The following is a 72,089-nucleotide window of genomic DNA, read 5'->3' as shown; positions in this document are numbered from 1 at the left end:
AAATACTTTGTTTCCCCACTGTATATAATTTTTTATTTTTTTTTAACACGAGCTAGGGATGATTTTGAGGTAAGGGTTTTTATTTAAAGCCCTTTACTGAAAATCACTTCAGGGGTTCCAGCAGACCATTGTAAGCAATGGTGCACGGATCTGCATTCATGCATGTTTGTGCACATATGTGGGCGCGCCGGTTTTGTGCGCACCTATGTACGCACCTGCACACGCTCATGTGAATGAGGCCTAAGAAATGAAAGTTGAGCTCTAGCAACAATCACAGCACAGCTTTTTATTTTACCTCAGCAGTATAAGAAATAGCAACCAATTACAGCACGGCTTTCATTTTCCTCAACTGTGTAAGAAATGAAAGCTGAGCTCTTGCAACCAATCATAGTGTAGTTTTAATTTTGCCTCAGCAGTATAAGATTAGAAATCTGAGTTGTGATTGGTTGCTATTAGCAACAAAAATTACAGGGGAAGTTGATTTTTTTTTTATTATGCTAGTATTGTTCATCTGGTGCTGTAGAACGATCATGCAAAATTAAACTAAAATCAGAACAGAACTACGGACTTGTATATGACATAAACAAACAGATTTTGCATTGCATATATAAGATGTTAAACTGATAAGTGATAGCCTGTATACTTTTGCTCCTTGCTCCAGATTCTAGTTCCACCCTGGGCAACATTTCACTGGGTCCCAATGCCATCCAGTATCAAGATGTAGTGGCTGGACATCTGCACAACATTCTGATGCTGGATGGCGTCAGAACACCCTCCATAGAAACTCCAAAACCTCCATGATGTAAATGTACGTCCTGGAGCATTAAGGGGTTAAAGGGACTGTTTTGGTGCCTATTATTATTAAGAGGTGTCTGAATATATTAGGGGAATCTGAAATAAATTAAGTGTCTGATATTAATATAGGAGGTGTGAATATATTTATTACGTCCCTTTTATATACGCCTCACCACTTGGAAAGGCTGCTCCCATTTTGCCATAATCTGCTGCTCAAGCATCACCTTGTAAAAAGACTTTCCCAGGTCGGTAAACTGTAGCATCTCCATGCACTACTACACTACTACTGTAGTACAAATGCTCTTGATTCTCTACAAGGATAACCGCTTTTTAAAGGGGTTGTATGGTTTTCATATAAACTTTTAACCATGGCCGAAAATGTGCTAAGATAAGAAAAGCAACCTTCCTCATTCGTCCTCAGTCATGTGACTGACCTATAATTGGCTGCATTGGTCAGGTGATTGGCATTCCTAAACAAAGACTAGGAGTAATGTGGGGCTGCAGTGCTGGATAGCTAGGGGAAAGGACAGGTAAGTACCGCTACTTTTGTTAGTTTATGTTAGTGAAATGATTATGACTCCATGTTCTATCCTATGTGTAGCCATTTTCTGAGCAAGTAGCCATCTTCTCTGTCAATAATTTTGTACTTTTCCTTTTACAAGATTTGCTAAAATGTATTGAAGAATAAGATGGGACCTCGATGATTAAAACATTGCAAGGCCTTAGAATGAATGTCTCGGGTCATTGCACCCTGTTCTCCTGCCTCTCTCTAAACAATTATTGTTTAGAATTAAAGTACCTTTGTGTTCAGAGAAGTTAATCATGTTAGGTTTTACTGTGTCTGCACTGCTTTTCCTTCAGCAATTTAGATGTTAAAGGGGTTGTCCCGAGGCAGCAAGTGGGTCTATACACTTCTGCATGGCCATAATAATGCACTTTGTAATGTACATTGTGCATTAATTATGAGCCATACAGAAGTTATAAAAAGTTTTATACTTACCTGCTCCGTTGCTGGCGTCCTCGTCTCCATGGTGCCGACTAATTTTCGCCCTCCGATGGCCAAATTAGCCGCGCTTGCGCAGTCCGGGTCTTCTCCTCTTCTCTATGGGGCTCCGTGTAGCTCCGTGTAGCTCCGCCCCGTCACGTGCCGATTCCAGCCAATCAGGAGGCTGGAATCGGCAATGGACCGCACAGAAGCCCTGCGGTCCATGAAGACAGAGGATCCCGGCGGCCATCTTCAGCAGGTGAGTATGAAGACGCCGGACCGCCGGGATTCAGGTAAGCGCTGTGCGGGTGGTTTTTTTAACCCCTGCATCGGGGTTGTCTCGCGCCGAACAGGGGGGGGGGGGTTTAAAAAAAAAAAAACCCGTTTCGGCGCGGGACAACCCCTTTAAATTCCTTATCTTGCATGTCTATGTTTCTTTTATCAATGGTAATACATTATAATAAATTTGAATTATTGTAATTAGATCATGTGCTTCTATAAAAGCTGTGATCTGTCAATCAATAAACCGATTACTTTGGATCACATCTAGAGATGAGCGAGCGCACTCGTCCGAGCTTGATGCTCGTTCGAGCATTAGGGTGTTCGAGATGCTCGTTACTCGAGACGAGCACCACGCGGGACTCGACTCCATTACATTTCCTTCCCTGAGAAATTTGCACCCTTTTCTGGTCAATAGAAACACAGGTAAGGCATTACAACTTCCTCCTGTGACGTTCCAGCCTTATCCCACTCCCCTGCAGTGAGTGGCTGGCGAGATCAGGTGACTCCCGAGTATTTAAATCTGCCCCGCCCGCGGCTCGCCACAGACACACGCTAAAAGAGATCAGGGAAAGTGCTGCTGATGCTGCTGCTGCTATAGGGACAGTGTTAGCGTCTTCAAGAACCACAATGGTCCTTCTTAGGGCCACAGCTCACCTAGTGCATTACTGTTGTGGCTGCTGTGAGCAGTTTTGCACAATTTTTTTTTTAATGTATATTGGGCGTGCAGACTGTAGCGTTCTCAGACTGCAGTTCTGTACTTGAGTATAGGGGCAGTATTGGTCAGGCAGGGACAGTGGTAGTGTAAAACCTGTCTACAAGAACCCCAACGGTTCTTCTTAGGGCAACCTGTGACCGTGTGCATTTAACTCAGTGGTTGCTGGGAGTTGTAGTACCTCTGTATTGCACAGCAGAGTCTGCGTGCAGCCTTCATTTAAACATTCTTCTGTCCGCACTTTGCGTTGCCTCAGTTCAGTCTGCCTCTAAGTGTACGCCAAGAAACCACACATTTTCTACAACGCTCTGTGTTATATGTATGCTGTCTCACAAGTGCACGGTGTGCCCGACGCCCATAGATTGAAAGTGCAATACACACTGCATAGCCTCAGCCTGCATTGCATAGAAAAATAAGGAGATTTTTTTAAAAATTCCTTTTTACGGCTACCGGAGACCCAGTGCATTTGCCTGCGTGGTCTGTGGGACTTCACGTCCATCCAAACTACATAGTTCACAGCTAGGCCTAAGTGCAGCCTTCATTTAAACATTTTTTCTGTTCGCACTTTGCGTTACCTCAGTTCCGTCTGCCTCTAAGTGTACACCAAGAAACCACATATTTTCTACAACGCTCTGTGTTATACGTGTGCTGTCTCACAAGTGCACGTGTGCCCGACGCCCATAGATTGAAAGTGCAATACACACTGCATAGCCTCAGCCTGCATTGCATAGAAAAATAAGGAGATTTAAAAAAAAAAAATCCTTTTTACGGCTACCGGAGACCCAGTGCATTTGCCTGCGTGGCCTGTGGGACTTCACGTCCATCCAAACTACATAGTTCACAGCAAGGCCTAAGTGCAGCCTTCCTTATAATTTATCTCTGGCTTCATTTTGCGTTATATTACCGCTGGCAGACACCAACTGCGCGGCATTTTTACACCGCTCTGTCTCTGCTCGATTCTTAATCAAGCATGCTGAGGGGTAGGGGCAGAGGACGTGGACGCGGTCGCGGTTGAGCACACGGAGTCCCAAGTGAGGGTGTGGGCATAGGACGAGCTCCTGGTCCAGGTGAATCGCAGCCGGATGCTGCGGGAGTAGGAGAGAGGACAGTTTCTGGGATCCCCAGCTTCATATCGCAATTTTTGGGTCCACGTCGTAGACCTTAATTAAAAAATGAGCAGCGTGAGCAGGTCCTGTCGTGGATGGCAGAAAGTGCATCCAGCAATCTATCGACCACCCAGTCTTCTACGCCGTCCACTGCTGCAACTCTGAATCCTCTAGCTGCTGCTCCTCCTTCCTCCCAGCCTCCTCACTCCATGAAAATGAAACATTCTGAGGAGCAGGCAGACTCCCAGGAACTGTTCTCGGGCCCCTGCCCAGATTGGGAAACAATGGTTCCTCTCCCACCGGAGGAGCTTGTCGTGACCGATGCCCAACCTTTGAAAAGTTCCCGGGGTCCAGGGGATGAGGCTGGGGACTTCCGGCAACTGTCTCAAGAGCTTTCAGTGGGTGAGGAGGACGATGACGATGAGACACAGTTGTCTATCAGTGAGGTAGTAGTGAGGGCAGTAAGTCCGAGGGAGGAGCGCACAGAGGATTCGGAGGAAGGGCCGCTGGACGATGAGGTGACTGACCCCACCTGGTGTGATAAGCTGACTGAGGACAGGCCTTCAGAGGGGGAGGCAATTGCAGCCGCAGGACAGGTTGGAAGAGGCAGTGGGGTGGCCAGGGGTAGAGGCAGGGCAAGAGCGAATAATCCACCACCTGTTTCCCAAAGCACCCCCTCACGCCAAACCACCGTGCAGAGGCCAAGATGCTCTAAGGTGTGGCAGTTTTTCACTGAGACGGCGGACGACCAACGAACAGTGGTGTGCAACCTTTGTCGCGCCAAGATCAGCTGGGGAGCTACCATCAGCAGCCTCACCACCACCAGTATGCGCAGGCATATGATGGCCAAGCACCCCACAAGGTGGGACGAAGGCCGTTCACCGCCTCCAGCTTGCGCGACTGCCTCTCCCCCTGTGCCCCAATCTGCCACTGAGATCCAACCCACCACTCACGACACAGGCACGACCATCTCCTGGCCTGGACCCACACTCTCACCTCCGCTGTCCTCGGTCCCTCCAGCAATGTCTCTCAGCGCAGCGTGCAGCTGTCGCTAAGAGAATCGTTGGAGCGAAAGCGCAAATACGCCGCCACACACCCGCACACTCAAGCTTTAAATGTCCACATAGCCAAATTGATCAACCTGGAGATGCTCCCTTACACGCTGGTAGAAACTGAGGCGTTCAAAAACATGATGGCGGCCGCAGCTCCGCGCTACTCTGTCCCCAGTCGCCACTACTTTTCACGGTGTGCCGTCCCAGCCCTGCACGACCACGTCTCACGCAACATCATACGCGCCCTCACCAACGAGGTTACTGCCAAGGTCCACTTAACAACGGACACGTGGACAAGCACAGGCGGGCAGGGCCACTATATCTCCCTGACGGCACATTGGGTGAATTTAGTGGAGGCTGGGACCGAGTCAGATCCTGGGACCGCTCATGTACTACCCATCCCCAGAATTGTGGGCCCCAGATCGGTGCTGGTATCTGCGGCGGTGTATGCCACCTGCACTAAACCTTCCTCCTCCTCCTCCTCCAACGCAACCTCTACCTCGCAATAAAGACTTGTCAGCAGTAGCACGTCACCAGCAGTCGGTGTCGCGCAGCACAGCGGTGGGCAAGCGTCAGCAGGCCGTGCTGAAACTACTCAGCTTAGGAGAGAAGAGGCACACGGCCCACGAACTGTTGCACGGTCTGACAGAGCAGACCGACCGCTGGCTTTCGTCACTGAGCCTCCAACCGGGCATGGTCTTGTGTGACAACAGCCGTAACCTGGTGGCGGTTCTGCAGCTCGGCAGCCTCACGCACGTGCCATGCCTGGCCCACGTCTTTAATTTGGTGGTTCAGCGGTTTCTGAAAGGCTACCCACACTTGTCAGACCTCCTCGGCAAGGTGCGCCGGGTCAGCGTACATTTCCGCATGTCCAACACGGACGCTGCCACCCTGCGCACCCTGCAACATCGGTTTAATCTGCCAGTGCACCGACTGCTTTATGTCTTGCACACGGTGGAACTCTACGCTTCACATGTTGTCCCGGCTGTATGAGCAGCGTAGAGCTATAGTGGAATACCAACTCCAACATGGGCAGCGAAGTGGGAGTCAGCCTCCTCAATTCTTTAGAGAGAAGTGGGCCTGGATGGCAGATATCTGCCAGGTCCTTGGAAACTTTGAGGAGTCCACCTTGATGGTGAGCGGTGATGCTGCAATCATTAGTGTCACCATTCTCCTGCTATGCCTGTTGAGAAGTTCCCTGCAAAGCATAAAGGCTGATGCTTTGCGGGCGGAAACGGAGGCGGGGGAAGACAGTATGTGGCTGGATAGTCAGAGGACCTTCAGGTCTATATCTCAGCGCGTGGAGGAGGGGGGGGAGGAGCCTGAGGAGGAAGAGACAGCTGGGCCGACTGCAGAGGGTACCCATGCTGCTTGCCTCTCATCCATTCCTCGTGTATGGCCTGAGGAGGAGGAGGAGGATACTCAAAGTGATCTTCCTAGTGAGGACAGCCATATGTTACGTACAGGTACCCTGGCACACATGGCTGACTTCATGTTAGGATGCCTTTCTCGTGACCCTCGCGTTAGACGCATTCTGGCCACTACGGTTTACTGGGTGTACACACTGCTTGACCCACGGTATAAGGATAACCTTTCCACTCTCATTCCCGAAGAGGAAAGGGTTTTGAGAGTGATGCAATACCACAGGGCCCTGGTGGACAAACAGATGGTAAACTTCCCATCTGACAGCGCTAGTGGCCGATGGCGCAGTTCCGAGGGCCAAGTAGAAGGGGAGGCGCGGAGATCAGGCAGCATGTTCAGCGCAGGCAGGGGAACACTCTCCAAGGCCTTTGCCAGCTTTATGGCTCCCCAGCAAGACTGTCTCACACCTCCCCAGTCCAGGCTGAGTCGGAGGGAGCAGTGTGGCTTCCTGGGACCCAACCATGCTGTGGGACCACACGGACTTCACATTAGGGAGTTGTGCCTGCCTGTGTACACTTATAAAAAACCCCAGTCTGACTGGGGCATGCAGTGTGGGCCGAAGCCCACCTGTATTTAATCTGACGTTAGCTCTACTATCCGGGGCACTGCATTGGGACAAACTACAGGAGCAATACAGCGCTAATAAGACGTGCACAGCTACGCTAGCATTGGAGTCCGCTGTAGGCCCGTGATTGCTGAGGGTTTGTGCAGAGGCCTATTTCCTGGGTGCAGTGAAAGTCCGCTACCTGCCTAGGATTGCTGAATCTGTTGGCCGAGGCCTATGTCATGGGCGCGGTGCAAGTCTGCCATGTTTGGCCGCTCAGATCAATTTTTTGTTGATTTCTTGGGTTTCCAAGGACCCACCTATGCTGTTTGTGCAAACTTAATTCCCATCGCGGTGTTTGTCCTGTCTGGCACAAAGACATTGACTGACTTGGGTAAGGGGCAGAGCGTAGATGGCTTTCCCCTCGCAGTGTCGATTGAGCTATGCGACACCTTGACAGAATGAATAGTGTGTGGCACATGGATTCCCCCATTGTTATGCCCACTTTTGCAGCTCCTGACGGAGGTGGCACAGGATTGGATTTCTCATTGCTTCTGTACAGCATTGTGGGCTATCGCCCCGCCCCTTTTAAAGAGGGTCACTGCCTGGCCCTGCCAAACCTCTGCAGTGTGTGCCTCTGGTTCCTCCTCATGGCAGATGCACTTATAAATAGACATGAGGGTGGTGTGGCTATGCATCCAGCGTGTCGCATGAGGGCAGCTGAAGGCTGCGCAGGGACACTTTGGTGTGCGCTGTGGACACTGGGTCGTGCGGGGGCGTTGGGCAGCATGCAACCCAGGAGAAGAGGCAGCGGTGTGTCCCGCAGGCAGTGCTTGTGCTTAGTTGGAGGTAGTGTGGTGAGCTAAGGTGTGGCTTACTAATGAGGATTTGTCCGAAGAAAAAATTGTTAGCGGTGGGGGGGGGGGGGGGCACTCTTGCCACTATTGTGGCTTAATAGTGGGACCTGGGAACCTAAAATGCAGCCCAGCATGTTGCCCCTTGCCTGCCCTATCCGTTTCTGTGTCGTTTCCATCACTTTCTTGGGTTTTGCAGATTTTCACAAATGAAAACCTTAGAGAGTATCGGCGATATACAAAAATGCTGGAGTCGCCCATTGACTTCAATGGGGTTTGTTACTCGAAACGAACCCTCGAGCATCGCGGAAAGTTCAACTCCAGCAACGAGCACCCGAGCATTTTGGTGCTCGCTCATCTCTTATCACATCCCATGCTGTATGATTTAATATTAGTCTTCTCAGCTCACCTAACCTCTAACAATTAAATTTGGACCCAAATAGCATATCGTATAGCAAATATTGGTTTGCACTAACATTTAACACATTTGCAGCTATACTTAAAAAATCATCTGGCAGCCAGACAATCACGTTAAAGAGAAGCCGGCTTTTCTACTTCTTGGAAATCAACTGAAATCGCTTTTGAGGTCGTACATTTGTCTTGCAGTGGCTGCTCCAAGGGAAATATAGCATAAATGTCACCCATCAAATAAAAAGCATGGATGTAGCGGTATTGCCAAAGCTACTCTAAGTTTTGAGACCCCTCTGTATGATGTCTACATTGAAAGGATTGTCATTGTTAGACAACCCATTTTAGATGCATCATGATGAAGTAAACAATAACTAACAAAAGGGATTTACTTTTCTTTTCTTATACCTCAGCTCTACAACATGTATCCAAATTTTATGAACTATCTGCCAGGTCCACATAGAAAGCTAAAGACAAATTTTCAAGATATCTATGACATCACAGATGAATCTATCAAGAAGCATGAGGAAACACTTGATCCAGAAAATCCTCGAGATTATATAGATTGTTACCTCATCAAGATTAAGGAGATAAAAATTACCAAATCTAAAATCAACATAATCTATCACTTAAGGATTCTTCACATGAGCGTTTTTTAGTCTTGTTAAGCAGCTGTGATAATCACAGCTACATAACGGGATGAAACAAATGTATTGATTTCAATGGTTTCGTTTTCATTAGCGGTATTCTTGCCCATTAAAAGTATGGGTGAGAAAAGGTAGGGCAGGACCTATCTTCCTGCTGTTTTTTTCAGACTTGCGCACTATGGTGTGGAGTTTGAATGGCCTGGAAAATACAAAAAAACTTGATTCATGCACAACTTCACTCTGTAGCAGCGAGTGTAGTTGCGCATGATTGCATATATTTTTGACCTTAGGGTGGCTTCAGACGAGCATGTATTTTGTGCGTGCATACGCACGCACAAAAACACGTGTCTATTAGCTCCAATGCATTCTCTATGGTGTGTGCACATGTCTGTGCTTTACAGGAGTGTGCCTGCAAAGATAGGACATGCATGCACGATAGTGCATGCATGCATTGTTTTCAATGGAGCCGCGTCTGAAGAATTCCTCTGCTGCATCTGTCACAAATGTGGCAGATGTAGCAGCATGGAATTCTTTTTACTAGCGGGGATGAAGGAAACATTTGCCGCATGCAGTAGATGTGTTCTTTATCCCCGCGGGGGTGATGGCAGCAGTGGACAGGTACGTTTATTTTATTTATTTTTACACTAAAATTTTTGTTTTTCAGGGAAGGGCTTATATGTAAAGCCCTTCCCTGATAAACAATGCAGGGGTTCCGGCAGACCATTGTTTTCAATGTAGCCGGTGGCAGGATTCGCGCTCCATTAAAAACGATGCACGGACCTGCATTCACGCGTGTTTTTGCACATACATGGGTGTGCATTTATGTACACACCTATGTAAGCACAAAAACATGCTGGTGTGAAGCCACCCTTAGGCTGTGTTCACACTTGTGTCATGTTTGTCTGCTTTATAAAACTCCTTCTCAAATACCCTGTTAGGGAATTCTGACTTATTAAAGGGGTTCCCCTGTTCAGGTCCCTCATCAGTCAGCCATAACTGCGAATGTGTTCATAGGATGTCTCCTGGCACGTGTGGGAGATATCCAATATGTTCACCATTTTGTATGTATTTTCTGTATTTTTGTCAACTGTGAAGATGCTATGTTGTGTTTCCGGTCTGAACCTCTGGGGGAAGGGAACATCGCCCCCCCCCCCCCACCTCCACAAGAATTTAAGGAGCAGTGTCTATTGTCCCAATACTGGTCAAACCGGTTCTAACTGGCAAAAACCTATCTAGGATTGTCTTCATCTTGGTCAAGCAGAGAGGAGAAACAGGATGTTCTTCTCATGAGACCAAATTCAAGAATGAACTGAGCGTGCACTCCGAAGTTCCTCCCAGATGGATGACATCACAAGCTACCTCACAAATACCTCCCTCTGAAAACGACCAATCAGCATGCTAAATGATGTAACTGTATACTTCCTGTGTTGAAACTTATTTAAGTTTTACTCGCGCTTAATAAAGCTAGAGATTCTTTTTGGGACACATGATGTAAGCCGTGTTGTCTTTGAAGGCTCTCCAGGCCAGTACACATATTATCTAAATTTGGAAACGCACAGTATATCTGAAATAGCGAAATTTTGCGCTAACACACGAGAATGGGAACTATGCCTGTACTACAAAGCATCACCACTGCACTGGGAATGGAGCTGTCTGCTTCTTGTAGAAATTAGCCCAGTATACACAGGCCTGGTGAACAGTTGATCTTCAGGGGTCCTAGACGACCTCTGCTGATCAACTATTGATGGCCTATCCTAGGATTAGGCCAATAATTGTTTACTACGGAATAATCCCTTTAAAGATAGGCCATAATCATGGAGTGATCATCATATAAACATGTCCTGCGATTGAATGCCAAATGATGACTTGCTCTTTTGTGCTTCGCATCTTCTATGGAGACATAAAAATCATCATTTATCCACAGTATGTCCCCTTGTATAAAAACTATTTGTATGAAAACCTCACAACTATTAAATAATACAAATGTTACTAAATGAGCGCCAATCGATTTGCATTATCATCAATCAGCCTTTATTACTGGAAATGTATCTTTCCGTGCAAAAGCACCCTTAGGGCGCGGTCACACGAGCATAGGCGTATTTACGTTTGCACGTGCGCAGCGTTTAATCGCCGGAAAGAACGTTTTTCCAGAGCTAGAAAGCGTATTATCGTTTGTTCCTACTTTGCAAACTATCTTTTCAGCCATCGAATATGCGTTGGCGCGTATTTCGGTCGCATATGTTCCGTTTTTTTTTCGGGTTGCCGTTTTTACGCGCCGTAAAATCGCCCGTGCGAACGAATACATTGGAAACCAATGCCTCAGATGGTCACATTTATACGATTGGGCGCAAAAACGCGCCGTTTATGCGCTCGTGTGAACGCACCCTTAATCATGGACCCCAAGTAAGTAAGGTTTTGGATGGTAAGATCAGAACTTAGACAAATAAATCAATTAGTAAAAACTACTGTCCAGACCTCAGTGTGTGCGCCATTTTCCGCACCTTCTTGTATATGTATTCAAGACTCACAACAATATGAGGTCAGCCACAATTTGGTTGTCTTTCTAGAAAAGTACAGCCTATCTTTTCCAGTAAATGTAATAGTTTTATGTCTTTAGGAAATGAATAATCCAGATTCCGGCTTCCCTGCCAAAAGTTTGCGAAGAACCGTTCAAAATCTGCTCTTTGGCGGAACAGAGACTGTCAGTACGACTCTGCGATTTGGAATCCTGGTCCTTATGAAGTACCCATAGATAGCAGGTAAGCCCTGAATGCGTACTCAGCCTTTATTATAATGTGAAAAATACACAGGCAATCATATTCTGGTTTCAACAATACCAAAATTATGTATATATATTTTTTTGTCTTTTAACTTTTGCACAATAAAAACACTTTATTTTGGAAAACAATTTATTTTTGGCATCCCTGTATTCAAACACCATGCCGTTTTAATGTCTTTGTATACGGTGCTGTCCAAAGGCTTATGTTATGTGGGACGAACTTTAGTTTTGATTTGTATCATTTTGGTGCACATTTATCCCTTTTTGATCACTTCTTGTGTTTTTGAAAGATGAAATGAATAGAGATGAGCGAGCACCAAAATGCTCGGGCGCTCGTTGCTTGAGTCGAACTTTCCGCGATTCTCGAGAGTTCGTTTCGAGTAACCAACCCCATTGAAGTAAATGGGCGACTCGAGCATTTTTGTATATGACCCATGCTCCGCTAAGGTTTTCATTTGTGAAAATATAGAAAACCCAAGAAAGTGATGGAAACGACACAGAAACGGATAGGGCAGGCGAGGGGCAACATGCAGGGCTGTATCTCAAGTTCCCAGGCCCCACTATTAAGCCACAATAGCGGCAAGAGTGGACCCCCCCGCTAACAATTTTTTCTTCGGACAAACACTCATTAGTAAGCCACACCTTAGCTAAGCACCACACTACCTCCAACTAAGCACAAGCACTGCCTGCGGGACACACCGCTGCCTCTTCTCCTGGGTTACATGCTGCCCAACCCCCCCCCCCCCCCCCCATCCCCCACGACCCTGTGTCCGCAGCGCACACAAAAGTGTCCCTGCGCAGCCTTCAGCTGCCCTCATGCCACACGCTGGCTGCATAGCCACACAACCCAAGTGTCTATTTGTAAGTGTGTCTGCCATGAGGAGGAACCGGAGGCACACACTGCACAGGGTTGGCAGGGCCAGGCAGCGACCCTCTTTAAAAGGGGCGGGGTGATAGCCCACAATGCTGTAGAGAATCGATGAGAAATTGACGTTCGATCTTCATTTCAATCCTGTGCTAGGAGTTAAATAGCAATTCTTTTGTCTAGGTGTCGCATAGCTCAATCAACACTGCAAGGGGAAAGCGATCTGCACTCTGTCCCCTACCCAAGTCAGTCAGTGTCTTTGTGCCAGACAGGTCAAACACCGCGATGGGAACTAAGTGTGCACCAACAGCATAGGTGGGTCCTAGGCCACCCAAGACATGAACAATAAATAAATCAGAGTGGCCAAACATGGCAGACTTGCACCGCGCCGACGATATAGGCCTTGGCCCACAGCCTCAGCAATCGTAGGCAGGAAGCAGACTTTCGCTGCACCCAGGACATAGGCCTCTGCACAAACCCTCAGCAATCGTGGACTCCAATGCTAGTGTAGCTGTGAACGTCTTATTAGCGCTGTATTGCTCCTCTAGTTTGTCCCAATGCAGTGCCCCGGATTGCTGAGCTAACGTGAGATAAAGTACAGGTTGGCTTTGGCCCACACTCCATGCCCTAGTCAGTCTGGCCTTTTTTCATAGACACAGGCAGGTACAACTCCGCTCTGGAATTCTGTGTGGACCCACAGTATGGGTGGGTCCCAGGAAGCCACCAACGGAACATAAATAAATCCCATTGCAGTGCCCCAGATAGCTGAACTAACGTGACATAAAGTACAGGTGGATTTCGGCCCACACGGCATGCCCGAGACAGACTAGTTTTTTTAAATTAAAGGGGTTGTCCCGAGGCAGCAAGTGGGTCTATACACTTCTGTATGGCCATAATAATGCACTTTGTAATATACATTGTGCATTAATTATGAGCCATACAGAAGTTATAAAAAGTTTTTTACTTACCTGCTCCGTTGCTAGCGTCCTCGTTCCCATGGAGCCGACTAATTTTTGGCCTCCGATGGCCAAATTAGCCGCGCTTGCGCAGTCCGGGTCTTCAGCAGTCTTCTATGGAGCCGCTCGTGCCAGAGAGCGGCTCCGTGTAGCTCCGCCCCGTCACGTGCCGATTCCAGCCAATCAGGAGGCTGGAATCGGCAGTGGACCGCACAGAAGAGCTGCGGTCCACGAAGACGGAGGATCCCGGCGGCCATCTTCAGCGGTAAGTATTGAAGTCACCGGACCGCCGGGATTCAGGTAAGCGCTGTGCGGGTGGTTTTTTTAACCCCTGCATCGGGGTTGTCTCGCGCCGAACGGGGGGGGGGTTTAAAAAAAAAAAACCCGTTTCGGCGCGGGACATCTCCTTTAATAGTCACAGGCAGGTACAACTCCCCTATGGGAAGTCTGTGTGGAGTGGACATACAGCATGGGTGGCTTCCTGGAACCCACCGACGGTACATAAATAAATCCCATTGCAGTGCCCTGCACAGCTGAGCTAACGTCATATTAAATACAGGCGGGCTTTGGCCCACATTGCATGCCCCAGTCTGACTCGTTTTTTTTATAAATAGACACAGGCAGGTACAACTCCCCTATGTGAATTCCGTGTGCACCCGCAGCATGGGTGGGTCCCAGGAAGCCAGCGGCGGTACATAAATACATCCCATTGCAGTGCCCTGCACAGCTGAGCTAATGTCAAATTAAATGCAGGTGGGCTTCGGCCCACACTGCATGCCCCAGCCTGACCGGTGTTTTTAATACATAGACACAGGCAGGTACCTATCCCTTATGTGAAGTCCCTGTGGACCGACAGCATGGGTGGCTCCCTGGAACCCACCGGCGGTACATAAATAAACCCCATTGCAGTGTACTGCACAGCTAAGCTAACATCAGATTAAATACAGGTGGGCTTTGTCCCACACTGCATGCCCCAGACTGACTCGTTTTTTTATAAAAAGATCAGGCAGGTACAACTCCCCTATGTGAATTCCGTGTGCACCCACAGCATGGGTGGGTCCAAGAAAGCCACCGTCGGTACATAAATACATCCCATTGCAGTGCCCTGCACAGCTGAGCTAACGTCAGATAAAATACAGGTGGGCTTTGGCCCACACTGCATGCCCCAGTCAGACTGGGTTTTTTTAGAAATAGTCACAGGCAGGTACAACTCCGCCATGGAAATTCCGTGTGGACCCACAGCATGGGTGGCTCCCTGGAACCCACGGGCGGTACATAAATAAATCCCATTGCAGTGCCCTGCACAGCTGAGCTAACGTCAGATTAAATACAGGTGGGCTTTGGCCCACACTGCATGCCCCAGTCTGACTCTTTTTTTTATAAATAGACACAAGCAGGTACAACTCCCCTATGTGAATTCCGTGTGCACCCACGGCATGGGTGGGTCCCAGGGTGCCACCGGCGGTACATAAATACATCCCATTGCAGTGCCCTGCACAGCTGAGCTAACGTCAGATAAAATACAGGTGGGCTTCGGCCCACACTGCATGCCCAGTCAGACTGTTTTTTTTAATAAATAGACACAGGCAGGTACAACTCCTCAATGGGAAGTCCGTGTGCGCCCGCAGCATGGATGGCTCCCTGAAACCCACCGACGGTACATAAATTAATCCCATTGCAGTGCCTCCCTTAAGGCTGAGGTAACGCGAGAAGAAATGCAGGTTGGCTTCGGCTCACACTGCATGCTCCAGTCAGACTGGGTAATTTACATAGTCACAGGTCGGTACAACTCCGCTATAGGAAGTCTTTGTGCACCCACAGCAGGGGTGGGTCCCAGGGAGCCACCGACGGTACATAAAAATATCCTATTGCACTGCCGCCCTTAAAGCTGAGGTAACGTGAGTAGAAATGCAGGTTGGCTTTGGCCCACACTGCATGCTCCAGTCAGAATGTGTAATTTATATTGTCACAGGTACGTAAAACTCCGCTGTGGGAAGTCTGTGTGCACCCACAGTATGGGTGGCTCCCTGGAACCCACCGACAGGGTGGGTTGAGTGAGTGACAGCATATTAGCTTGCCATGGACAAGTTTGTCCTCCACAGCAATGTCTGGCTGCCGGCATATTTGTAGTGCTTATGGCGGTTGCGCCTATCCTACTGCGATTTTGCCGATGGCGATTGTGCCTGCCTCTTGGCGATACAGCCTATGAAGAGTAAAGGGGAATTGGGTTTTTGGCTTTTTCTGTGAATTATTCATAACATTGCAGTGCCCCGAATAGCTATGGTAACGTGAGATAAAATGCAGGTAGGCTTCGGCCCACACTGCATGCCCTAGTCAGTCTGGGTATTTTTTTTGGGGGCCATGTACGTTGCACAACGCGATGGGAACACTTAGTGCACCCATAGTATGCACAGACCCCGGTAATACTCCTGTAGCAAAGGTATAAGCTGACCCCACTAACAGTTATGTTGCAGAAGTCTAGGGAGACCCTATTAACACTTCTGTAGTAACAGTATAGACGGACCCAGTAACATTTCAGTAGCTGCAGTATAGGCAGAGCCCAGTATCAGTTACATTTCAGTAGTAACAGTATCGACAGACCCCTGTAACATTTCCGTAACCGCAGTATAGGCAGAGCCCAGTATTAGTGGGATTTCAGTGGTAACAGTATAGACAGATAGACAATACCTATGTGGAAAAGCTAGTATTTTCTGAGACAAGAGAGGGGCATTTGATTGCAATGAAAAGGATATTCAAGGTACTGAAAGTCTGCTCTCCTCCTCATCTCAAGCTGAAATATGGAAAGGCTTCATTCATATGTTTTCTGTTGTCCATTTCAAAGTGTTAGCAAATAGCAATCCAAGTTTCCGGCTACTACCACGCATCTTCCTTAGGAATTACCAAAGATGATCACAAGTAAAGGCCTTGTCATCAGTCAGTCCAAAATCATTCAGGGAGTATGTGGTTCTCAGCTGGCCTGCTTCCACCAAGGATCGGTGCCTGCTGCTACTCTGTCCCTTGCCCTGCAGGGATGCTGTATTCTATAGTCACCTGTATTCCGACCTTAACTGTACGCTTCTCTTTGGACTTAGCATAGAAGCCACCATTGCTCTACTAGTCGGCTGAAAGCTTCAGCTACGGATAACGGACTAGTACCGCGGTTTTATTTAGTTGGTTTTCGGAATGTGGCCAGGATTAAGTGGGCCGTGGCGGGGGGAGTGGTGGGGTGCTTTCTAATTGTGTCGTTTAAGGTGAAATTCTTGGACTGCCGCCAGACGGACCACTGCGAAAGCATTTGCCAAGAATGTTTTCATTGTTGGAGGAGGAGGGGAATGTTTTCGAGGCAGTATGTGTCCCGTGCACGTGTCCGTGGTTATATGCACCTTCCCAGTAACCGCAATGCTGAAAAATTGGCGCGCCTGGTGACCTAGTAGCGCAGTTTTATTTAGTTGGTTTTCTGAATGTGGCCAGGATGAAGTTATGGAGTGTGGACATAGTAGCGCGGTTTTATTTAGTTGGTTTTTGGAATGTGGCCAGGATTAAGTTGTGGAGTGTGGACCTATTAGCACGGTTTTATTTAGTTGGTTTTCGGAATGTGGCCAGGATTAAGTGGGCCGTGGCGGGGGATGTGGTGGGGTGCTTTCTTATTGTGTCATTTTAGGTGATATTCTTGGACCGACGCCAGACGGAGCACTGCGAAAGCATTTGCCAAGAATGTTTTTATTGTTGGAGGAGGAGGAGGGGAATGTTTTTGAGGTAGTACGTGTCCTGTCTACGTGTCCGTGGTTATATGCACCTTCCCAGTAACCGCGTTGCTGAAAAACCGCCGTCTTGTCTTTGGGAAGCCTCCGTTTCCACAACCCTGTAACATAGCAGTAGCAGCAGTATAGGCAGAGCTCAGAATTAGTAACATTTCAGTGGTAAGGGTATGGACAGACCCCAGTAACATTTCCATAGCTGCAGTATAGGGAGAGCCCAGTATTAGTACCATTTCCGTTCTAGCAGTACAGACAGGCCCCAGTAACATTTCCATAGCAGTAGTATAGGGAGATCCCAGTATTAATAACATTTCAGTAGTAGCAGTATAGACAGGCCCCAGTAACATTTCCGTAGCAGCAGTATAGGAAGAGCCCAGTATTAGTAACATTTCAGTAGTAGCAGTATAGACAGGCCCCAGTAACATTTCAGTAGCATCAGTAGGGACAGACCCAAGTAGCATTTCAGTGGCAACAGTAGGACAGACCCCAGTAACATTTCATTGGCAGCAGTAGGGACAGACCCCAGTAACATTTCATTTGCAGCTGTATAGACAGACCCCTGTTACATTTCAGTAGTATAAGCATAGACAGAGCCCAGTACAGGTCAGCAGTAACAGTAGGGAGAGACCCCAGTAACATTTCATTGGCAGCAGTATAGACAGACTCCAGTAACATTTCATTTGCAGCTGTATAGACAGACCCCTGTAACATTTCAGTAGTATAAGTATAGACAGACCGCAGTAACAGTTCAGCAGTAACAGTAGGGAGAGACCCCAGTAACTTTTCATTTGCAGCTGTATAGACAGACCCTAGTAACATTTCAGTAGTATAAGTATAGACAAACCCCAGTAACAGTTCAGTACTAACAGTAGGGAGAGACCTCAGTAACATTTCATTGGCAGCAGTAGGGAGAGACCCCAGTAACATTTCATTTGCAGCAGTATAGACAGACCCCTGTAACATTTCAGTAGTATAAGTATAGATATACCCCAGTAACAGTTCAGTAGTAACAGTAGGGAGAGACCCCAGTAACATTTCATTGGCAGTAGTATAGACAGACCCCAGTAACATTTCATTTGCAGCTGTATAGACAGACGCCTGTAACATTTCAGTAGTATAAGCATAGACAGACCCCAGTAACAGTTCAGTACTAACAGTAGGGAGAGACCCGAGTAACATCTCATTGGCAGCAGCAGGGACACACCCCAGTAACATATCAGTAGCAACAGTATAGACAGACCCCTGTAACATTTACGTAGAAGCAGTATAGGGAGAGCCCAGTATTAGTATCATTTCAGTAGTAGCAGTATAGACAGGCCCCAGTAACATTTACGTAGAAGCAATATGGGCAAAGCAGCAGATAAACATTTCCGTTGCAGCAGTATAGGGAGAGCACAGTATTGTAACATTTCAGTAGTAGCAGTATAGACAGACCCTAGTAACATTTCAGTAGTGTAAGTTTAGACAGAACCCAGTAACAGTTCAGTAGTAACAGTAGGGATACACCCCAGTAACATTTCATTTGCAGCAGTATAGACAGACCCCAGTAACATTTCATTAGCAGCTGTATAGACAGACCACTGTAACATTTCAGTAGTATAAGTATAGACAGACCCCAGTAATAGATCAGTACTAACAGTAGGGAGAGACCCCAGTAACATTTCATTGGCAGCAGTAGGGACAGATCCCAGTAACATTTCATTTGCAGCTGTATAGACAGACCCCTGTAACATTTCAGTAGTTTAAGTATAGACAGACCCCAGTCTAGGTCAGCAGTAACAGTAGGGAGAGACCCCAGTAACATTTCATTGGCAGCAGTATAGACAGACCCCAGTAACATTTCATTTGCAGCTGTATAAACAGACCCCTGTAACATTTCAGTAGTTTAAGTATAGACAGACCGCATTAACAGTTCAGCAGTAACAGTAGGGAGAGACCCCAGTAACATTTCATTGGCAGCAGTATAGACAGACCCCTGTAACATTTCAGTAGTATAAGTATAGATATACCCCAGTAACAGTTCAGTAGTAACAGTAGGGAGAGACCCAAGTAACATTTCATTGGCAGCAGTATAGACAGACCCCAGTAACATTTCATTTGCAGCTGTATAGACAGACGCCTGTAACATTTCAGTAGTATAAGTATAGACAGACCCCAGTAACAGTTCGGTACTAACAGTAGGGAGAAACCCCAGTAACATCTCATTGGCAGCAGCAGGGACACACCCCAGTAACATATCAGTAGCAACAGTAGGACATACCCCTGTAACATTTCATTGGCAGCAGTAGGGACAGACCCCAGTAACATTTCATTGGCAGCAGTAGGGACAGATCCCAGTAACATTTCATTTGCAGCTGTATAGACAGACCCCTGTAACATTTCAGTAGTATAAGTATAGACAGACCCCAGTACAGGTCAGCAGTAACAGTAGGGAGAGACCCCAGTAACATTTCATTGGCAGCAATATAGACAGACCCCAGTAACATTTCATTTGCAGCTGTATAGACAGACCCCTGTAACTTTTCAGTAGTATAAGTATAGACAGACCGCAGTAACAGTTCAGCAGTAACAGTAGGGAGAGACCCCAGTAACATTTCATTTGCAGCTATATAGACAGACCCTAGCAACATTTCAGTAGTATAAGTATAGACAAACCCCAGTGACAGTTCAGTACTAACAGTAGGGAGAGACCCCAGTAACATTTCATTTGCAGCAGTATAGACAGACCCATGTAACATTTCAGTAGTATAAGTATAGATAGACCCCAGTAACAGTTCAGTAGTAACAGTAGGGAGAGACCCCAGTAACATTTCTTTGGCAGCAGTATAGACAGACCCCAGTAACATTTCATTTGCAGCTGTATAGACAGACGCCTGTAACATTTCAGTAGTATAAGTATAGACAGACCCCAGTAACAGTTCAGTACTAACAGTAGGGAGAAACCCCAGTAACATCTCATTGGCAGCAGCAGGGACACACCCCAGTAACATATCAGTAGCAACAGTATAGACAGACCCCTGTAACATTTACGTAGAAGCAGTATGGGCAAAGCAGCAGATAAGCATTTCCGTTGCAGCAGTATAGGGAGAGCACAGTATTTTTAACATTTCAGTAGTAGCAGTATAGACAGACCCTAGTAACATTTTAGTGTAAGTTTGGACAGACCCCAGTAACAGTTCAGTAGTAACAGTAGGGATACACCCCAGTAACATTTCATTTGCAGCAGTATAGACAGACCCCAGTAACATTTCATTTGCAGCTGTATAGACAGACCCTTGTAACATTTCAGTAGTATAAGTATAGACAGACCCCAGTAACAGTTCAGTACTAACAGTAGGGAGAGACCCCAGTAACATTTCATTGGCAGCAGTAGGGACAGATCCCAGTAACATTTCAGTAGCAACAGTATAGATAGACCCCTGTAACATTTACGTAGAAGCAGTACGGGCAAAGCAGCAGATAAGCATTTCTGTTGCAGCAGTATAGGCAGAGCACAGTATTTTTAACATTTCAGTAGTAGCAGTATAGAAAGACCTCAGTAACATTTCAGTAGTGTAAGTATAGACAGACCCCAGTAAAGGTTCAGTAGTAACAGTAGGGACTGACCCCAGTAACATTTCATTTGCAGCTGTATAGACAGACCCCAGTAACATTTCATTTACAGCAGTATAGACAGACCCCTGTAACTTTTTAGTAGTATAAGTATAGACAGACCCCAGTAGCATTTCATTGGCAGCAGTTGGGACAGGCCACAGTAACATTTCATTTGGCAGCAGTAGGGACAGACACCAGTAACATTTCAGTAGCAACAGTATAGACAGACCCCAGTAACATTTACGTAGAAGCAGTATAGGGATAGCCCAGTATTAGTAACATTTCAGTAGTAGCAGTATACAGAAACCAAGGTAACAATTTAGGAGCAGAAATATCGGCAGACCAAAGTTACATTTCTGTTGCTGAAGTATAGTCAGACCCCTGTAGCATTACTGTGGCAGAAGTATATGTAGGCAGAACAGGGTTACAAAGTGTAGGCCAACCCCAGACACATTGTTGTACCATGAGTGCAGGCGAAGCCCATAAAATTACTTGGATTACATTGTAGGCGAGGGCCCCAAAAATTGGTGTACCGACAGTACAAATGCCCCCCAGAAAAATTGCCCATGCCCAATCCAGAGGGCAGGTGAAACCCATTAATCGCTTAGCTTACTGTGGCTTAATTTGTAACTAGGCCTGGAGGCAGCCCAGTTAAAATAAAAATTGGTTCAGGTGGAAGTTTCAATGCTTTAATGAGAATTGAAAGGTATAAATATTGTTTACAAAAGTTATATGAGCCTTTTGGGCCACAGAAAAACTGCCTGTTCGTGGTGATTACATGAGGTTTCAAGAGGAGGAGGAAAATCATACACAGATTGACAAAGGTAAAGGTCCCCGTTTTTTACGGTGATAGAGAACAAAGCTTGCATCCGCGGTTGCAGCAAAAATAAGCTTTAGGTACCGCTGCTGTCCGATGGTGGAGAAGTCTGGGGAAATCCAGGCTTTGTTCATCTTTATGAGTGTAAGCCTGTCGGCACTGTCAGTTGACAGGCGGGTACGCTTATCCGTGATGATTCCCCCAGCTGCACTAAACACCCTCTCTGACAAGACGCTAGCCACAGGGCAAGCAAGCACCTCCAGGGCATACAGCGCGAGTTCGTGCCACGTGTCCAGCTTTGACACCCAGTAGTTGTACGGAGCTGAGGCGTCACGGAGGACGGTCGTATGATCAGCTACGTACTCCCTCACCATCCTTTTACAGTGCTCCCTCCGACTCAGCCTTCACTGGGGAGTGGTGACACAGTCTTGCTGGGGAGCCATAAAGCTGGCAAAGTCCTTGGAGAGTGTTCCCCTGCCTGCGCTGAACATGCTGCCTGATCTCCGCGCCTTCCCTGCTACTTGGCCCTTGGAACTGCGCCTTCTGCCACTAGCGCTGTAGGATGGGAAGTTTACCATCAGTTTGTCCACCAGGGCCCCGTGGTATAGCATCACTCTCGAACCCCTTTCCTCTTTGGGAATGAGAGTGGAAAGGTTCTCCTTATACCGTGGGTCGAGCAGTGTGTACACCCAGTAATCCGTAGTGGCCAAAATGCGTGTAACGCGAGGGTCACGAAAAAGGCATCCTAACATGAAGTCAGCCATGTGTGCCAGGGTACCTGTACGCAACACATAGCTGTCCTCACTAGGAAGATCACTTTCAGGATCCTGCTCCTCCTCCACAGGCCATACACGCTGAACAGATGAGAGGCAAGCAGCATGGGTACCCTCTGCAGTGTGCCCAGCTGTCTCTTCCCCCTCCTCCTCTACAGGCTTCTCCCCCTCCTCCTCCTCCTCCTCAACGAGCTGAGATATAGACACGAGGGTGCTCTGACTATCCAGCGACATACTGTCTTCCTCCGCCTCCGTTTCTGACCGCAAAGCGTCAGCCTTAATGCTTTGCAGGGAACTTCTCAACAGGCATAGCAGAGGAATGGTGACGCTAATGATTGCAGCATCGCCGCTCACCATCTGGGTAGACTCCTCAAAGTTTCCAAGGACCTGGCAGATATCTGCCATCCAGGCCTACTCCTGTGTAAAGAATTGAGAAGGCTGACTCCCACTACGCCGCCCATGTTGGAGTTGGTATTCCACTATAGCTCTATGCTGCTCATTCAGCCTGGCCAACATGTGCAGCGCATGTGGGCACGTCGCAAAGCAGTCGGTGCACTGGCAGATTAAACCGATGTTGCAGGGTGGCAGTGTCCGTGTTGGACTTGCAAAAATGTGCGCTGACCTGGCGCACCTTGCCGAGGAGGTCTGACAAGTGTGGGTAGACTTTCAGAAAGCGCTGAACCACCAAATTTAAGACGTGGGCCAGGCATGGCACGTGCGTGAGGCTGCCGAGCTGCAGAGCCGCCACCAGGTTACGGCCGTTGTCACACACGACCATGCCCGGTTGAAGGCTCAGCGGCGAAAGCCAGCGGTCGGTCTGCTCTGTCAGACCATGCAACAGTTCGGGGGCCGTGTGCCTCTTCTCTCCTAAGCTGAGTAGTTTCAGCACGGCCTGCTGACGCTTGCCCACCGCTGTGCTGCCGTGCCGCGCAACACTGACTGCTGGCGATGTGCTGCTGCTGACACATCTTGATTGAGAGGTAGAGGTTGCGTTGGAGGAGGAGGAAGGTTTAGTGGAGGTGGCATACACCGCCGCAGATACCAGCACCGATCTGGGGCCCGCAATTCTGGGAGTGGGTAGGACGTGAGCGGTCCCAGGCTCTGACTCGGTCCCAGCCTCCACTAAATTCACCCAATGTGCCGTCAGGGAGATATAGTTGCCCTGCCCGCCTGTGCTTGTCCAGGTGTCTGTTGTTAAGTGGACCTTGCAAGTAACCGAGTTGGTGAGGGCGCGTAGAATCTTGCGGGAGACGTGGTCGTGCAGGGCTGGGACGGCACACAGTGAAAAATAGTGGCGAGTGCGGACAGAGTAGCGCGGGGCTGCCGCCGCCATCATGTTTTGGAGAGCCTCAGTTTCTACAAGCCTGCACGGGAGAATCTCCAGGCTGATCAATTTGGCTATGTGCTCGTTTAAAGCTTGAGCGTGCGGGTGCGTGGTGGCGTATTTGCGCTTTCGCTCCAACGCTTCTGCTAGCAACAGCTGGACGCTGCGCTGAGAGACATAGCTGGATGGGACCGAGGACAGCGGAGGTGAGGGTGTGGGTGCAGGCCGGGAGGCGGTCGTGCCTGTGTCCTGAGAGGGGGGTTGGATCTGAGTGGCAGGTTGGGGCACAGGTGGAGAGGCAGTGGTGCAACCCAGAGGTGGTGAACGGCCTTGGTCCCAGCTTGTGGGGTGCTTGGCCATCATATGCCTGCGCATGCTGGTGGTCGTGAGGCTGGTAGTGTTGGCTCCCCGGCTGATCTTGGCGCGACAAAGGTTGCACACCACTGTTCGTTGGTCGTCCGTGCTCTCAGTGAAAAACTGTCACACGTTTGAGCACCTTGGCCTCTGCACGGTGGCTTGGCGCGAGGGGGTGCTTTGGGAAATAGCTTGTAGATTATTCGCTCTGGCCCTGCCTCTACCCCTGGCCACCCCACTGCCTCTTCCAACCTGTCCTGCGGCTACACTTGCCTCCCCCTCTGAAGACCTGTCCTCAGTTGGCTTATCAAACCAGGTGGGGTCAGTCACCTCATCGTCCAGCGGCTGTTCCTCAGAATCCTCTGTGCGCTCCTCCCTCAGACTTACTACCCTTACTACTGCCTCACTGATAGACAACTGTGTCTGATCATAATCATCGACCTCCTCACCCACCGAAATCTCTTGAGACTGTTGCCGGAAGTCCCCAGCCTCATCACTCGGACCCAGGGAACTTTCCAAAGGTTGGGCATCAGTCACGACAAACTCCTCATGTGGGAGAGGAACCATTTTTTCCCAATCAGCGCTGGGGCCCGAAAACAGTTCCTGGGAGTCTGCCTGCTCATCCGAATGTGTCATTTTCATGGAGTGAGGAGGCTGGGAGGAAGGAGGAGCAGCAGCGAGAGGATTCAGAGTTGCAGCAGTGGACGGCGTAGAAGACAGGTTGCTGGGGACATTGCTGGATGCACTTTCTGCCATCCACGATAGGACCTGCTCACACTGCTCATTTTGTAATAAAGGTCTACGACGTGGACCCAAGAATTGTGATATGAAGCTGGGGACCCTAGAAACTTTCCTCTCTCCTACTCCCGCAGCAGCCGGCTGTGATTCACCTGGACCAGGAACTCAGCCTATAGCCAAACCCTCACTTGGAAGTCCGCGTCCTTGCCCGCGTCCACGTCCTCTATCCCTACCCCTACCCCTTTGCATGGTGGATTACGAATAGAGCAGACACAGAGCGGTGTAAAAAATGTTTAAATTCTTATTGGCGTGCAGTTGGACTGAGACAGCGCTTATGTAATGCAAACTGTAGCCAGGAAAAAAATAATTCAGAAGACTGCAAGCACGCCTAGCTGGGCAATATGTAATACTGATACTTCTGAGCTTACACCAGCCACACAGTAAAATGCAGAGTCAAAGCTAGCCGTAATGATTTTCCTTTTTTTTTTTTGGTAATTTTTGTGCAATGCAATGCAATGCAGGGTATATTGCGCCAATGTGAGTTTCGCTGTATGGGGGTCTGTCACTGTGCATACAATTTACAGCAGACACACAGCGGTGTAAAAAATGTTTAAATTCTTATTGGCGTGCAGTTGGACTGAGACAGCGCTTATGTAACGCAAACTGTAGCCAGGAAAAAATAATTCAAAAGACTGCAAGCACGCCTAGCTGTGCAATATGCAATACTGATACTCCTGAGCTTATACCAGCCCCGCAGTGAAATGCAGAGAGTCACAGCTAGCCGTAAGGATTCTCCTTTTTTTTTTTTTTTGGGGGGGGGGGGGGGGTAATTTTTGTGCAATGCAATGCAGGCTAGATTGTGCCAATGTGAGTTTCGCTGTATGGGGGTCTGTCACCGTGCTTGCAGTTTACAGCAGACACACAGCGGTGTAAAAAATTTTTGAATTCTTATTGGCCTGCAGTTGTAGTGAGACAGCGCAAACTGCAGCCAGGAAAGAAATTATTTGGAAGACTGAAAGCACGCCTAGCTGTGCAATAATGAGGTACTATAACTACCAGCAGCCACAGAGTTAAATGCAGACGGTCACAGATAGCCCTAAACAGGTGCTTTTTTGGGGTACTTGTTGACAGGATTCTACAGTAGCACTGTCCCTGCCTCACCAATTCTGCCCATATACTCTGTAGAATTGGCTGCAGACTGAGAGTGCAATAGTCTGCAGAGCCCAAGATGAAAGAAAAAATTTGGTGCAAAGCTACTCCTAGCAGCAACAACTTTAATCCACACGTTAAGATGTGGCCCTAAGAAGCACCGTTGGGGTTCTTCTACACTACCCGCTGTCCCTGCCTGACCAATACTGCCCCTATACTACGTAGTACAGACTGCAGCCTGAGAACGCCTGCACGTCCGATATAACAAAAAAAAAAATAATTGTGCAAAACTGCTCTCAGCATCCACAACAGTAGTGCACTAGGTGAGCTGTGGCCCTAAGAAGGACCATTGGGGTTCTTGCAGACGCTAACACTCTCCCTATAGCAGCACTGTCCCTAATCTCTGCCAGTGTGTGTCTGAGGCGAGCAGCGGGCGGGAAAGATTTAAATACTAGGTGGTCACCTGATATTGCCAGCCACTCACTGCAGGGGGGTGGGATAGGGCTGAAACCTCACTGGAGGAAGTTGTAATGCCTTCCCTGCATGTCTATTGGCCAGAAAATGGCGCTAACATTTCAGGGAAGTAAATGTTATTGACTCGAGTACCGCGTGGTGCTCGTCATGAGTAATGAGCTTCTCGAATACCCTAATACTTGACCGAGTATCAAGCTCGGACGAGTATGCTCGCTCATCTCTATTTTGGTGTATTTTTCCTACTTGAGATTTTTTTCTTCTACTTTTTATTATCACATGTTCACTAGGGCACTTGAACATGTGATCTTCTGGTAACTGATCTACCAGTAATTCACTGTAATACTTTTGTATTGCAATATGTTATTTTACTTTAATTTTACTTTTGACGATCATAGTGCAGTGTCCCGAAGGGTAATTCTGGACACGCGGCATACGCAGAGGAGCTGGGAGGATAAAGCTGTCGCTTGTCACGGTGACACTTACCAGATTCCTCCCCAGAGAGACACATGCAGCCTCGGTCAGAGCATCGCTAGGCCTCTTACGGACACCCCTAGGAGAGGGATGGCCAATATACATATAACAGGAATACAGGTTGTCACTAGAGATGAGCGAACACCAAAATGTTCGGGTGTTCGTTATTCGTAACGAACTTCCCGTGATGCTCGAGGGTTCGTTTCGAACAACGAACCCCATTGAAGTCAATGGGCGACCAGAACATTTTTGTATTTCGCCGATGCTCGCTAAGGTTTTCATGTGTGAAAATCTGGGCAATTCAGGAAAGTGATGGGAATGACACAGTGACGGATAGGGCAGGCGAGGGGCTACATGTTGGGCTGCATCTCAAGTTCCCAGGTCCCACTATTAAGCCACAATACCGGCAAGAGTGGGCCCCCCCCCTCCCAACAACTTTTACTTCTGAAAAGCCCTCATTAGCATGGCATACCTTTGCTAAGCACCACACTACCTCCAACAAAGCACAATCACTGCCTGCATGACACTCCACTGACACTTCTCCTGGGTTACATGCTGCCCAACCGCCCCCCCTCCCCCCCACAGCCCAATCCAATTTGTATATGGTTTTCCTAGGGGGCTTACTCTTTTTCTGCTGTTATACAACGGCGCTATATGCTGGCTAAAGCCAGTACTGCATGAGCTGACACGTAGGATAGGCTCCGACAGCAGAGAGGCTGGCAATATACAGTAAGAGAACCCCGACGGACGTCTACCAACAACGGAGCTGTACAGCCTTAAACCCTAATGTCTTCACAGGTCACACAGTGGACTGGAAAGGGTTAATGCAGGTGGGTTTCGGCCCACACTGCATGCCCCAGTCAGACTGGGGTTCTTTACAAGTGGACACATGTAGGTTTAACTCCCTGTGGACCCACTGCCTGGGTGGGTGCCAGGAAGCCACCGGCGGTACATAGAAATATCCCATTGCATTGCCCAACACAGCTGAGGTAGTAATGTCGTGCGTAATACAGGTGGGCTTCGGCCCACACTGCATGCCCCAGTCAGACGGGTTCTTTAGAAGTGTACAGATGTATTAAAAACTCAGTGTGCACCTACAGCATGGGTGGCTCCCTGGAACCCACCGGCGGTACACAAAAATATCCCATTGCATTGCCCAACACAGCTGAGGTAGTAATGTCGTGCGTAATGCAGGTGGGCTTCGGCCCACACTGCATGCCCCAGTCAGACTGGGGTTCTTTACAAGTGGACACATGTAGGTTTAACTCCCTGTGGACCCACTGCCTGGGTGGGTGCCAGGAAGCCACCGGCGGTACATAGAAATATCCCATTGCATTGCCCAACACAGCTGAGGTAGTAATGTCGTGCGTAATACAGGTGGGCTTCGGCCCACACTGCATGCCCCAGTCAGACGGGTTCTTTAGAAGTGTACAGATGTATTAAAAACTCAGTGTGCACCTACAGCATGGGTGGCTCCCTGGAACCCACCGGCGGTACACAAAAATATCCCATTGCATTGCCCAACACAGCTGAGGTAGTAATGTCGTGCGTAATGCAGGTGGGCTTCGGCCCACACTGCATGCCCCAGTCAGACTGGGGTTCTTTACAAGTGGACACATGTAGGTTTAACTCCCTGTGGACCCACTGCCTGGGTGGGTGCCAGGAAGCCACCGGCGGTACATAGAAATATCCCATTGCATTGCCCAACACAGCTGAGGTAGTAATGTCGTGCGTAATACAGGTGGGCTTCGGCCCACACTGCATGCCCCAGTCAGACGGGTTCTTTAGAAGTGTACAGATGTATTAAAAACTCAGTGTGCACCTACAGCATGGGTGGCTCCCTGGAACCCACCGGCGGTACACAAAAATATCCCATTGCATTGCCCAACACAGCTGAGGTAACGTCAGCTGTAATGCAGGTGGGCTAAAAATTAATTTGATTACACTGTAGGCGAGGGCCCACAAAAATTGCTGTATCAACAGTACTAATGTACATCCCAAAAATTGGCCATGGCCAGCCAAGAGGGCAGGTGAAACCCATTAATCGCTTTGGTTAATGTGGCTTAAGTGGTAACTAGGCCTGGAGGCAGCCCAGTGTAACGAAAAATTGGTTCAAGTTAAAGTTCCAATGCTTTTAAGCGCATTGAAACTTATAAAAATTGTTCAGAAAAATTATTTGAGTGAGCCTTGTGGCCCTAAGAAAAATTGCCCGTTCAGCGTGATTACGTGAGGTTTCAGGAGGAGGAGCAGGAGGAGGAGGAGGAGGAATATTAGACACAGATTGATGAAGCAGAAATGTCCCCGTTTTGGATGGTGAGAGAGAACGTAGCTTCCATCCGCGGGTGCAGCCTACGTATTGCTTACGTATCGCTGCTGTCCGCTGGTGGAGAACAGAAGTCTGGGGAAATCCAGCCTTTGTTCATCTTGATGAGTGTTAGCCTGTCGGCACTGTCGGTTGACAAGCGGCTACGCTTATCTGTGATGATTCCCCCAGCCGCACTAAACACCCTCTCCGACAACACGCTAGCCGCAGGACAAGCAAGCACCTCAAGGGCATACAGGGCTAGTTCAGGCCACGTGTCCAGCTTCGACACCCAGTAGTTGTAGGGGGCAGAGGCGTCACCAAGGATGGTCGTGCGATCCGCTACGTACTCCCTCACCATCCTTTTGCAGTGCTCCCGCCGACTCAGCCGTGACTGGGGAGCGGTGACACAGTCTTGGTGGGGAGCCATAAAGCTGGCCAGGCCCTTAAAGACTGTTGCACTGCCTGGGATGTACATGCTGCTCGATCTACGCACATCCCCTGCAACATGGCCCTCGGAACTGCGCCTTCTGCCACTAGCGCTGTCGGCTGGGAATTTTACCATCAGCTTGTCCGCAAGGGTCCTGTGGTATAGCAACACTCTCGAACCCCTTTCCTCTTCGGGAATCAGAGTGGGCAGGTTCTCCTTATACCGTGGATCGAGCAGTGTGTACACCCAGTAATCCGTAGTGGCCAGAATGCGTGCAACGCGAGGGTCACGAGAAAGGCATCCTAACATGAAGTCAGCCATGTGTGCCAGGGTACCTGTACGCAACACATGGCTGTCTTCACTAGGAAGATCACTTTCAGGATCCTCCTCCTCCTCCTCCTCCTCCTCCTCCTCAGGCCATACACGCTGAAAGGATGACAGGCAATCAGCCGGTGTACCGTCAGCAGCGGCCCAAGCTGTCTCTTCCCCCTCCTCCTCATCCTCCTCATGCTCCTCCTCCTCCTCCTCCTGTACGCGCTGATAAATAGACAGGAGGGTGCCCTGACTATCCAGCGGCATACTGTCTTCCCCCGCCCCCGTTTCCGAGCGCAAAGCAGCTGCCTTTATGGTTTGCAGGGAATTTCTCAAGATGCATAGCAGAGGAATGGTGACGCTAATGATTGTAGCATCGCCGCTCACCACCTGGGTAGACTCCTCAAAATTACCAAGGACATGGCAGATGTCTGCCAACCAGGCCCACTCTTCTGAAAGGAATTGAGGAGGCTGACTCCCACTGCGCCGCCCATGTTGGAGTTGGTATTCGACTATAGCTCTACGCTGTTCATAGAGCCTGGCCAACATGTGGAGCGTAGAGTTCCACCGTGTGGGCACGTCGCACAGCAGTCGGTGCACTGGCAGCTTAAAGTGATGTTGCAGGGTGCGCAGGGTGGCAGCGTCCGTGTGGGACTTGCGGAAATGTGCGCAGAGCCGGCGCGCCTTTACGAGCAGGTCTGACAAGCGTGGGTAGCTTTTCAGAAACCGCTGAACCACCAAATTAAAGACGTGGGCCAGGCATGGCACGTGCGTGAGGCTGCCGAGCTGCAGAGCCGCCACCAGGTTACGGCCGTTGTCACACACGACCATGCCCGGTTGGAGGCTCAGCGGCGCAAGCCAGCGGTCGGTCTGCTGTGTCAGACCCTGCAGCAGTTCGTGGGCCGTGTGCCTCTTATCGCCTAAGCTGAGTAGTTTCAGCACGGCCTGCTGACGCTTGCCCACCGCTGTGCTGCCACACCGCGCGACACCGACTGCTGGCGACATGCTGCTGCTAACACATCTTGATTGTGAGACAGAGGAGGAGGAGGAGGAGGAGGGTGCTTTAGTGGAGGAAGCATACACCTCCGCAGATACCAGCACCGAGCTGGGGCCCGCAATTCTGGGGGTGGGTAGGACGTGAGCGGTCCCAGGCTCTGACTCTGTCCCAGCCTCCACTAAATTCACCCAATGTGCCGTCAGGGAGATGTAGTGGCCCTGCCCGCCTGTGCTTGTCCACGTGTCCGTAGTTAAGTGGACCGTGGCAGTAACCGCGTTGGTGAGGGCGCGCACAATGTTGCGGGAGACGTGGTCGTGCAGGGCTGGGACGGCACATCGGGAAAAGTAGTGGCGACTGGGAACTGAGTAGCGCGGGGCCGCCGCCTTCATGATACTTTTGAAGGACTCCGTTTCCACAACCCTATACGGCAGCATCTCAAGGCTGATGAATTTTGCGATGCGGACGGTTAACGTTTGAGCGTGCGGGTGCGTGGCGGCGTACTTGCGCTTGCGCTCGAACACTTGCGCAAGCGACGGCTGAACGGTGCGCTGAACTACACTGCTGGATGGGGCCGAGGACAGTGGAGATGAGGGTGTGGGTGCAGGCCATGAGGCGGTAGTGCCTGTGTCCTGAGAGGGGGGTTGCATCTCAGTGGCAGGTTGGGGCACAGGGGGAGAGGCAGGGGTGCAAACCGGAGGCGGTGAACGGCCTTTGTCCCACCTTGCGGGGTGCTTGGCCATCATATGTCTGCGCATGGTGGTGGTGGTGAGGCTGTTGGTGTTGGCTCCCCGGCTGAGCTTTGCGCGACAAAGGTTGCACACCACTGTTCGTTGGTCGTCAGGCGTCTCTGTGAAAAACTGCCAGACCTTAGAGCACCTCGGCCTCCGCAGGGTGGCATGGCGCGAGGGGGCGCTTTGGGAAACACTTGGTGGATTATTCGGTCTGGCCCTGCCTCTACCCCTGGCCCTGGACACCGCACTGCCTCTTGCAACCTGCCCTGCTGATGCCCTTGACTCCCCCTCTGAAGACCTGTCCTCCTGAGTAAGCGTTGCACACCAGGTGGGGTCAGTCACCTCATCGTCCTGCTGCTCTTCCTCCGAATCCTCTGTGCGCTGCTCCCTGGGACTTACTGCCCTTACTACTACCTCACTGCAAGACAACTGTGTCTGATCGTCATCGTCCTCCTCACCCACAGAAAGTTGTTGAGACAGTTGGCGGAAGTCCCCAGCCTCTTCCCCCGGACCCCGGGAACTTTCGAATGGTTGGGCATCAGTGACTATAAACTCCTCTGGTGGGAGAGGAACCGCTGCTGCCCAATCTAAGCAGGGGCCCGAGAACAGTTCCTGGGAGTGTTCCCGCTCCTGAGCAGGTGTTATTGTAGTGGAGTGAGGAGGCTGGGTGGAAGGAGGAGCAGCAGACAGAGGATTCGGATTGGCAGCAGTGGACGGCGCAGAACTGCGGGTAGACGATAGGTTGCTCGAAGCACTTTCTGCCATCCAGGACAGGACCTGCTCACACTGCTCATTTTCTAATAACCGTCTCCCGCGTGGACCCATTAATTGGGCGATGAATGTGGGGACGCCAGAAACGTGCCTCTCTCCTAATCGCGCAGCAGTCGGCTGCGACACACCGGGATCAGGAGCTCGGGCTGTGCCCACACCCTGACTTGGCCCTCCGCGTCCTCGGCCGCGTCCACGTCCTCTAGGCCTACCCCTACCCCTCAGCATGCTGTATTACCAGTGATTTGATTTCACAGGCAGGAAATAAATTGGCGCAAGACTGCAGGCCAAATATAATTTTTGCCCTTTTTGGAAAACGAAAGGCCCCACTGCCTCTAGTGAATGAATTATCTAAGTTTAATAACTGTGCTGTGTCCCTGCTTATGTGTCACAGAACGTGAGGGTAGCAGAGTTATTATAACTCTGGCAGAGCAGGTATTTTTTTTCCCAATTAAGGAAAGCAAATGGCGAACCCAGCAGTAAAGCGTAGCTGGGTGCGTATGATTTAGCAATGTTTTTCACGCAGCTCACACGTCTCCACAGGCGTAAGGACGGACAGAGGCTGGACAAATAGATTTGTTTTCAGTTTTTTCCCACCAACAGGCAGCACTGCGTATATTCAATGAACCTGAGAAGTTTAATAACTGTGCTGTGTCCCTGCTTATGTGTCACAGAACGTGAGGGTAGCAGAGTTATTATAACTCTGGCAGAGCAGGTATTTTTTTTCCCAATTAAGGAAAGCAAATGGCGAACCCAGCAGTAAAGCGTAGCTGGGTGCGTATGATTTAGCAATGTTTTTCACGCAGCTCACACGTCTCCACAGGCGTAAGGACGGACAGAGGCTGGACAAATAGATTTGTTTTCAGTTTTTTCCCACCAACAGGCAGCACTGCGTATATTCAATGAACCTGAGAAGTTTAATAACTGTGCTGTGTCCCTGCTTATGTGTCACAGAACGTGAGGGTAGCAGAGTTATTATAACTCTGGCAGAGCAGGTATTTTTTTTCCCAATTAAGGAAAGCAAATGGCGAACCCAGCAGTAAAGCGTAGCTGGGTGCGTATTATTTAGCAATGTTTTTCACGCAGCTCACACGTGTCCACAGCCCGTAAGGACGGACAGAGGCTGAACAAATAGATTTGTTTTCAGTTTTTTCCCACCAACAGGCAGCACTGCGTATATTCAATGAACATGAGAAGTTTAATAACTGTGCTGTGTCCCTGCTTATGTGTCACAGAACGTGAGGGTAGCAGAGTTATTATAACTCTGGCAGAGCAGGTATTTTTTTCCCAATTAAGGAAAGCAAATGGCGAACCCAGCAGTAAAGCGTAGCTGGGTGCGTATTATTTAGCAATGTTTTTCACGCAGCTCACACGTGTCCACAGCCCGTAAGGACGGACAGAGGCTGAACAAATAGATTTGTTTTCAGTTTTTTCCCACCAACAGGCAGCACTGCGTATATTCTATGAATAATAACTGTGTTGTGGCCCTGCCTATACAATTCTTTCCCTGCAGTATCAATGGAGGGTGGAATGCTCTGCAGAGGCGATTTTGAGAAGCCCAAAAAAAATGCAGCACAGCTAACAGCAGCCTGGACAGTACTGCACACGGATAAATATGGCCCTAGAAAGGACCGTTGAGGTTCTTGAAGGCTACACTCACTCCTAACACTCTCCCTGCCTATGCAGCACTTCTGTCCCTAATGCCAGGTGCAACGGTCTGCAGAGGCGATTTTGAGAAAAAAAAAAAATCCCACTGCTAACAGCAGCCAACACACAGCTATCAGTGGCCCTAATAAGGACCTTTGGGGGGTCTTGAAGCCTACACTAACTACCAATTCTTTCCCTACAGCAGCTCCGGTATAAACAGCACTGTCCCTCATCTAACTCACACCGCATCTGAGGCGAGCCGCGGGAGGGGCCGACTTTTATATTAGGCGAACACCTGATCTCGCCAGCCACTCACAGCAGGGGGGTGGTATAGGGCTTAAACGTTGCAGGGGGAAGTTGTAATGCCTTCCCTGTCTTTCAATTGGCCAGAAAAGCGCGCTAACGTCTCAGGGAAGGAAGTGAAAGTAACCAGAACACCGCATGGTGTTCGTTACGAATAACGAACATCCCGAACACCCTAATATTCGCACGAATATCAAGCTCGGACGAACGCGTTCGCTCATCTCTAGTTGTCACGTAACGCCACTGTTCCTTTATTCACTGGAGTGACCGTAGGAAATAATAAAGATAATTCACACATGTTTTCGTCCTTAAGTATATTAGTCCCTGGGAACGGTCAGGGCCTGGCAAACCTTAACTTGAAATCTTTAACACACTGCAATTCAAGAACACACTGGTGCAGGTAAGACAGAAGAAAGGAGGTCAGGAAGGAACTCAGGATGATGCCGGTCCTACAGTCCTTGTTATCTGTATGGTACCGCTCCTGGAAGCCAGGACTAGATGTTCTGGGCCACTACACTAGCAGATCTGGAAGGTACTATTAGGCTCTGGTTACCATGCAACTACATTGTGGGCTCCCTCCCTTTCTTAACATTTTTCATGCCATAGTTAGCAAAGACCACAGCAGTTAGTTAGGATCTAATTTTGCCGCTGTATATTAAGCTGGCAACCAAATATAATGTTGCAGGCACAGCTCCTTGGTCACACTATCTCAGCACCATAGTATTATGTCAGTTTGTAGGAATGACCTTATTACTGCAATTTAATAGTGTGGAACAGAATGAGAAGGGGTTAAATGATAATCAGGACCACCTTGCTTTATCAAGAGGAGAAAGACAGTAACAAAAAGTAACTCTCAGCAGAGTCATAATCAGGATTTCCATCACTTACATTAAAGAGTAGCTGCACATTTTCAGTGACTAGAAGTATTTTTTCAATAGGTTTTGTCATCCTATTCTGTACATTTTCATACAAAATCCCTTTTCAGCTACGCAGCTAGGTGAGGACGATGCTGACAAATCAGAGTTCACCTAACTGCAAAGCTGAAGTTGTGATAACATTTTTCTTAACCCCGCTCCAGAGAGAATGCAAGAGGAAATTGACCGTGTTATAGGACGAGATAGAAGCCCAGCAACAGTGGACAGAAATAAGATGCCCTACACGGAGGCCACTATCTATGAAATCATGAGATTCTGTGATGTTATCCCAATTAGTCTTCCTCACGTCACATCAAAAGATACCATTTTCAAAGGATTCTTCATTCCAAAGGTTTGTGACCGTTCATCAATAAACAATGATTACTTTAATAATGTCATGGGTTGAAGATCGTATGCACATCTCTGCATTTGCAGAATCAATGGAGAATAGGACTTTCAGATTCCCTCATTAACAATAGACATATTTCATTATTCTACAATTAAAAGGTAATACAGTTTCCCACTGACTGACTGCAAACATCTTGAAAACTGTGTTGATAATTTATTGAAAGTATATTGGAAAATTGGATAACGTCATTCAATCCAATACACAATAAATACAATTTTTTAGTTAAAACCATAATACCCTTCTAAACTCTAACGGAAATTGGAGAAACTTATAGGAGCTTATTTTTTATGACCTGGATGCCACAATTCTAGCATCCAAAAGTCCCAATTTTAGAGCACATGCCAAAACTACAACTCATTGGTAATTTATTTCAAAAAGTGGACAGGGCATGACTGCACATGGCCTATCACATTTACTGTACTGTACATCAGAAACTGGTATAGATCATAGTAAAAACCTATGGCAGGTGGTAGTTGGCATAAGTTATCATCTAGTGCATAGACGTGCCACCAGATTTGGCAAATGTCTTAAGAGGCTTGTGTCTTAAAATAATTGTTGCTCATAGCCAGGCACCTGGTTTACTTAACTGGCATGTGAAATGCCAGACTAAGTAAATAAGCCCCATAGAGTCTCAACTTATAAAAGTATATTAACCCCTTAACGACCAGCCCATAGTGTTTTTACGTCCTCCCGAAGTGGGCTTTATTCTCTGAGGACGTAAAAACATGTGTCCTGCAGAGAATAAAGCCCCCGGGCTGTGGACGTGACAGCTCAATGCTGTCGGTGCCCGCAGGTAGCCTTAAAAAGTAAAAAAAAAGTGCTAGTTTCACCTCCCCTCATGGATCGGATCCATGAGGGGAGGTGAAAATACTCACTTCGGGTCCTCTGCGATGTCCCGGGACCTGAAAGTGCCCGTCTGCGCATGCGCGCCCGAGGATTGACATTGGGCGCGTGCACAGAGGGGCTCGAGCCCCGGGAAATTCAAAATCCCTTTGCTCCTGGCTGCCATGTGTAGCCAAGAGCAGAGGGATGTCACTGGGGACATGATCACTATCATCCAATGGATGACAGTGATCATGTAAAGTTTAAAAAAAAGTGTAAAAAAGTTTAAAAAAAAAAAGTTAAAAAAAGTTTTAAAAAAGTTTAAAAAGCGTACGTTTCATCTTCCCTCACGAATCATATCCGTAAGGGAGGATGAAAGTACGTACATAAGGCCCCCAGATTTATCCGCAGACCTTACCCCAGCTTCTGCGCACACGCCCGTCGCCAAAATGGCGGACGCATGCGCAAAAGCTGTGGATTGTCAGGATAATTGAAATTCTCCCTGCTCCTGGCTACAAAACGTAGCCAAGAGCCTGGAGATTTCACGGGGGGCCGCAGTGAGCGGTTCCTGATCATGGGTTCGCCGTTATACAATGGATAATGGCGATCACGTAAAAAAGTTTTTTTTTTAAATTGAAGTTTCATCTCCCCTCACCGATGCAATCCGTGAGAGGAGATGAAACTTTTTACCGGAGGCCTCCGTATTTGCACACCGACGCGATCCTCATCCGTGAACTTACCCGGATTCTGCATATGTGACCGCCTGCAAAATACCGGACACATGCGCAGAAGTCGGGGAGCCCAGGAAATTTAAAATCTCCTTGCTCCCAGGCGACCAACGGTCGCCGAGAGCCTGGAGCAGTGACGGGTGGCCTCGTTGAGCGGTCCCTGGTCACGTGATAAAAAGGTAGCGATCTACCTTAGGTCGGTCTCACATGACTGGATAGGAATTACGGATTCCGCATGCGTCTGATCCGCAGTAATACGCAGATCAATCGCATTATATTACACAATTCCGCTCACATTAGCGGGTTGGAATTGTGTAATCCACTCGCAGAAAAGAGAACGCAGCAGGTTCTATTTTACCGTGGCTATCCGCAGCATAAAGCCCATTGTGCTCCGTGGTCGTGGATATACTCGCTGCCCATACGCAACTACGTTGTATACGGGCTGCGGGTACCCACGTCATCGCTTAGCGACGGTGCGGGAAATACAAACAAAAAAAAGGTGTACTGCGCATGACCGCCCGTGTAAGTACGCAGTTATGCGCAGTACATTACGCGGCCGTACGCAGGGTCACAGCCGGGCTCACAGATGGGATCTGCTGCAGGCCACCACAAGCGGATTCCACCTACGGCTGCGTGAGCCCGGCGTTATTCAGACCGCTACCTGTAATACGTATTTTACAAGAAGCCCCGGGAACGTTCGCCTTCATGCAGTTCCAGGAGCAGCTTGTTGAGCGCCTTCTGTGCGAGACCGCCGCACCTCATCAAGCTTACGGAGACTCACGGAACGCCACTTTTCACACCCCATACCCGCCACTGAGGTCAAGAAATGACCCCCAAAAAGCATGAGAGGAGGGGGGATACCGGTTTTATTGCCCCATGGGCCCATTCCAACCAGCCTCCGTAATTACCCCTGTCTTCGGAAATACCACAGAGTTCACATTATTACTTTTATCTAAGATTTGCGAACGCCAAAAAGGGCGCGGAGTGTGTGTAGGGCGGGGGGGGGGGCAATTTTTAGGGAGTCAATTTTTATTCCGTACAAATAAGCAATGGGGCCTGGGATTTATTCAGTTGTGCCCTGAAATCCAACGGTTGTTCCCTCCTTTATAGGCCTTGCATGGGTCCTGTAAGTAAATTTGGGCCACAATGGGTATGTTTCTGAACTCGGGACAAACTGGGGTATCCATTTTGGGGTGAACGTCTTCATTCCTATGTACACTGTACAAAAAAACTGTTTTTAAATTTAAAAAATTGCCCAAAAAATTGAAAATCGTAACTTTTTCCTTCTGCTTTGCTTAGATTCATTCAAATACTGTGGGGTGAAAATACGCAGTACACCCCTAGATGAATTTGTTAAGGGGTCTAGTTTTCAAAATGGGGTCATTTGAGGGGGTTGTTTATAGTTTTGGCCATTCAATGGCTCTATAAGTGGGCAATTGGGCCTGGAATTTATTCAGTTGTACCCTGAAATCCAACGGGTATTCCTTTCATTGTAGGCCTAGCCATGTGTCCTGTAAGTCGATTAGGGCCACAATGGGTATGTTTCTGAACACGGGAAAAACAGGGGTATCCATTTTGGGGTGAAAGTCTTCATTTATATGTGTGCTGTACAAAAAAAAACTGTTTTAAAATGGACGCAATAGCCCAAAAAATGAAAATCGTAATTTTTTCTTACTGCTTCGCTTAGATCTATTCAAAAATTGTAGGGTTAAAATACACAGTATACCCCTAGATAAATTCGTTAAGGGGTCTAGTTTTTAAAATAGGGTAATTTGTGGGGGTTCTCTATGGTTTTGGGCACTCAAGAACTCTACAAGTGGGCAATGAGGCCTAAAAGGACTTCAAGCAAAATCTATGTTCTGAAAGCCACCGACTACTCCTTTCATTTTGGGCCCCGTTGTGCATGCGGACATACGATTAGGGCCACAATGGGTATATTTCTGAAAACAGCACAAATAGGGGTATCCATTTTGGGGTGCAAGTCTTCCTTCATATGTGTGCTGTACAAAAAAAAGCTGTTTTTAAAATGACAGAATTGCCAAAAAAACAAAAATCCTAATTTATTCCTTTTGCTTTGCTTGAATTTATTCAAAAACTGTGGGGTCAAAATACACATTACACCTTTAGATAAATTCGATAAGGAGTCTAGTTTTCAAAATGGGGTCATTTGTGGGTTTTGGGTGCTTAAGAACTCTACAAGTGGGCAATGGGGCCTAAAAGGACTTCAAGCAAAATCTATGTTCTGAAAGCCACTGACTACTCCTTTTATTTTGGGCCCTGTTGTGCATCCAGATATAAGATTAGGGCCACAATGGGTATGTCTCTGAACACGGGACAAACAGGGGTATCCATTTTTGGGTGCAAGTCTTTATCCATATGTGTGCTGTACAAAAAAAACTGTTTTTAAAATGACAGAATTGCCAAAAAAACAAAAATCACAATTTTTTCCTTGTGATTGGCTTGAATTCATTCATAAACTGTGGGGTCAAAATATGCAGTACACCCCTAGATAAATTCCTTAAGGGGTCTAGTTTTCAAAATGGGGTCATTTGTGGGGGTTTTCTTTGGTTTTGGGCGCTCAAGAACTCTACATGTGTGCTATTAGGTCTAAAAGGACTTCAAGCAAAATTTCTGTTTTGAAAGACACTGACTACTCCTTTCATTTTGGGCCCCGTTGTGGACTCAGATATAACATTAGGGCCACAATGGGTATATTTCTGAACACGGGAGAAACAGGGGTATCCATTTTGGGGTGTAAATCCTCATTTTCATGTAAACTATAGGAAAAAATATGTCTTTAAAATGATAGATTTGCAAAAATATGAAATTTTACTTTTTCTCCTCTAAATTGAATTAATTCCTGAAAAAAAAACTATGGGGTCAAAATACTCATGACACCCCTCAGTAAATACATTCATTTGTGGGGGTATCTATTATTCTGACACTCATGAGCCTTTCCAATCTTGGCTTGGTGTAGGAAAACAAAGTGTTCCTCAAAATGCTAAAAAGTAATGTTAAATTTGTACGTCTCCTAAATGGTTAAAAAAAAAAAAAGTTTTTCAAATGTGCACCCAAAATAAAGTAAACGTGTGGAAATATAAATCTTAGCAAAATTTCTATATTATGTTTGCACATATTTAAGATATTGCAGTTGGAAATGTGAAAAAAAGTATGATTTTTTCAAAATTTTCCCAATTTTGGCGCTTTTAATAAATAAACACAAATTCTATTGGTCTAATTTCTCCGCCTAAATGAAGTACATGTGGCGAAAAAACAGTGTCAGAATCGCTTGGATATGCAAAACCTTTCTGGTGTTTTTCCATGTTAAAGTGACACACACGTCAGATTTGCAAAATTTGGCCTGGTCATTAAGGCGCAAACAGGCTTGGTCACTAAGAGGTTAAAAAGTATTTTGAATGTTTGTAGTCTGGATCCTGAGAAGCCTTCTATTTTTTACACTAAGGCTTCTTTCACACGAGCGCATATCGGCCAGCCGCTTTCACACCCGGCCGATATACACTACGTTGTAAGTGAAAGATTGGATGAACCGGCGCACAACTCAAACTCATTCATATGGCCGCAAATGCGCCGACCTCACCAGGGCATCTCCCATTTCCCCTCCCTCATCATTGCAGGCTTACTGGTCTTCCTCCACTTTTGTTCCGTGCAATGGCAGGGGGCAGGGTGGGGGCGGAGCCAAGTGCCAGTTTACCCTGCTTCCTCCTATTGATGACTATGGACAAGGGGTGGGGAGAGGGCGGACACTTAGCTCCAATGGGAGAAGGCGGGGCGGACTGGTGCTTAGCCCACCCCCGTCCCATACCCCTCCCATTGCACAGAATGAAAGGGGAGGAAGAGGTAAGCCTGGACGGGTGAGGGGGAGAACAGAGGGAGGGAGTTTAGCAGCCACGCTGCTAAACTCCCTCCCACCTACGGCCACTGCCATGGGCTTCCATAGGATCCCATGCAGCGGCTGGACGTATTCCAGCCAAAACATAGTTCCAGAACTATGTTTTGGCTCCAACGTAAAAATGCCTGGCGCTATATTGGCTTGGCTGGGCGTTTTTACGCCTCACCAATACGCCCATGTGATCTGATGCATTGGAATCTATTGCATCAGATCACAGCGCATATCGGCCAGCTGTGAAAACACCGACCGATATGCGCTCATGTGAAAGAAGCCTAATGGTGACTACCCACTATAGTTTTTTTTCCCCTTCGAAATTTGCAGCATTTTTTTTCTGCAGGGGTTTATGGGACTTGTAATATTAAAATTGTGATCGCGCAAAATTGCAATTTACCGCAAAATCGCGGTAAATTGCAATTTTGCGCGATCACAATTTTAATATTACAAGTCCCATAAACCCCTGCAGAGAAAAAAATGCTGCGAATTTCACAGGGAAAAAAAACTCTAGTGGGTAGTCACCCTAAAGGTGTAAGAGTCGAGGAAACACTCGGAGTACCACTCTAAAAATAGCCATGTTCTCCTTTGCTGTGGGTGTGTGTCACTCTGAAGCTTCACCCTCTTAATGATGTGCCATTTTCTTCACTGGAGGGCAGGATGGGACACGTAAAGGGCACTCAAGGCCCTGCACTGGTGGCTACTACAGCAGGGAAAGCCCAGAGACCCAATGACCAACAGGATGGCTCAGTGGCAAGCACGGCCCAAAATGAAGAGGTGCCTGAGTAAGAGCGTGCTCTCAATGGTTTCCATGAACACAGGGTGGCCGCAGATGATGTCTGTGCAGCCCTCTGTCACCCTTTTAGGCCATAGGGCCCAGTCAATTTTCCATTGCTGTTTAATAATAGTGGCCTTCCTTAAAAATGTAATATATTGTACAATAAATTTCCATTTTGCTGTAACCATCCATGCCTCCAAGATGCTGAGAATTAAAGGGGTAGTCCGATTCCTGGACAACCCCTTTTCAGTACAATTCCCTGGGGTAAAATAATAAATAGAGATAAATTTATTCCTCCACAGATGCTGGGATCCAGCATTGCAGCTTGCTGTGTCTCTGGTGTTTGTTGTGACAGATGATGTCACAGGAAATCACGTGACCGCTGCATCCAATGAAAGACTGCAGTGTCATATTCTTGAACTCCTAGCATCATGCTGCTTAACATGTGAGCGCTGATGCCAAGAGAACAAGCAGTTACGTTTCAGCCTCTCATTGGCTGCAGTGATCAGCTGATTTTCTGTGACATCATCTGTCACAGGAATCTTCGGGACTGCTGCAAGATACAGGGCAGGACCCCGGTGAATGTGAAGGGATAAGTACATCTCTGGTTATTTTCACACAGGGGGTCCAGTAAACGGACAACAACTTCAAGAATTGATTTGTGCAGGGAATATCTATAAACTGATGTGTTTGATGTGTCACAGGGACATTTTGTGACATCTTGGAAAATCTCAACTAATGAACGTTTCGGGTTATTTTCAATGCTGCATTTGTGAAAACATTTTATGCTTCCTTTAGGGCACATATGTCGCCCCACTCCTGACCTCCGTTCACTATGATCCTGAATATTATGCTGAACCAAACAAGTTCAACCCAAACAATTTTTTGGATGACAAGGGTCTCTTTAAGAAGAATGATGCTCACATGCCTTTTTCAGCTGGTAAGGAGACTTTGTTCGCACTTTGTATGTCTCTGTCTCAGTCCGTTATTTAATTTACTATTTGATTCATGAGAAATTATTTTCAATGATTTGGAAATGCTTAAATATTCTCATAGACATTACTACAATTTGGCAAATCGCACTTAAAGGGGAATTAGAGTTGGCCAAAGGCATGAGATATGTGTTGGCTTGTTGGTATGACAGCTGTGTCTCCCAACTTCACCGTAAACACATCCAATCAGCTCGGCCAAGTACGCATGTTTATTTTAGTGGAAATAAGGGAAATGGAACAGTACCTCTGCAGCGCCACCTATTGGAAGGTGGCATTCCTGCAAGTCAATGTTAGACTCTTTTTAGAAGTCTTGTAACAATGACAGAATTGAAAGCCAGGCCAGGATCTATGCACAGACAGCTGTTTTGGAGTGTTTGCCCCTTATCAATGTGCAGTAGGTTTCTGGCTTGACTAGTGAAAGGCCCTTTGACGTGGGTCAGGAACGCTATATTTTCTCCTTAGGGAAAGCACCTAGAAGGTGAGTGAGTGAGAAGACTTTAGTGGAGAGAGGGAACAAAAATTGCTCAAGCTCTCTTCCTCTAACATTTGGCATTAGAGGAAACATTAAAGAGGTCTATATACACATGAAATTATCAGTCGATCTAGCCCAGACCAGTAAGGAATCCATCTTACAAAAAGAAAACAAGCAACACGAAAGACCAATCATTGGTCGAATTATTTATATATGGACTCTCATTCCCAATTATTGCCCCATTTAAAAAGGGTAGCAATCAGTAAACAAATGAGCAAATGCTGGTTTGTTGGCGGATCCAATCTTTCATGTTGCCAGTCTTTGTTCTTGGCAGCACATCTGTAATAATAATCATCTTTATTTATATAGCGCATACATATTCTGCAGCACTTTACATCACTTGATATTTTCTGTCCCCATTGGGCTCGTAATTTTTAAATTTACCTATCAGTATGACTTTGGAGTGTTAGGGAAAACAGACAAAAACAGGGAGAATATACAAACTACATGCAGATGTTGGCATTGGTGGGATGTAAACCAAGAACCCCAGCACTGCAAGGCAACAGTGCTAACCACTGAGCTACGATGCTGCCAAAAGTCCTTTTAGGGGTTTTGTCATTCAAACAAAACCCCATCCCCCAGCCAGACCCTTCCTAAAATAAAAAGCAACGGTATATAAGCCTCAGGAGGCAGAAATAGATTTTACTTTGCTTGATTGCAATGGAGACTGGATGCTGTAGGCTCAGGTCTACCACTTTAGTTAAAGTAAACACGGCCCTATTTAGAGCAGGGATCAGCAACCCGTTGATCACCGACGGGTCCTGGGCTAATTAGGCCTCAGTAGCAAGTCAACTTTAGCCGCATCCAAACAGTTAATAGCAATGCTTTCCCACTGACTCATTCATGTGATCATGCCCCAATAAATACAGAGTAAAAGTGTAATAAAAACTATATATCCCCGAACTCAATATCTCCCCCTCTATCCTATGCTAGCCTCAGATAAGAGACCTGACAGATCTTGACGTATTGATAAGTGTTAGTGTACCTTTAATTTATATTTCTGGATACACAAGCTACAAAACTGCCAGGCTTTCACCATTTGTAACTAATGTATCTTTCTCTGGCCAGGGAAAAGAATATGTCTTGGGGAGAGCCTGGCCCGGATGGAGCTCTTTCTCTTCTTCACATCCTTGCTGCAAAATTTCACCTTCAAACCCATAGTTCCAAAAGAGGAAATAAGTATCAGACCAACAGCATCCGGTCTTGGGAATGTTCCTCCAAAGTACAAGTGCCGTGTTTTACCTCGTTAGTCTCATGAATTTTAAGAAAAACTGCTATATGTTATTGTTGTGGTCAACATTGTTGGCACTCCTGAATATTATAACAAAACCCCTCTAAGCTAACCACAAAATATGCCATTGCCAAGGTGGCATCACTAAGGTCTGGTGACCAAGGTCTGCTAAAGACCGAAATGCGCCCTTCTTGTGATCTACGCTGTGACACTTGTTAAATAAAGGCTTTGTTTGTTCACACATAAGCGAGGCTCATCTTTTTGGATATATTCTGCATGATTCATCGTGAAGGACTGCCCAACTATTTTACCTCTGGATGTGAGGATCCAGCCAGCTATTGAAGCAGGGTTGAAAGGAGCAAGGTGGTGAGCATATTCTTTTTTCTTTTTGGGGCATCACTAGGCATTTAGATACAGGGCCTTTGCCTCGATCATAAGTGTAAAGGCTAAAACGGCTAGCCAGGGAATTTTACATGTCTGGAAATTTTTGCATATGTAATAGAGATGAGCGAGCACCAAACTGCTCGGGTGCTCGTTACTCGAATCGAACTTCCCGCGATGCTCGAGGGTTCATTTTGAGTAACGAACCCCATTGAAGTCAATGGGCGACCCGAGCAGTTTTGTATGGGACCTATGCTCCGCTAAGATTTTCATTTGTGAAAATCTGGGAAATTCAAGAAAGTGATGGGAACGACACAGAAACGAATAGGGCAGGTGAGGGGATACATGTTGGGCTGCATCTCAAGTTCCCAGGTCCCACTATTAAGCCACAATAGCGGCAAGAGTGCCACCCCCCCCCCCAACAATTTTTACTTCTGAAAAACCCTCATTAACAAGGCATACCTTAGCTAAGCACCACACTACCTCCAACAAAGCACAATCACTGCCTGCATGACACTCCGCTGCCACTTCTCCTGGGTAACATGCTGCCCAACCGCCCATTTCAGTAATAGTAGCAGTCAAGACAGGCCCCAGTAACAATTCCAAAGCAGCAGTATAGGGGGAGCACAGTATTAGTTCCATTTCAGTAGTAGTAGCAGTCTAGACAGGCCCCAGTAACATATCACTAGCAGCGGTATAGGGGGAGCACAGTATTAGTTCCATTTCAGTAGTAGTAGCAGTCTGGACAGGCCCCAGTAACATATCACTAGCAGTAGTATAGGGGGAGCACAGTATTAGTTCCATTTCAGTAGTAGTTGCAGTCTGAACAGGCCCCAGTAACATAACACTAGCAGCTGTATAGGGGGAGCACAGTATTAGTTCCATTTCAGTAATAGTCGCAGTCAAGACAGGCCCCAGTAACAATTCCAAAGCAGCCGTATAGGGAGAGCACAGTATTAGTTCCATTTCAGTAGTAGTAGCAGTCTAGACAGGCCCCAGTAACATATCACTAGCAGCAGTATAGGGGGAGCACAGTCTTAGTTCCATTTCAGTAATAGTAGCAGTCAAGACAGGCCCCAGTAACAATTCCGAAGCAGCAGTATAGGGGGAGCACAGTATTAGTTTCATTTCAGTAGTAGTAGCAGTCAAGACAGGCCACAGTAACATTCCCAGTGCAGCAGTTTAGGGAGATAACAGTCTCTTTCACATTTCAGTAGTTGCAGTATAGACAAGGCCCCAGTTACATTTATGTAGCAAAAGTGTAGGCCAACCCCACACACCTTGCTGTATCATGAGTGCAGGCGAAGCCCATAAAAATTACTAGGATTACACTGTAGGCGAGGGCCCAAAAAATTGGTGTACCAACAGTACTAATGTACCTCAGAAAAATTGCCCATGCCCTACCAAGAGGGCAGGTGAAACCCATTAATCGCTTTGGTTACTGTGGCTTAATTTGCAAGTAGGCCTGGAGGCAGCCCAGTTAAAATAAAAATTGGTTCAGGTGCAAGTTTCAACGCTTTAATGAGAATTGAAACGTATAAACATTGTTTACAAAAGTAATATGACTGAGCCTTGTGGGCCTAAGAAAAATTTCCCGTTCGGCGTGATTACGTGAGGTTTCAGGAGGAGGAGGATGAATATAATACACAGATTGATGAAGCTAAAAGGTCCCCGTTTTTTATGGTGATAGAGAACGATGCTTCCATCCGCGGGTGCAGCCTACGTGATGTTTAGGTATAGCTGCTGTCCGCTGCTGGAGAAGAGAAGTCTGGGGAAATCTAGGCTTTGTTCATCTTTATGAGTGTAAGCCTGTCGGCACTGTCAGTTGACAGGCGGGTACGCTTATCCGTGATGATTCCCCCAGCCGTACTAAACACCCTCTTTGACAAAACGCTAGCCGCAGGGCAATTAAACACCTCCAGGACATACAGCGCTAGTTCAGGCCACGTGTCCAGCTTCGACACCCAGTAGTTGTACGGAGCAGAGGTGTCACGGAGGACGGTCGTGCGATCGGCTATGAACTCCCTCACCATCCTTTTACAGTGCTCCCACTGACTCAGCCTTGACTGGGGAGCGGTGACACAGTCTTGCTGGGGAGCCATAAAGCTGGCAAAGGCCTTGGAGAGTGTTCCCCTGACTGTGCTGTACATGCTGCCTGATTTCCGCGCCTCCCCTGCTACCTGGCCCTCGGAACTGCGCCTTCTGCCACTAGCACTGTCGGATGGGAATTTTACCATCAGTTTGTCCACCAGGGTCCTGTGGTATAGCATCACTCTCGAACCCCTTTCCTCTTCGGGTATGAGAGTGGAAAGGTTCTCCTTATACCGTGGGTCGAGCAGTGTGTACACCCAGTAATCCGTAGTGGCCAAAATGCGTCTAACGCGAGGGTCACGAAAAAGGCATCCTAACATGAAGTCAGCCATGTGTGCCAGGGTACCTGTACGCAACACATGGCTGTCCTCACTAGGAAGATCACTTTCAGGATCCTCCTCCTCCTCCTCAGGCCATACACGCTGAAAGGATGACAGGCAAGCAGCATGGGTACCCTCAGCAGTGGGCCCAGCTGTCTCTTCCCCCTGCTACTCCTCAGGCTCCTCCCCCTCCACCTTCTCAATGCGCTGAGATATAGACATGAGGGTGCTCTGACTATCCAGTGACATACTGTCTTCCCCCGCCTCCGTTTCCGAGCGCAAAACGTCTGCCTTTATGCTTTGCAGGGAACTTCTCAAGAGGCATAGCAGAGGAATAGTGATGCTAATGATTGCAGCATCGCCGCTCACCATCTGAGTAGACTCCTGAAAGTTTCCACGGACCTGGCAGATGTCTGCCAACCAGGCCCACTCTTCTGTAAAGAATTGAGGAGGCTGACTCCCACTACGCCGCCCATGTTGGAGTTGGTATTCCACTATAGCTCTATGCTGCTCATACAGCCTGGCCAACATGTGGAGCGTAGAGTTCCACCGTGTGGGCGCGTCGCACAGCAGTCGGTGCACTGGCAGATTAAACCGATGTTGCAGGGTGCGCAGGGTGGCAGCGTCCGTGTTGGACTTGCGGAAATGTGCGCTGAGCCGGCGCACCTTTCCGAGCAGGTCTGACAAGCATGGGTAGCTTTTCAGAAAGCGCTGAACCACCAAATTAAAGACGTGGGCCGGGGGCGTGGCCAAGCAGCCACACATCCTGAGGGTCCCCCGACCCAGAATAACACTATCAGAGAGAGGGAGGAGCGGACTGAGCCCCCTGACGGCGCTCCCGGACGGCCACAAGTAAGGTAATCGGCAGCGGTGAGAGCGGAGACACGCGACCGCTGCGGCCATACTGCGGAGGGCACAGGCTGTCAGCGAGGACTCCGGGCCAGACACGACGCTGAGCGGGGGGGAGAGAAGAGGTGGATAAATCCCTGGAGGAACATCCACAGCGCTGACGTGGAGGGCGCCGCCGGCGGGGGAAAAGCCCGCGAAACCGCGGCGGCCATCTTGTGAGGGGCATCGGCGGGGGTGCAGAGCTCGGAACGCCGGGGAGCGCTGCTACCGGGTGCGACGCAGAATCACACGGAGAGAGAGGAGAAGAGGCCGAACTCCAGGCGGTGCAACCGAGACACCGACATAGAAAGCGCTGCCGGCGGGAAAAGCCCGCGAAATTGCGGCCGCGGCGGCCATCTTGTGTGTGGCACCACAAACATACAGGCCCCAGAGCAGGACCGCAAGCTACCCCGGGGCCCAACATAGAACCGCTGAAGTGAGGAGGGAGAGGACAGAGCCACCAGAGATACACCGGAGACACACACAGCGGGGTGAACGACACCGCCAGACCCGCGACGAAGTGACCACCAACGTACAAGCGCTGCTAACAAACAAAGCGGAGAGAAGGTACGTCAAAGGGGTCATAGAGAAAGATCCCCCCCACCCACAAGAGGATTAAACACCACACAGTCCAGAGAACCAGGGGAAAGGAGTAAGGGAAACCCCTGAGCCGAAAGCTGACCGGCGTGAAGACCACGCACGGAAGTCAAAACAGTAAGGCGCTTGAGGCAAAGAGCCATAGAGAAGAGAATAACAAAACAAGCGAAGAGAGCATAACAGAACCGGGGCAACAGCAGAACCCCCATAGGGAACCCAGCTTCTATAGCGGAAAACCAAACAGCCGCGATATGGGCCCCACTAGACAAAGCTCATCCGTAGACAAACTTAAAGTCTTCGCAAGAGGAGAAGCCCGAAAAGAGCCCAGCCCTGAACCCGCTGCGCCCGCCGCGGCGGGAGCCGCAGCGACCAAGCACAACAACCCAGATCCAACTGAGGGAACTGTGCAAACGCTGCAACAACTGTCTGAACAGCTTCTGACCGCAATACAAACATCTACAGCCACGCTCACCAGCAAAATTGATGAAGTTAAAATGGATGTAAGTCTGTTGAGACAAGATCTCCAAAACCTAAGAGAACGTGTTGCCAACACAGAGAACAGAATATCTACCTTAGATGATACTGTCGCCCCAATGACAGATGCAATACGAGATCTTACGCAAAAAGCTGAATATTGGAGACAAAAAGCGGACGATCTAGAAAACCGGTCACGAAGAAATAATTTACGCATAGTGGGACTACCAGAACGGGCTGAGGGGCAAAGACCTGAAAAATTTATAGAACGTTGGCTCCGAGAGCTCTTCCCCAATGCTGGACTATCGCAAGTCTTTGTTATTGAACGTGCACATCGAGTGCCCATGAAGCCACCAATACCAGGAGCCCCACCCAGACCCCTACTAGCAAAGCTGCTCAACTCCCGTGATAGGGATATAATTCTACAAGCCGCCAGAAAGGTAGGACCCCTACGACACGACAACACCACAGTGTCCATTTTTCCGGACTTCTCGGCAGATCTCCAAAAGCAGCGAGCAACATTCTTCGGAGTCAAAAAGCAACTAAGAGAACTGCAGCTCCTGTACTCGATGGTGTATCCGGCCCGACTGCGAGTGATTGACGGGGACCGTACCTGCTTCTTCTCCACACCAACTGAAGCAGGAAATTGGCTGAACACCAGACGACGACCAGAAGGGCCGTAATGTATACATAACCACTTATTTCTCCCCCCCTCTAGGTGTCGAGACCACTACATAAAGATGAACATCCCCCTTACAGTCCCTAACTGCACACTAGAGACTATTCTCTAAACACGCCACAATAACACCTTAGCCAAAAGGCACAGAACTGAGACTTTCCTTATCTGTGGCAGACAAGTAATCCGCGACTCTCAGGAGAGGGTGACAAGCCCTCCTCTCTTACGGCACCAGCGGAACTCTCTCGTCTCCCCCTCCCCCTCCTCTACCGATCCCCTCGCCGCTGCCTCGCAGGGTGACTTAGGACCCACATGTTGAAGGGGGAAAGACCCCCCTCTCCCCATATGCTCCCTCTCCTCAAGGGGACCCACCCAGAAAATGATGGTCAAACTAATGCCGATCCACACAACTGATCTAACGACACAACAATACCACAAGTATAGTCTTGAAATAAGCTATACTTTGTAGGTACCCCCTAATATAGGATTGCCACGAATACGACCTTGACAGAGTGGATAACTTTAAAACCTGTTTAACCACAAGTTGATTGAGAGTTAAAGTTGATAGTAGTTTATCAAAATGTTTATAAGTTGTATACATCAAGTGCTCTATGATGATATTGAGAATATGCTGAAGAACTGTTACATGATATACGATAAAAATGTAATTGAGTGCCGGGGAGGGACACCTGATAGGCAGAACGACATGGGAAATCGTATCCGGATCAGATTAACATCTCTCAGCCCATGGCGGAGATAATCTTTGCATCCTGGAACGTTAGGGGCATGGGATCTGCCAGAAAGCGAACAGCAATAAACATCAATACGCTCCTGGCGACCACATGTCCTATGCCTGCAGGAGACCCACCTCACACCTGAAACCACAAAAGTCCTTCTGAAACCATGGGTACAATGGTCCGCTCATGCATGCCACACATCATACTCCAGGGGGGTGTCTCTACTAATAAGAAGAACACTTAGATGGGAAGTGGAGCAGATTAGGAGAGACGCAGAGGGCAGATACATTTTTGTAAGAGCTAAAATCAACAACAACCCATACGTCCTCCTGTGTTGCTATAACCCGCCGCCGGCGACAACCACCATCCTAGCAGACGGCATTCAATTTGCATCATTCTCTCCAGACGCAACAGTCGTCTGCATGGGAGACATGAACATGGTAATGGATCCCGCCATGGATAGATTTGGGGGTGGTGCTCGGAGGGAGGGAGACGCGGGCAAGACTCGCCTGGCCTTTATTATCTCGGTAACGGGATGGCTAGATCTATGGCGAATATTTCACCCGCAACAAAAAGAATACACCTGCCATGCAGCCCACAACCACGCTCTCAGCCGTATAGACTATATATTCGGATCCCCTTCATTATTCCCTAAAATTGACACAATAGAGTTCTTACCTCGAGGTGTCTCAGACCACTCGCCAATACGCATGACCCTTAAAAACCCAGGCCCAATTACAATCAAGAGGCCAAGAGTACACCCATTCTGGCTTTCGTTATGTGGACCTAATGACCGCATACCGGACCAGATCCAAATATACTATGAAGCACACGAGGCACACGTAGATATAAATCTAGTATGGGAGGCATTTAAATCATACCTTAGAGGCTGTTTAAGGTCCTCAATTTCATTTGTCAAAAGAGCCACGGCGCGGGAGGGTGAACTTTTAGCAGAACAATGCCAACAATTAGAAAGAGAATTTGTAGCTGACCCCACAGACACTAAAAGAGATAAATGGCTTCAGATAGGCAGAGACTACTTACTATACCTGAAAGAGAAAGCCCAGAGGAACCTTTTCTTTACCCGACAGTCCTTTTTTGAACAAGGAAACCAATCCAGTAAACTACTTGCCTAAATGGCGAGACAGGAAACTGCCCCTCCAACCATACTGAGAGTTAAATCAATTGAGGAAGCAATGCTCACAGACCCGAAGGAAATCCTGGATAGATTTCAACAATTCTACGACGACTTATACCAATCACGAGTTAATTACACACCTGCAGAACTAGAGTCCTACTTAAATGACATAATATTCCCAGAAATACAAGATGACTATAAGTCCTTACTTGACTCTCCCATTACAGTGGAAGAGATTGAAGAAGCAATAAATGAGATGGCAAAGAACAAAACTCCGGGAGTGGATGGGCTACCAGTGGAAATCTACCAACACTACAAAAAGGAAATAATCCCACACCTATTTACCCTATACGAATACATCCTTGATAAGAGCCACCTCCCAGAGTCGATGCTAGAGGCCAACATAGTCCTCATTCTTAAACCAGACAAAAACCCAGAGGAATGCGGCTCGTATAGGCCTATTTCCCTACTAAACACGGACTATAAAATCCTCACTAAAATACTAGCCACCCGACTAAACCAAATCATAGGGAAAATTATACACCCTGACCAATCCGGTTTTATCCCGGGTAAATCGACATCGGACAACATTAGAAGAACACAGGTAATCACACAGGTGGGGTGGAGATGGAAATCAGACTGGGCCCTGGCCTCATTAGACGCAGCTAAAGCGTTCGACTCCGTCGAATGGATGTACCTGATAGAGGTACTACGTAAATTCGGGTTGGGAGACACATTTATAAAATGGATCTCTATCCTGTATAAAGCGCCGACCGCTAGGGTAACGGTAAACGGCCTGGCCTCCACCTCCTTCCTACTACACAGGGGGACCCGACAGGGGTGCCCACTTTCCCCCCTTCTATTTGCAATTGCAATCGAACCTCTAGCCCTGAGAATTCGACAACATAACTCATACAAAGGCGTCCAGATAGGGCCCAGAGAGGATAGAATAGGCTTGTATGCAGACGACATAATATTATATATATGTCAGATCCTAGAAACACCCTGCCGCTGGCCATATCCCTAATAGATAAGTTTGGAGTCTTCTCAGGCCTATGCATTAATTGGCAAAAGTCCGCTTTTATGCCTCTAAGGCCAGAGGGATGGCTGACGGGAGACGTATTCTGTAAATTACAAATCACTCCCAGATTTAAGTATCTTGGTATACATATCACCAGAGAACACACCCAGAGCCTCGAGTTAAATATCACTCCCCTACTGACAACTCTGCAGCAAAAGTTGAAAAGCTGGAGTACCCTACCACTATCGGTAGCAGGCAGGATAAACCTCATAAAAATGATAATACTCCCCAAATACCTATATTGCCTAGAGCACACAGAAACATCTATACCACAGAAATTCTTCAAAAAAACTAACTCCTTAATAACATCATTTATATGGGGAAACTCTAGAGCCAAATTACGTCTGGACACCCTACAGCGCCCTAAAGAGACTGCAGAAATGGCGTTGCCAGATTTTAAACTATACTATTTGGCGGGACAGGTTAGGTATCTCCGCCATTGGCTGTCGAGCGCGCCTCTCCCTAACTCCGAGCACCATCTCATGTACTTCCTCGAGGAAACATCGCTCTGGATCCTCCTGGAAAAACCAAGATTGGTAACTAAACAAATGCTACCGATCCACAGACTAGCAGTGAACGTGTGGCAGACATGCAAATCATTAACTAGACAGGAGAACACCCCCCTGGAGACTCCCTTGTGGGACAACAGGGCGCTACCACACTTGATGAACCTGCCGGGCAAACAATTCTGGATAAACTCAGGAGTCACCACACTAGAACATGTATACAGAGACCAAACGCTGGCCTCCTTTGAGCAAATGCAAGAACTGTACCAGATTCCAAGGGCGAGTTTTTTTTAGATACTTGCAACTCCGACACGCACTGACCGCACAGTTTCCAGGACCTAGACAAACATTTTCCCAGTATCCATTAATAGGCATATTGCGAACACAAGGACCTAAAGGCCTGATTTCAGTGCTGTACACCCATCTACTGCAAGCTAAAATTCCCGACACACCAATGTCAGTAATGCAGAGATGGAGAGAACTTATCCCCACCCTCACTAGTGAGGATTGGGAAACAGCAATGTCCATATACACCACAGTATCACCGGCGGCAAACAACAAACTAACACAATTATATATCTTACATCAGTGCTACCTAACACCGACCAGACTTCATAAAATGAACCGGATAACCACCAACCGCTGCCACCGGTGTGGAGTACCTAATGCAAACTTTAACCATCTAATATGGAATTGTGTAGACATTCAGGCATACTGGAGAGAGATCATAGAGTTTTTAACACAAATACTGGGAATACCAGTACCACACGACCCCGCAGTATGCCTGTTAGGGCTCTTAGACGAAGAACAATGGCAGTACCACGACAAGATATTTCTTACTAAGGTACTATTTTACGCCCGGAAAGGAATAGCCCTACGTTGGATGGACAGACGCCCTCCGACACTCAAAGTGGCAGAACATTATTAACGCCGTTCTGCCGTACGAAAAAAATTGTATACAAAAACAGAAAATGCCCTGAAAAATTTAATAAAGTGTGGGAAAGATGGTGTGGGTCAACGAGTACGGTGTACACACAGGACCAGTTCCATAATTTGCTGAGAATAGCAACGCCTAGAAACAATTAGTAAAACCAACAAAGAAACACACCCTCCACCGGCACCACAAAGAAACTATAGTACCAGGGAAAAATGTAACAAACGAATATGTCAATAGAATGTACTAAAATACTTGACACGAATGTAACGAGCTAACGATGTAACCAAAGTTTTCTTTATTCAGTTATTGTACAAAATACAATGTTTTCAATAAAACGAGTTTAAAAAAAAAAAAAAAAAAAAGACGTGGGCCAGGCATGACACGTGCGTGAGGCTGCCGAGCTGCAGAGCCGCCACCAGGTTACGGCCGTTGTCACACATGACCATGTCCGGTTGGAGGCTCAGCGGCGAAAGCCAGCGGTCGGTCTGCTTTGTCAGACCCTGCAGCAGTTCGTGGGCCATGTGCCTCTTCTCTCCTAAGCTGAGTAGTTTCAGCATGGCCTGCTGATGCTTGCCCACTGCCGTGCTGCCACGCCGCGCGACACCGACTGCTGGCGACGTGCTGCTGCTGACACATCTTGATTGCGACACAGAGGTTGCGTAGGAGGAGGAGGGTGGTTTAGTGGAGGAAGCATACACCGCCGCAGATACCAGCACCGAGCTGGGGCCCGCAATTCTGGGTGTGGGTAGGACGTGAGCGGTCCCAGGCTCTGACTCTGTCCCAGCCTCCACTAAATTCACCCAATGTGCCGTCAGGGAGATATAGTGGCCCTGCCCGCCTGTGTTTGTCCACGTGTCCGTTGTTAAGTGGACCTTGCCAGTAACCGCGTTGGTGAGGGCGCGCACAATGTTGCGGGAGACGTGGTCGTGCAGGGCTGGGACGGCACATCGGGAAAAGTAGTGGCGACTGGGAACCGAGTAGCGCAGGGCCGCTGCTGCCATCATGTTTTTGAAAGCCTCCGTTTCCAGGCTGATCAATTTGGCTATGTGCATGTTTAACGCTTGAGCGTGCACGTGCGTGGCGGCGTGCTTGCGCTAAAACAGTTGCGCTAGCGACGGCTGGACGCTGCGGTGAGAGACATCGCTGGATAGGGCCGAGGACAGCGGAGGTGAGGGTGAGTGTGCAGGTCGGGAGACAGTCGTGCCTGTGTCCTGAGAGGGGGGTTGGAGCTCAGTGGCAGGTTGGGGCACAGGGGGTGAGACAGTGGTGCAAACCAGAGGCGGTGAACGGCCTTCGTCCCACCTTGTGGGGTGCTTGGCCATCATATGCCTGCGCATGTTGGTGGTGGTGAGGCTGGTGGTGGTGGCTCCCCGGCTGATCTTGGCGCGACAAACCTTGCACACCACAGTTCGTCCCTTGCACACCACAGTTCGTCGGTCGTCTGCACTCTCAGTGAAAAACTGCCACACCTTTGAGCACCTCGGCCTCTGCAGGGTGGCATGGCGCAAGGGGGCCCTTTGGGAAACAGTTGATGGATTATTCGGTCTGGCCCTGCCTCTACCCCTGGCCACCGCACTGCCTCTTCCAACCAGCCTTGCTGTTGCACTTGCCTCCCCCTCTGAAGACCTGTCCTCAGTAGGCATATTAAACCAGGTGGGGTCAGTCACCTCATCGTCCAGCTGCTCTTCCTCCGAATCCTCTGTGCGCTCCTCCCTCGGACTTACGGCCTTACTACTACCTCACTGATAGACAACTGTGTCTCATCGTCATCGTCCTCCTCACCCACTGAAAGCTCTTGAGACAGTTGCCGGAAGTCCCCAGTCTCCTCGCCTGGATCCCGGGAACTTTCCAAAGGTTGGGCATCGGTCATGAGTAACTTCTCAGGCGATAGAGGAAACATTTTTTCGCACTGAAGGCCGGGACCCGAGAACAGTTCCTCGGAGCCTGCCTGCTCTGCTGAATGTGTCATTTGCTGGAAGGGAGGAGGCTGGGAGAAGGGAGGAGCAGCAGCGAAGGGATTCAGGGATGCAGCAGTGGACAGCGAAGAAGACTGGGTGGTGACGGTGGATGGTTTGCTGGATGCACTTTCTGCCATCCATGACAGGACCTGCTCACACTGCTCAGTTTCTAATAAAGGTCTACCGCGTGGACCCATTAATTGTGAGATGAATCTGGGGACCCCAGAAACTTGCCTCTCTCCTAATCCCGCAGCAGTCGGCTGCGATACACCTGGACCAGGAGCTCGGTCTGTGCCCACACCCTGACTTGGGCCTCCGCGTCCTCGCCCGCGTCCAAGTCCTCTAGGCCTACCCCTACCCCTCAGCATGCTGTATTACGAGTAGAGCAGAAACAGAACGCTGTAATTAAATGTGCCGCTTATTGGCCTGTGGTTGGAGACTGACTTCGCTTACGGAACGCACAGCAGAGCCAGGAAACAATTATGGGCAAGCCTGTAGTGAGACCTAGGTGCGTATGACTGAGCTACTGGAATTCACAGGGCAGAATCAGTCAAGTGGCCAAAGGCCAGTGGTAGGCCTTAAGTATTTTGCTTCAATTTTTTAAAATGGTGAGGTGAAAAACCAGACAGACACCGTATGCAGCGTATATATGTATACTTTCCCTCTGGCAGGATGACGGCGATCATGTAACGGACACAGCAGAGCCAGGAAACAATTATGCGCAAGCCGGTAGTGAGACCTAGGTGCGTATGACTGAGCTACTGGAATTCACAGGGCAGAATCAGTCAAGTGGCCAAAGGCCAGTGGTAGGCCTTAAGTATTTTGCTTCAATTTTTTAAAATGCTGAGGTGAAAAACCAGACAGACACCGTATGCAGCGTATATATGTATACTCTTTCCCTCTGGCGGGATGACGGCGATCATGTAACGGACACAGCAGAGCCGGGAAACAATTATGCGCAAGACTGCTTTAACGCTTAGCTGGGTAATAATGAGCGACTACTACCCCCAGCAGACACACAGTAAACTGTAGACGGTCACAGGCTTAGCTAGGTAATAATGAGCGACTACTCCCCCCAGCACACACGCAGTAAACTGAAGACGGTCTCATGCAGCCCAAATATAGTATTTTTTTTCCAATTTTTGGGAAAAAGCCCACTGCCTATATAGCCTGTATATGGATTTCCCTGTTGGAGGATGACTGTGGTTATTGAAAGCACAGTGCAGCCAGAAAAAATTATGCGCAAGGCTGGGGATTAATGAGTGACTACTACCCCTAGCAGACATGCAGTAAACTGAACACGGTCACAGGCAGCCCAAAGAATTTTTTTTCCTATTTTTTTGAAAAAGCCCACTGCCTATATAGCCAGTATATCTCTTTCCCTGCACCACTGTACCTGCCTCACCAGTACTGCCCCTATACTCCATAAAATGGCTGCAGACTGAGGACGCTATGGTCTGCACTCCCGATATACAAAAAAAAAAAAAAATGTGCAAAACTGCTAAAAGCAGCCTCAACAGTACTGCACACGGTCAGATGTGGCCCTAAGAAGGACCGTTGGGGTTCTTGAAGACGAAGATAACAGCCTAACACTCTCCCTATAGCAGCTACAGCAGGACGGCACTTTCCCTAATGTCTCTCAGCGTGCATCTGTGGCGAGGCGCGGCCGGCCCCAGTTTATATACTCGGGTGTCACCTGATCTCCCCGGCCACTCACTGCAGGGGGGTGGGATAGGGCTGGAACTTCACAGGAGGAAGTTGTAATGCCTTCCCTGTGTTTCTTTTGGCCAGAAAACGGCGCAAACTTTTCTGGGAAGAAAATGGAAGTGACTCGAACACCGCGTCGTGCTCGTCTCGAGTAACGAGCATCTCGAGTACCCTAATACTCGAACGAGCATCAAGCTCGGACTAGTACGCTCGCTCATCTCTAATATATAACTTTTATCTAATCTATCTGCACAATCCCCATTTAGAATGTGCTCAATGATTGACAATGCTGTCCAGTGTACATCTTGTGTGATGTATGCAGTCCTTGAACAGCCGTTTGAGCTTACATACTGCCGTACGAAATGTGAGCGCCTTGAGCATTTGGAAGCCAAGATCCTGAATCTAAATGCATGGCTTGCAAAACTGAGATCCATTGGCACCATGGAATGGAGATGGAAAGGAGTTTGCAGCTCACTGTGCAGGCACTTGTTGGTGTAGATGTGGGGGGTGGATGGTAGTATGGGAGAGCAAGATGAGCAGGCAGCTAGCTGAGTGACATTCAGGAGGGGTAGAGAGAAGAGATCCAGGGACACTATTCTTAAACTGGGATAATTTTGCTTTCAGCTACAGGTTCTGCCATAGAGATGGGCTGCATCTCAATAGGTGGGGTGCAGCTGTACTGGGGTGGGCGGGAGAAAATGGCTAGAAGGTTGGAGGAGTGTTTAAACTAGGTACTGGGGGAGGGCAATAAAGAGGAAGATAATGTAGACAGGGACCTGGGACTAGGTAATGGAAATGGGGATGGACTGCTGGGTGGGGTTAGTATAGTTAGAACTGGCAGAATAGTTAAAATAAAAAATAATCAAAACCTTCTAAACTGTATGGTATCTAAAGCTATGAGTTTGGCCAATAAAGTAGACAAACTGGAAGTAATAATGTCTAAGTAAAACTACGACATAGCGTGAATAACAGAGACCTGGCTTGATTAAAGCTTACATGGTTACAGTCTGCTCAGAAGGGATCATAAAAAATGGAAAGAGGGAGGGATTTGTCTTTATGTAAAGTCCTGTTTGAAGCCCATATTACAAGAAGATATATTTGATAGAGACAAGCATATGGAGTCCCTATGGGTAGAAATACATGGAAGGACATGTATAAACAATAGAGACGAGCGAGCGTACTCGTCCGAGCTTGATGCTCGTTCGAGTATTAGGGTACTCGAGATGCTCGTTACTCGAGACGAGCACGACGCGGTGTTCGAGTCACTTCCATTTTCTTCCCAGAAAAGTTTGCGCCGTTTTCTGGCCAAAAGAAACACAGGGAAGGCATTACAACTTCCTCCTGTGAAGTTCCAGCCCTATCCCACCCCCCTGCAGTGAGTGGCTGGGGAGATCAGGTGACACCCGAGTATATAAACTGGGGCCGGCCGCGGCTCGCCACAGATGCACGCTGAGAGACATTAGGGAAAGTGCCGTCCTGCAGTAGCTGCTATAGGGAGAGTGTTAGGCTGTTATCTTCGTCTTCAAGAACCCCAACGGTCCTTCTTAGGGTCACATCTGACCGTGTGCAGTACTGTTGAGGCTGCTTTTAGCAGTTTTGCACATTTTTTTTTTTTGTATATTGGGCGTACAGACCATTGCGTCCTCAGTCTGCAGTCATTTTACTGAGTATAGGGGCAGTACTGGTGAGGCAGGTACAGTGGTACAGGGAAAGAGATATACTGGCTATATAGGCAGTGGACTTTTTCAAATAAAATGGAAAAAAATACTATATTTGGGCTGCCTGTGACCATCTTCAGTTTACTGCGTGTGTGCTGGGGGTAGTAGTCGCTCATTATTACCCAGCTAAGCCTGTGACCGTCTACAGTTTACTGCGTGTCTGCTGGGGGTAGTAGTCACTCATTAATACCCCAGACTGCTACTACTACTGAAATGGAAATAATACTGTGCTCCCCCTAAACTGCTGCTTTGGAATTGTTACTGGGGCCTGTCTTGACTGCTACTATTACTAAAATGGAACTAATACTGTGCTCCCCCTATACTGCTGCTAGTGATATGTTACTGGGGCCTGTCTAGACTGCTACTACTACTGAAATGGAACTAATACTGTGCTCCCCCTATACTGCTGCTTTGGAATTGTTACTGGGGCCTGTCTTGACTGCTACTATTACTGAAATGGGCGGTTGGGCAGCATGTTACCCAGGAGAAGTGGCAGCGGAGTGTCATGCAGGCAGTGATTGTGCTTTGTTGGAGGTAGTGTGGTGCTTAGCTAAGGTATGCCTTGCTAATGAGGGTTTTTCAGAAGTAAAAATTGTTGGGGGGGGGGGGGGCTCTCTTGCCGCTATTGTGGCTTAATAGTGGGACCTGGGAACTTGAGATGCAGCCCAACATGTAGCCCCTCGCCTGCCCTATCCGTTTCTGTGTCATTCCCATCACTTTCTTGAATTTCCCAGATTTTCACAAATGAAAACCTTAGCGGAGCATAGGTCCCATACAAAACTGCTCGGGTCGCCCATTGACTTCAATGGGGTTCGTTACTCGAAACGAACGCTCGAGCATCGCGGGAAGTTCGACTCGAGTAACGAGCACCCGAGCATTTTGGTGCTCGCTCATCTCTTATAAACAACAATAAAATCCTCATTTGGGTTTTCTATAGACCACCAAATGTAACAGAAGCTGCTGAAAATCTATTATTGACGCAAAACGATAAAGCAGTAAATCACAATGAGGTAAATATTATGGGGGCTTTAACTATCTGGACATAAACTGGGAAGCCGAAACATGCCTATCTCATATAGATAACAAGTTTTTGTCAATTGCTAAATATAATTACCTTACCCTACTTGTCCAGGACCCAATTAGAGGGGCAGCCATTTTGGACTTAATATTAACCAATAGACCTCACAAAATAACAGAGGTGCAGATTGAGGGGCACCTGAAAAAAGTGAGCATAACATAAGAACTTTCAACTTGAGAGAGTTTTATAGGGGAGCTATAAAGGTATTGGACATTAACAAGGCCAAGTTTGACCAACTCAGAGATGCCCTGAACCATATTGACTGAGACAATGTCTTCAAAAATAAGAGTACGGATAATAAATGAAAAATGTTTAAAAGCATCCTAAATACTTAATGTTAGAGGTTCATGCACTAGAGGCATAAAAAAGTTAGGAATAGGAGAAAACTAATATGGCTCAATAAATATGTAAAGGGGGCAATAAACAGCAAAAAGAAAGTGTTTAAACTACCGTAACAAGAAGACAGAGAAGAAGCACTAAAAGCTTAATTATTAGAGATGAGCGAGCATACTCGTCCGAGCTTGATGCTCGTTTGAGTATTAGGGTGCTCGAGATGCTCGTTACTCGATGTTAGCCCATTGAAAGCAATGGGCTGCCTGCGAGCGGCATGAATTTTCGGAAAGGGCTTAAAAATATATACCCGAATCATCCTAAAATGTGTAAAAATAATTAAAAAAATGTATACTTACCTTTCCGCTGCAGCCGGAGTTCAGCCGTTTCTGGCCGGCAGTTCTCCTGAATTGCTCTAAATAGTATTCAGCAGCCGGGGATTTAAAATCCCCGCCTGCTGAATGAGCTGCCTCTGATTGGTCACAGCCTCACCAATCAGAGGCAGCTCTCACTCACACCCATTCGTGAATTCATGAATGGGTGAGTGCTGCCTCTGATTGGCTCAGCGCAGGGACCAATCAGGGGCAGCTCTCAGCTGTCAATCAGAGGCAGCACTCACTCACCCATTCATGAATGGGTGTGAGTGAGAGCTGCCTCTGATTGGTGAGGCTGTGACCAATCAGAGGCAGCTCATTCAGCAGGCGGGAATTTTAAATCCCCAGCTGCTGAATACTACTCAGAGCAGTTCAGGAGAGCTCCCGGCCAGACGCCGCTGAACTCCTGCTTCAGCGAAAAGGTGAGTATACATTTTTTTTTATTTTTACACATTTTCGGATGATTTTCAGGTAAGGGCTTATATTTTTAAGCCCTTCCCGAAAATTCATCCCGCGCTCGCCGGCAGCCCATTGCTTTCAATGGAGCCAGCTGTATTGCCGGCTCCATTGAATTCAATGGGCTAACATCGTTCTTCTCTGCCACAGCTGTTACAGCTGTGGCAGAGGAGAACGATCTTTATGCTGACAGTGCGCAGGGGGGGGGGGCACTCTTGCCACTATTGTGGCCTAATAGTGGGACCTGGTAACTTGAGATGCAGCCCAACATGTAGCCCCTCACCTGCCCTATCCGTTTCTGTGTCGTTCCCATCGCTTTCATGAATTTCCCAGATTTTCACAAATGAAAACCTTAGCGAGCATCGGCGATATACAAAAATGCTTGAGTCGCCCATTGACTTTAATGGGGTTCGTTACTCGAAACGAACCCTCGAGCATCGCGGGAAGTTCGACTCGAGTAACGAGCACTCGAGCATTTTGGTGCTCGCTCATCTCTAGTCGTTATCACCGGAATCTATACCACACTGCGGCTGGCTTATGGTACGCTCAATGAAATCACTAAGCGTACGACCCTTGACGTATAGTTTAGACCTGACACTGAGATAGAAGTATCAGCAACAAATAACCCATCACAGTATTTTGACTGGCTCAAGCTAATTAGAGAAAAAAAAAAATGAAAAGAAAAAACAGCCATGTAATTAGCAATGGGAATCTCATCCAAGCAGAGCTTAACTGCCGCTACTGCTCAGTCTCAATGATGTTGAGATTGCCATTAATGCAGCAATATGTTAAACAGCTGTAATTCATGATGAACTTGTTGCTGGACATATACTAAGTCTTGGTAGCAACAAATGATCTAACAGCCCAGATGGTGGTGGTATAGTATAAAGCAAGAGAGAGATAGTGCCTCCAGCCTCAGCGGTCGACCAGAGGTTATGCTGCACTGTCAAACTAGCCCAGATTAAATAGAGGTTTTGGTCCCTCCCAGTTGGCGTGCTGCACAAGGGTCACCAATAGGGGCACACCAGATTTAAAGATAGCTGCCATATACTCGGTATTAGTGTATTTTGATGCCACCAGGAAGTCCTGGTGGAGTAAAGAGTGACATGGGAGTTATGCCCCCTGTACCTGATTGGCTGCAGCACGCCCCTACAGGTCGTGGCAGTCCACTATGATTTATTCCGTGGTTCCGCCCATCCTTGAAGGTGCACGCATGAACAGGCTTCCACGGCAGTAAAGCATAACACGCAACCCCGCTTTGTACCATTGCAGCATGCTGTTAAAAGCAGGGAGTGAAAGCAAGTGTCAAGGTGGTGTAACGGCGCGGCTGGAGAAGTGCGGCCCACCACCTCCACCACTCTCACGGTTATATCGCCGGCGGCTTCAGGGGCTCTGGAGAAAGACACATTGACAGAGCTGTGAAGCAGCTTTACTGCTTACATCGGCGACGTCTTCAGGGATTGCAGAGCAGCGGGGGAAAACACAGGCAGCAGCTTTACCGCTCACAGCGGCGGTGCTTTCAGCAACTTCACAGGGCCAGGTACAGAGACAGTGACAGGCGGTGGAACAGGGACACTGACGCTGGGAGCTGACACCGCAGGAAGTGTGAGAGGGAGCTGGGTGAGTGGCGTGCAGCCGCCTAACACACAGAGGGTCACTGACATGTAAGGGCGCTGCAGACCCTCATGCACTGTATTGCAGGACCTTACACTTGGCCCAATCGGGAGCTGGGGGTGTGACAGGGGCATTCCACCTGTTAAACCCCTAGATTCTGGTGGCGTCAAGGTACACTAATACCCACATACTCGCCCATAAGGCTAAAAGATCTAGCTAAAACATATCTGATACAAGATTGTTGTTAAAACAAACGGTGATACGAATGAAGCAGCTCCTCTTGCCCCTCAGGCAGAGCGATCATTGCTGTACCCACCCGATCATTCAGGTGGCAATGGTAACTGTACTCCATCCAACACGCCCCTTCATGGGTATAGTGATAGACATGCGACAAGACTGTGAGCAAGCGCTGAGCACAAATCAATGAATACTAGGAACGCAAAGAGGGGGCGTAGCCAGTGAGTGACATGTGACAAGTCACATGATCACACCGCTTGTCAGAGACAGAGCCATTCAGACCTATCTCAGCGGACATACGTGGTATTAGACCAATGCATACCATAGGGTAAAGACAAATAGATCATCTGACAAAGAGCTGCCACACGATCGCAAGGTAGGGGTCGATATGTCAATCGAACCTCACCATAATTGCCTTGGAAAAAAAGATGTGTATGTGGTATGAGGGAGACCTAACGCCACAGATGCGTTGGAGTTGTAAATGACGTCCTTTATAATAAATCACAAAGATGCCTCTCAGTGGAGGTGCCTAAACCCGCTGGTACTAATAAATAGTAAACGCCATAGTCAAATGATTTCTTATATCAAAAATGCCCATGATAAAAATGGGGAAGGGCACTACCTGCTGGAGAGACCAGACCTAAATAAGGTAAATGAGTATTATGATATACAGTCTTAATTAGATAGAGTACTGTAAACAAATGCTTAAATATTAGGATAAAAAAAGGGAGGCAGTGAACGGAATTCCCAAAAGGGGAGCACACCAGATCAATTTATTGGTTGAATATAGAGTAAAAAGCAAAAAATCACGTGACGTGTATTGTGCTAAGGCCCGAGTCGTATTTCAATCTAATAAACGTTAATTTTAAAGTGTCTTTAACTGTGAAGGGCTTTTTCGATACTACTTAGACACTTACTGCCTCAGTGAAAAGTTTATATGTAGAGATGAGCGAGCGTACTCGTCCGAGCTTGATGCTCATTCGAGTACTAGGGTACTCGAGATGCTCGTTACTCGAGACGAGCACCGGGCGATGTTCGAGTCACTTCCATTTTCTTCCCAGAAAATTTTGCGCCGTTTTCTGGCCAATAGAAACACAGGGAAGGCATTACAACTTCCTCCTGTGAAGTTCCAGCCCTATCCCACCCCCTTGCAGTGAGTGGCTGGGAAGATCAGGTGACACACGAGTATATAAACTGGGGCCGCTGAGAGACATTAGGGAAAGTGCCGTCTTGCTGTAGCTGCTATAGGGAGAGTGTTAGGCTGTTATCTTCGTCTTCAAGAACCCCAACGGTCCTTCTTAGGGCCACATCTGACCGTGTGCAGTACTGTTGAGGCTGCTTTTAGCAATTTTGCAAATTTTTTTTTGTTTTTGTATATCGGGCATGCAGACCATAGCGTCCTCAGTCTGCAGTCATTTTACTGAGTATAGGGGCAGTACTGGTGAGGCAGGGACAGTGGTACAGGGAAAGAGATATACTGGCTATATAGGCAGTGGGCTTTTTCAAAAAAATTGGAAAAAAAAAATCTTTGGGCTGCCTGTGACCGTGTTCAGTTTACTGTATGTCTGCTGGGGGTAGTAGTCGCTCATTAATCCCCAGCCTTGTGCATAATTTTTTCTGGCTGCACTGTGCTTTCAATAACCACAGTCATCCTCCAACAGGGAAATCCATATACAGGCTATATAGGCAGTGGGCTTTTTCAAAAAAATTGGAAAAAAAAATCTTTGGGCTGCCTGTGACCGTGTTCAGTTTACTGCGTGTCTGCTGGGGGTAGTATTCGCTCATTAATCCCCATCCTTGCGCATAATTTTTTCTGGCTGCACTGTGCTTTCAATAACCTAACCACAGTCATCCTCCAACAGGGAAATCCATATACAGGCTATATACGCAGTGTTTTTTTCCCCAAAAATTGGTAAAAAATACTATATTTGGCCTGCCTGTGACCGTCTTCAGTTTACTGCGTGTCTGCTGGGGGTAGTAGTCGCTCATTAATCCCCAGCCTTGCGCATAATTTTTTTCTGGCTGCACTGTGCTTTCAATAACCTAACCACAGTCATCCTCCAACAGGGAAATCCATACACAGGCTATATAGGCAGTGGTCTTTTTCCCAAAAATTGGAAAAAAAATACCATATTCGGCCTGCCTGTGACCGTCTTCAGTTTACTGCGTGTCTGCTGGGGGTAGTAGTCGCTCATTAATACCCAGACTTGCGCATAATTATTTCTGGCTGCACTGTGCTTTCAATAACGACACTCATCCTTGAACAGGGAAATCCATATACAGGTTATATAGGCAGTGGGCTTTTTCCCCAAAATTGGAAAAAAATACTATATTTGGGCTGTCTGTGACCGTCTTCAGTTTACTGCGTGTCTGCTGGGGGTAGTAGTCGCTCCTTATTACCCAGCTAAGCGTTACAGCAGGCTTGCGCATATTTGTTTCCTGGCTCTGCTGTGTCCGTTACATGATCGCTGTCATCCCGCCAGAGGGAAACAGTATACATATATACGCTGCATACGGTGTCTGTCTGGTTTTTCACCTCACCATTTTAAACAATTGAAGCAAAATACTTAAGGCCTACCACTGGCTTTTGGCCGCTTGACTGGTTCTGCGCTGTGAATTTCAGTAGCTCAGTCATACGCACCTAGGTCTCACTACAGGATTGCGCATAATTGTTTCCTGGCTCTGCTGTGCGTTCCGTAAGCGAAGTCAGCCTGCAACCACAGGCCAATATGCGGCACATTTAATTACAGCGTTCTGTTTCTGCTCCACTCGTAATACACCAAGCTGAGGGGTAGGGGTAGGCCTAGAGGACGTGGACGTGGGAGAGGACGCGGAGGCCCAAGTCAGGGTGTGTGCACAGGACGAGCTCCTGGTCTAGGTGTATCACAGCCGACTGCTGCGGGATTAGGAGTGAGGCAAGTTTCTGGGGTCCCCAGATTCATCTCACAATTAATGGGTCCACGCGGTAGACCTTTATTAGAAAATGAGCAGTGTGAGCAGGTCCTGTCGTGGATGGCAGAAAGTGCATCCAGCAATCTATCGACCACCCAGTCTTCTATGCCGTCCACAGCTGCAACTCTGAATCCTCTGGCTGCTGCTCCTCCTTCCTCCCAGCCTCCTCACTCCATGAAAATGGCACATTCTGAGGAGCAGGCAGACTCCCAGGAACTGTTCTAGGGCCCCTGCCCAGATTGGGCAGCAATGGTTTCTCTCCCACCGGAGGAGTTTGTAGTGACCGATGCCCAACCTTTGGAAAGTTCCCGGGATCCGGGGGATGAGGCTGGGGACTTCCGGCAACTGTCTCAAGAGCTTTCAGTGGGTGAGGAGGATGATGACGATGAGACACAGTTGTCTATCAGTGAGGTAGTAGTAAGGGCAGTAAGTCCGAGGGAGGAGCGCACAGAGGATTCGGAGGAAGAGCAGCTGGACGATGAGGTGACTGACCCCACCTGGTTTGCTAAGCCTACTGAGGACAGGTCTTCAGAGAGGGAGGGAAGTGCAGCAGCAGGGCAGGTTGGAAGAGGCAGTGCGGTGGCCAGGGGTAGAGGCAGGGCCAGACCAAATAATCCACCAACTGTTTCCCAAAGCGCCTCCTCGCGCCATGCCACCCTGCAGACGCTGAGGTGCTCAAAGGTGTGGCAGTTTTTCACTGAGAGTGCAGACGACCGACGAACTGTGGTGTGCAAGGTTTGTCGCGCCAAGATCAGCCGGGGAGCCACCACCACCAGCCTCACCACCACCAGCGTGCGCAGGCATATGATGGCCAAGCACCCCACAAGGTGGGACGAAGGCCGCTCACCGCCTCCGGTTTGCACCACTGCCTCTCCCCCTGTGCCCCAACCTGCCACTGAGATCCAACCCCCCTCTCGGGACACAGGCACGACCGTCTCCCGGCCTGCACCCACACCCTCACCTCCGCTGTCCTCAGCCCCATCCAGCAATGTCTCTCAGCGCGGCATCCAGCCGTCGCTAACAAGACTGTTTGAGCGCAAGCGCAAGTACGCCGCCACGCACCCGCACGCTCAAGCGTTAAACGTGCACATAGCCATATTGATCAGCCTGGAGATGCTGCCGTATAGGCTTGTGGAAACGGAGGATTTCAAAAACATGATAGCGGCGGCCCCGCGCTACTCGGTTCCCAGTCGCCACTACTTTTCCCGATGTGCCATCCCAGCCCTGCACGACCACGTCTCCCGCAACATTGTACGCGCCCTCACCAACGCAGTTACTGGCAAGGTCCACTTAACAACGGACACGTGGACAAGCACAGGGTGGCAGGGCCACTATATCTCCCTGACAGCACATTGGGTGAATTTAGTGGAGGCTGGGACCGAGTCAGAGCCTGGGACCGCTCACGTCCTACCCACCCCCAGAATTGCGGGCCCCAGCTCGGTGCTGGTATCTGCGGCGGTGTATGCTTCCTACACTAAACCACCCTCCTTCTACGCAACCTCTGTGTCGCAATCAAGATGTGTCAGCAGCACGTCGCCAGCAGTCGGTGTCGCGCGGCGTGGCAGCACAGCGGTGGGCAAGCGTCAGCAGACCGTGCTGAAACTACTCAGCATTGGAGAGAAGAGGCACATGGCCCACGAACTGCTGCAGGGTCTGACAGAGCAGACCGACCGCTGGCTTTCGCCGCTGAGCCTCCAACCGGACATGGTCATGTGTGACAACGGCCGTAACCTGGTGGCGGCTCTGCAGCTCGGCAGCCTCACGCACGTGCCACGCCTGGCCCACGTCTTTAATTTGGTGGTTCAGCGGTTTCTGAAAAGCTACCCACGCTTTCCATACCTGCACAGAAAGGTGCGCCGGGTCAGCGCACATTTCCGCAAGTCCAACACGGATGCTGCCACCCTGCGGACTCTGCAACTTCGGTTTAATCTGCCAGTGCACCGACTGCTGTGCGACGTGCCCACACGGTGGAACTCTACGCTCAACATGTTGGCCAGGCTCAATGAGCAGCGTAGAGCTATAGTGGAATACTAACTCCAACATGGGCAGCGCAGTGGGAGTCAGCCTCCTCAATTCTTTACAGAAGAGTGGGTCTGGTTGGCAGACATCTGCCAGGTCCTTGGAAACTTTCAGGAGTCTACCCAGATGGTGAGCGGCGATGCTGCAATCATTAGCGTCACCATTCCTCTCCTATGCCTCTTGAGAAGTTCCCTGCAAAACATAAAGGCAGACACTTTGCGCTCAGATACGGAGGCAGCGGAAGACAGAATGTTGCTGGATAGTCAGAGCACCCTCATGTCTATATCTCAGCGCGTTTTGGAGGAGGAGGAGGGGGAGGAGCATGAGGAGGAGGGGGAAGAGACAGCTTGGCCCACTGCTGAGGGTACCCATGCTGCTTGCCTGTCATCCTTTCCGCGTGTATGGCCTGAGGAGGAGGAGGATCCTGAAAGTGATCTTCCTAGTGAGGACAGCCATGTGTTGCGTACAGGTACCCTGGCACACATGGCGGACTTCATGTTAGGATGCCTTTCTCTTGACCCTCGCGTTACAAGCATTCTGGCCACTACGGATTACTGGGTGTACACACTGCTCGACCCACGGTATAAGGAGAACATTTCCACTCTCACACCCGAAGAGGAAAGGGGTTCGAGAGTGATGCTATACAACAGGACCCTGCTGGACAAACTGATGGTAAAATTCCCATCCGACAGCGCTAGTGGCAGAAGGCGCAGTTCCGAGGGCCAGGTAGCAGGGGAGGCGCGGAGATCAGGCAGCATGTACAGCGCAGGCAGGGGAACACTCTCCAAGGCCTTTGCCAGCTTTATGGCTCCCCAGCAAGACTGTGTCACCGCTCCCCAGTCACGGTTGAGTTGGCGGGAGCACTGTAAAAGGATGGTGAGGGAGTACGTTGCCGATCGCACGACCATCCTCCGTGACGCCTCTGCTCCGTACAACTACTGGGTGTCGAAGCTGGACACGTGGCCTGATCTCGCGCTGTATGCCCTGGAGGTGCTTGCTTGCCCTGCGGCTAGCGTCTTGTCAGAGAGGGTGTTTAGTGCGGCTGGGGGAATCATCACGGTTAAGTGTAGCCGCCTGTTAACTGACAGTGCCGACAGGCTTACACTCATCAAGATGAATAAAGCCTGGATTTCCCCAGACTTCTCTTCTCCACCAGCGGACAGCAGCGGTACCTAAACAATACGGAGGCTGCACCCACAGATGGAAGCATCGTTCTCTATCACCATAAAAAACAGGGACCTTTTAGCTTCATCAATCTGTGTATTATATTCATCCTCCTCCTCCTGCTCCTCCTCCTGAAACCTCACGTAATCACGCCGAACGGGTAATTTTTCTTAGGCCCACAAGGCTTAGTCATATTACTTTTGTAAACAATGTTTATACGTTTCAATTCTCATTAAAGCGTTGAAACTTGCACCTGAACCAATTTTTTATTTTAACGGGACTGCCTCCAGTTCTAGTTACAAATTAAGCCACAGTAACCAAAGCGATTAATGGGTTTCACCTGCCCTCTTGGTTGGGCATGGGCAATTTTTCTGAGGTACATTAGTACTGTTGGTACACCAATTTTTTTGGGCCCTCGCCTACAGTATAATCCTAGTAATTTTTATGGGCTTCGCCTGCACTCATGGTGCAGCAAGGTGTGTGGGGTTGGCTTACACTTTTGCTACATAAATGTAACTGGGGCCTTGTCTATACTGCAACTACTGAAATGTGAAAGAGACTGTTATCTCCCTAAACTGCTGCACTGGGAATGTTACTGTGGCCTGTCTTGACTGCTACTACTACTGAAATGGAACTAATACTGTGCTCCCCTGTTAAGGACTGCTAGGTCACATTAACCTTTCAAGCCTTGGGTTCCAAATCAGTTTGTACCTGGATGCATTAAGGAGGCCAAAAACTATATCATTTATAGTTATTAGTTCCCACAGATACGGAGAGTTGAGCCGCGGCAGATATACAGCTCACTCTGCTTAAGGCGCGTACACTGAGCGTTTATTTACTGAGTATAGTTCTAATACAGGAAAGGAATACGTCATTAGTCATGGGGTTAATCTTATTGGGTTAGAAAAACATCAAGAATTGTGCTTTGTTCAACAATCAGCGCAGTGAGAATAAATATGTGAAATGTCCTTCAAATGATTATTCCTCCCTTGTGAGTTTGGATGATCAGCACGATTTGCTCTTTTCCCAAAGCTCAGGACGTGGGGGAGTCTCTTCTGATAGCGACTGTACCAGGCAAATGTTCTCGGATGAATAAAAACAAATCATTAGACATTGCACCGAATATCCTGCTGTAAAGTTATTTCTGCTTGAATTATTGTTTCACTACGCACAATCTTATTTACATCTTGTAATGCTCCATTTTGTATCTAGCGGCCATGTTGAGACAGATTCTTCCATTTTATGGACCTGTACCTTCTCACCCCCTATACTGCTGCTTTGGAATTGTTACTGGGGCCTGTCTTGACTGCTACTATTACTGAAATGGAACGAAGACTGTGCTCCCCCTATACTGCTGCTAGTGATATGTTACTGGGGCCTGTCCAGACTGCTACTACTACTGAAATGGAACTAATACTGTGCTCCCCCTATACTGCTGCTACTGATATGTTACTGGGGCCAGTCTAGACTGCAACTATTACTGAAATGGAACTAATACTGTGCTCCCCCTATACTGCTGCTAGTGATATGTTACTGGGGCCAGTCTGGACTGCAACTACTACTGAAATGGAACTAATACTGTGCTCCCCCTATACTACTGCTAGTGATACGTTACTGGGGCCTGTCTAGACTGCAACTACTACTGAAATGGAACTAATACTGTGCTCCCCCTATACTACTCCTAGTGATATGTTACTGGGGCCTGTCCAGACTGCTACTACTACTGAAATGGAACTAATACTGTGCTCCCCTATACAGCTGCTAGTGATACGTTACTGGGGCCTGTCCAGACTGCTACTACTACTGAAATGGAACTAATACTGTGCTCCCCCTATACTGCTGCTAGTGATATGTTACTGGGGCCAGTCTAGACTGCTACTACTACTGAAATGGAACTAATACTGTGCTCCCCCTATACTGCTGCTTTGGAATTGTTACTGGGGCCTGTCTTGACTGCTACTATTACTGAAATGGGCGGTTGGGCAGCATGTTACCCAGGA

The 72,089-nt window shown here is 48.3% G+C and overlaps 1 protein-coding gene across 1 annotated transcript; it reads left to right on the top strand.

Annotated features, from left to right (window-relative positions):
* The first annotated feature begins 11,428 nt into the window (after nt 1–11,428).
* On the top strand, nt 11,429–44,895 carry LOC136579768 (cytochrome P450 2F2-like). The gene is made up of 4 exons (XM_066579834.1): nt 11,429–11,566; nt 35,428–35,615; nt 42,700–42,841; nt 44,494–44,895. Exons 2-4 carry the CDS (start codon nt 35,433–35,435, stop codon nt 44,673–44,675), a joined length of 507 nt encoding a protein of 168 aa, XP_066435931.1. The 5' UTR covers nt 11,429–11,566; nt 35,428–35,432; the 3' UTR covers nt 44,676–44,895.
* The last annotated feature ends 27,194 nt before the right edge of the window (nt 44,896–72,089 follow it).

This window comes from Eleutherodactylus coqui, chromosome 10 (assembly GCF_035609145.1).
Source record: "Eleutherodactylus coqui strain aEleCoq1 chromosome 10, aEleCoq1.hap1, whole genome shotgun sequence".
Taxonomy (NCBI): domain Eukaryota; kingdom Metazoa; phylum Chordata; class Amphibia; order Anura; family Eleutherodactylidae; genus Eleutherodactylus; species Eleutherodactylus coqui.
The sequence above is the reverse complement of the archived record's forward strand: the minus strand, read 5'-3'. Positions and strand labels throughout refer to the sequence as shown.

Bases quoted from the DNA above. Each gene is read 5' to 3' on its own strand.
- LOC136579768 (XM_066579834.1), top strand. From the start codon at position 35,433: ATGCAAGAGGAAATTGACCGTGTTATAGGACGAGATAGAAGCCCAGCA. The intron at 35,616-42,699 runs GTTTGTGACCGT...TGCTTCCTTTAG, and splicing joins AAGGATTCTTCATTCCAAAG to GGCACATATGTCGCCCCACT. The intron at 42,842-44,493 runs GTAAGGAGACTT...TTCTCTGGCCAG, and splicing joins TCACATGCCTTTTTCAGCTG to GGAAAAGAATATGTCTTGGG.